Genomic DNA, 72,089 nt, shown 5'->3' on the forward strand with positions numbered 1-72,089 from the left:
TATCAGGGTGTGATTGAAACATGCACCTCACAAATGAACAATCCTTTGTTTCCTGTCTCCAAGCCAGATGATTCATATCGTCTAGTTTTGGACTATAGACATCTAAACTCCTGCTGTAAAACTTTTGTAGTCCAAAACTCACACAGTGCAGCACTAATGAATAACATCGTGTGCAAAAAATATAAAACGACATTAGATATCTCTAATGGATTCTTCTGTCAAAACATCGCACCTGAAAGCAGGTATTTGACCGCTTTCTCAATAATGGGGTCGCAAAAACAATTTTGTCGTCCCCCACAGGGATTCAAGAACAGCCCAGGATTATTTTCAGCAAGGGTAACAGAGTTACTACAAATTTATGATGACGAGGCATTATCTTATGTCGACGACATCTATCTTACAGATGATGACCTGGAGACTCACTTGAAAAGAGTGAACACCATAATACTTGGGTTCGCTTCTGAAGGGTACAAATTTAATTTTAAAAAATCAAGAATTGCCCATTTAACTGTCATATTTTTAGAATATGAGTTATCAAGTGAAGGCAAAAGCTTGGCAGACAACTTCTTAGAGAAGTGTGATGTACTCCAAGCTCCAAAAACACTGAAAAATCTGCAATCAATACTAGGTTTCCGGAATTTCGGAAGAACATACATTTTAAATTATGCAGAGAGGGTTAAACCTCTCTACGAACTAATAAAACCAGATTTTAAACCAATTAATTGGACTCAAAAACACACAGAAATTTTAATATCATTACAGACAGATATGTTAACTAAAACAAAACTGCAAACACGCGCAAATGAATGCAACCTTGTAATCCGAGTCATCCCAGGAAGATGCGGATTCACATACCTGACCTCTAATGAGGGGAAACGGTACCAATAGCTTACAAATCTCATTTGTACACACAAGCTGAAATGAAATGCAGTTCAACAGAAAAAAATCTAACTGCGGTTCAAACTGCTGTAGCAAAAGAAAGAGCCCTAGCCCAAGGGAAAAGGATATCAGTTTTAACTTCTGTATCGGCCCTTGAGGCAGTAACAATACCAGGCAATACCAATGCTAAAGTCCTAGATCCAAAATGGATAAAATGGGAAACTTCTCTTGCTACAGAAGACGTGACACACGCATTTGATCCGAAAATGAAAAAACTAGAATATCTGGAATATGAAAATGAATGTCCTCTGCCGATCGAAATTCTACCCCTCGAACAGTACACCTGTGTAATCTACATGGACAGATTTGCACAACACTACGTTGTGGAAAAACAGATTACAATGCAGCATGCGCGATTGTTAAAGGTCGCTGGCGCTTAAGTAAATTCAGACCGATGGTCACTAAAACTGAATCACTCAGAAACTGTTCAGCTCAGCGAGCTGAAATAAGATCCCTAAAGATGGCGCTTGAAAATGCCGATCGCGAATTCCCGACACTAATAGTGTGCGACTCGCATTACTGCGTCCGATCTTACAATAATTCCATGCAGACCTGGATAAAAAATGCTTACAAAGAAGCGACAGGTGCCACAATAAAGCATAAAAAACTTTTGGAACAAGTAGTTCTTTTACAGAAAGAACTACAAAAGACTAATGTGATACATACGCAGAGTCTTCAACGTGATGGCGTTCACGTTGCAGGGAACTCATTGGCTGACAAAGCCACAGCGGCGGCTGATCACTCGGCTTCCGTAGTTATAAAAAAGCGTACGAAAACACAAATAGATGGCGAAACGCTACTTGCAGTAAAAGCCTCAATGGAAGGCAATTATGCGGTGTTACCTCTAAACTATCCACTCAGTAATACATACATAATTGATGCGAACTCCGTTCCGTTTGCTCGAATCCCTGGAGTGGGGGATAGAGTAATTCCAAACACGTACCGGAGAGTCTTCTTGATACAAGAAGCATATATGGGATTGGGTCTGAGGCACAAGGAGATCATGAAATCTCTAATAGAACTACAATCTCAGTACTGGTGGCCGGGGATGAGCGTAGAACTTCATAAATTTGCAATGAATTGTGAGGACTGCAACAGAGATCGCAGCTGTGAACCGGACCAGACACCAGCCCAGACACCACTATTAGACAGCATCAGGCTATCTATGCGCAGACATCCAGACCTTAAAATACGGTCCCATAAATATTAAGACAAGATTCAATTTAGATAAGATCCCCAGCGCTCGCCAGAACTGTTGTAAAAGATTTGCGAGTCTTTATCGGCACATATCCATTTGGCATGCTACATTCTGACCAGGGACCTGCGTTTAGCTCTCGGGCTTACAAGGAGGCCATGGCCAGCATGGGCATTGCAGTACTCCTCCCTTCCATCCTGAGGGAAATGCGGTTGTGGAAAGAAAAAAACGGGACATAAAGCAATCTATAACAGCGAGGGTATCAGGTTCGGGTGATGGGTGGGTCAAACATCTAATAAGTGTCCAACATAGTCTTAATAATATGCCAAGAAATTCTCTAGGAGGTGTCAGCCCGTATAAACTTTTATTTGATACTAGAATGCTTATTCAGGCCTTAGATCGTCAAACTTCAGTGGTGCAACAAAAAGCTTTTGATATCAAAGATCGGTTGGCTTTTTTACTGGACTTAAATGAAACAAGAAAAAGTCTGAGTAACAAAAAACTAAAGCCAACTGCCACTGAAGAAAAACCACCTGTCCCAGCAAGACCTGTCTGGATTCCAAAGATTGGGGATCTGGTCAGAGAAAAGATCGCGGTAAAGAAGGAATTTGGGCCTTCTTACAGAAAAGCAGTACCTGTCTTAGCTGTCAGCGGAACAAGTTCAGTAGTGCTACCGCCTCTTGCTGGTAAAAAGGAGAACTGAGTTGTATCAATCCACCTGGTAAAACCACAACCATGTGGCCAATTATAAGTAGTAGGCCCAATGGACTCCCAAGAAATAGTAGAAGACCAAATCTTGCTACAATCCAAGAGGTTCAAACAGAGAGACTAATCACATTCGATAAACCTACGGTGATTAAGAAAGGACTATGTAACAAAGCCATGGAACTTGTGCCTCTTGAGACCCAAATTGCTACGGTGCACAAGAAACACCAATCTACAACGATGTAGCCTCGGACTACACAAATGTAACAAAAGAAAATGCAAAGGTCAATGGAAATCCGGAAGCAATCCCACCAATTGACAGAACTGCATCTGGCTATTTTATCAACTTTGATGATTTTTTCGATGATCCAAGCGAACATGGAGACAAGCCAGCAATGAAAACATTCAAAGTAAAAGTAAAAGAACTCTTTCATCAACTCAAAGAAATATATCTAACTCCTCAATGGATTAAATTGTGGATTGTGCTGGGAGTACTTTTCCACTTTCTGTGGCTCATCTTGGTTCTAAGTTTGGGTAGATTTATTGATGGAAAATATAGTACAATGGACACAGCAAGTCAGAACATCAACTTGGTCCTGAAACCACACAGATCATCACACATCGAAAATGCGAACTGTCGTCAGTGAACATCACAGCCATACCTGGTGGTATAGCATGGGACAAAACTGACTATGAAATTTATGGCCCGGTTGAGCTCTGGAAATTACCACACCAATTTAAGATTTCATTGAGTGATTTTGTTTCACCTAGTAGATTCTCTGATGATTGGGACTTTGAAAATATTAATAATATCATGTCAGATTTAGAAATGTCAGCAAAATTTACTGCACATGATTATTTACAGGGTTTGACGAATTATGAGGAAATGTACTGTTTTAACCATTACGAGCATCATTATCTGCATAAATCCGCAAATCCTAGAAATACTTTCATTTATAATCAATGAGAACATTGTCCAACCCCGCCAAAAGGCAGCTCAAAGACATTTTTTGAAAAATTCCCATACTTCTCGGGGTTTAATGTCACTGATCCTGAAACATTCTATTTTAAAATGATAAATAAGACAGGGGTGAAAAATATGTTGACAAATACTAAACTGATTTATAAAAATTTTATGAAAAAATGTCTACACTTGGTTTTGAATATTGGAAAAACAACATTGAGACAAAAACCATTTGGGGAACAAAAGAATGGCAGGTACAAAGTGTAGAAGCATTATTCAGAGCCTGCATGATCCCAGAACAAATAATGTTCCTGAATGACACAGTTCAGCAAACACCTGTCTTGGTTTAGCCAAGATAAAAGATTTAAACAACCCGTCTATACCAAAGCCAATGCCTGATAGAAACACCACTACAGATGAGGGGTTAGACGTGGCCTATATTTTAAAACAAAACAGAACCCTTCCTGACTGGAAAAAATGGTTAATCTGGCCCAAAGACACTAATAACTGTCATGATAGATTCCTGAACAAAATACAGGGGTTCAAACAAAATAGGCCAGACCCAAGATATTCCCAAAGACAACATCCAGGAATAATCGAAACATACAGTGTGGGAAAACTATGCCGCGATTGGCTACAGAAATCCACACTTCCCGAAATTAAGCAGCACTTAACTTTACTTAAAGAAGGTGCTGACTTGCGAGATTTCATAATGGGACCTCGCAAACAGCGTCAAAAAAGTTTCATATACGCCGGTATATACGCAGCATACATTGAAGCTTGGAAATTAAATCAAATTGAAACTGCTGAAAAAATACGAGAAATTGATCGTATTAATTTGGAAAAAGCATTTTCTGTAGTGGATAATGGGTTAATGACTCTGTCCTCCAGAATCTATTCACTGGATAGCATTGTATCATCTGCTATCGATATAATAGAACAGGATATGATAATGTTACAACATGGTCAGTCTCAATTGCGTTCCATTGTACAGCTAGGCTGGACGTTACAAAACTTGCGTTCAGGTCACGTGCCATGGCGTCTAATCAACATAACGTCAATATTTTCTATCTTTAAGCTTACTGATAGACAAATCTCGTTGGCACAGAAAGGAGCAGACTATACGGTGCTAGGCATTGAAAAACTTGAGAGATTACCATTGACAATGTCAGAAAGACCTGTCATTGAATGGATAATACATGGCACTAGGGGTGGGCGGAAAATCCGTTTCGCTCGCGGATTTTGCTGATTTTCGGGAAATCCGCAATCCGCGAGATTTGCGAATCTCCCGCAAAATCCGCAAATCCGCGAGCAGCGGATTTTGCTCGCACTGCTCGCACTGTTCGCGTGAGTTCGCGCCCCGCGAATAAGTGCAAAATTGCAGAAATACGATCCTAGCAAAACTGAAAGTAACTACTTACCAGGTTCAAAAGTTCAGGCTCATCATTAGTAGCCATTTCCTGTAGTGCTTCCTGAGGGGCCCCTCCAGAGTTCAGTTGCCAGTTGAAACTATTATGTGACCCTGCTCTGAACCTCAGAATAGTTACACATATGCCACAAAGGTCCTGAATTACAGCTAAGGGAGACAAGCAGGAGCCAGGCTGGAAGTTAAAATCCATTAATCAGCCCCTAATTCATTATTGTCAGTTGGGGCAGGGCAGGTGTTGTAACTAGTTTTGCAACAATGAAAGCACTTAGCAAGTGCAAAAGATCACTAATCAGGGCGCACTAAGGAAGCAGGTGCCAGCTAAAAAAATATTCTGTGACACATTAATCAGCCCCAAATTAATTCAGGTCACTTGAGGCAGGGAAGGTGTGCTTTGCTTTGCCGAAAATAATGTACACTGGACAACCAGTGGGTGTGGTGATGAAACAGAGGGTGGCATGGGTGGGCCAGAGGGTGGCATGAGTAGTCAGAGAGTGGCAGTGGTGACAGAGAGTGGCAGTGATGAAGAAGAGTGTCCCAAACAGGCTGGACACGTAGAAACAACAAGTTCGCGAAACTTGCGACCCGACAGGTAAGTTCGCAATTTGCGAAAGTGTACAAAACCCTCGCGAACTGGCAGAAACACGGGCGAACACAAAAAAAAAAAATTCGCGGGAATTCGCGGATTTTGCGGATTGCGAATCCGCAAATCCGCAAAATTCGCGAACGCGAGATCCGCAAAATTCGCTCATGCCTACATGGCACCATTACAATCCCGATAACAACTTTTCAGTTTCAATACTGCCAAGAGTATATACCAGCAGGCCTGTATGAAAGGTTGGGTAAAGGATACATCAAATCAACCTGGAGTTTACCATTTACACACAGGTGTTGGAGTGGGGGAAAGAAAGAGGTATTTCTTAGTGGTAGTAACTGCAAAACATCACTGAGCGGTACACTCCTATGCGAAGGTACAAACCTGCATGGACCTTGCAAGGGTTCATCAAATAACCTATCATGTCACCTACACGGAACCCCGGCTACACAGATAGAGCCATTTTCAGACATCTTTCCAACGGTAGCTACGTTATATTACGTGACCGCAGCTGTTGTGGCATGGTGCCAGGAAAACCCTATCTCGTGAGCGTCACTTCCAGGGTCATTTGTTGTATGCAAGTATTGTATCCAAAAAACAACCCAGACATGGAGGCGGAAATTTGGCCTTCTGTGATTATCTCTTCTATTCGAATTGATACTTTAAGCAGAATAAAGTCTATTCTTTTACAGACAATTGTGCCTTTAACCTCGTCCAAAGAAATGTATGACCTGCAAGCTGCAAGGACAGCGGCAGAGATACATACCCTTTGATCAACAAACTGCCCCGTGCATTTCGTAGAAATGTTAAGCCAAATTTTAAACATGTCAGAAACCAGTGGCATCACACATGTATTTAAGACAATTTTTTCGGGACTGTTAACACCCTTTGAGACAGTTCTGGGCATCTTCCCGAATTTTGTGCACTCTCTTTTTGGTGGCCTGCCACTTATTTTGGGACTCGTAGCAGGAATTTTATTTTTGCTCCTTCTACTCCGATATGGCAAGCCAAGTCACAAACAAAAATCAGGCTTCGATGGAAGAAACGATCCTAGCAATACGATACCGAGACCGTATCACTAAAGTCCTCGGATTGGCCCGGCTAAGAGATCTGAATACAACCTGGTTTCTTTCAGTCAGACCGATCTGGCAAAATTGCATCTTACCTATGCTTTGATTTCTGCTATGCAGAGAAGAATGCGTGTTGGACGTTTGTCTTACACTACCATCAATAGTACCAATGGATATCGACGCTTTGCTTTGTCCAGTAACGACTTATGCAACGTGTTGTCCCCAGCGGCTACCGATTCTGCTGACGGCATTCGTTGAGACTTCACCATTACAAGTAGGTGGCAGTGAAGGACGAGATGAAAGCGGCAGCACACAGGTACAACCTTCTGTGAACATTGCTGATCTAAACACCGAAGATGGCAATGCATCGCATATGTGCACTATTTCTGATTTTTCAGCGTTGGCCCAACTTTCACCTACTGTTGTAGAAACATTTTTTGCTGGTCTAGCTGAGGTAATGTTCTCTCCTAACAACGAGAATAACAATTGAAATAGCGAGCACACAGCCTTCCCTGAACTCTGAATTCGGCCTTCAATTTTAAAAACATCACTGCTGAAGAGACTTGGAATTATTTTTTCTTACCCTGAAAGAAAATTATTTTTTTCTCTCCTAGAACTTCCAAAAGAATTACCTTTTTTTGGCACAAGGTACTCTTCTTAGAGAACAGATCTTCTATTCCTAGAGACTCTAGAGTCAATATTTTGAATCAGCCTCTAGCACACTTACAATCTTGTATAAATATGTGATGAAATGGTCTCGACCTTCTCTTCTGTATTAAGGGCCATTTCATAAATGTAATTTTCGCAATTCATTCAGCTGATATTTATATTTGCATTATCTGAATGACACCACTGCTTGAATGTGTACAGTATAATACTCATTTTCGTGTATCTATACCGTTTCAAATGCATTTTAATGTATTTTGGGGTGGGATGGAAAAACACATGCATACCTATATGTTTATATATTGCTTAAGTACTTAGTAATGATGGACATTATACGTGGAGTGGGTGTTGTGTTTTATCTAGGACCCTAATTAAATATATCATATTTTAGTAAATAGCCAATGCAAACCAAATGCGGCAAGGCTACTTCCTTAGACTCCTAGAAAGCACAACGAGTTCTTACAACATACCAAACCTCCAGCAACCTGGGAATTCCCTGTGCTTTTTGTTTTGATTTGTCCAAGAACTCCTGCAAGCACTGAAATAACAGTCAGTTCTTATTGACATCTTTATTTGACGTCTTATGTCCAACCTTACGTCAAACACGGCACCTTCCAGGTATAAATATACCAGCGTTTGCCTTAAGCAACACACGGTGGTGTGGAGCAGAACGGCTATCTTCTTATCCGAAGCCCAGCTGATGCGAGAGCTCAAGGAAGCCGTCCCTCCCACTTGACACACTGAGAAACACGCTGTCTTTTTCTCCTGCTGAGAAAATCGAGTTCCGGTGTTTCCAGTTTACCTTGCGGGGTATTGGGAGATCGAGTCCTGAGAGCGAGATACAAGACCTCCTCCATTCTAAAACCAAGGTACGGAGCTGATTAGATCCCTAGAGAATTCTTGAGTCAGAATCTTGGCAACAACTAACTTAACTTAAACTGCAGCTCATTTACCCCTTCCCAAGTACTAGGCTTAGGTTAGGTACACTGGGGTAGGCGTATCTTAGAAGCACCAGTTGAGTACGTTTAGCCAAACTTTTATCATTGTATGTAACTGTATATATTGTATACCTTTTAAGTATGATATGGCTCAGAAACCATATCAATGTTTTTACAGTATTATTTGGTAATACTCCTTTTACTGTATGCACTTTACTTTATGACAAGTATTGCAATCATAGCAATTCATTTCTCTTGCATGAGAAAGAAGACTGTTCAATAAATAACACCTTTTATTGAAAACACCCGTCTCTCTATTACTCTGCACTCTGATGAAACTAAGTATGCACAACTGACTGAGTAAAATAGATATCTAGTGTTTTCACACAACTCTGGAGATATACTCCTTATTCTGGGGGAGCAAAGTAGTCATGTTTATGCGGTTGTCAGAAGCTGAATCCCTTCTTGTCTAATCAGGGAAGTTCACTCCTCCCTGTTCATTCGAGAAAGTTTCTAGTGACCTCTGAGCTAGCTGGCAAACCTAAATTAAGTCTAACATATTCAATAGAGACCTAGTCGACCTCAGTCCTACGTCTAAGCTATTGTTTATGTTATTCCAATGTGCAGAGCCTATTGGGAAAATAGGAACTACACTACAGCCTAACTGCTCTGCCAAGCTACCAAGGGGGTGAGCAGGGGTTACCTTCAGTGTGTAACTCCCTTGCCCTGACCAGAGCGATAGTTTCTGCCTGGGTTAGGTGCATGCCCTAGCCAACCAGAAATCCCATTTTCAACAGAGACCATGCGATAACGTGAATTATTAGGGTGGTTTTTAGAACTCACACAGTCATAATGTCACTAGTCTGTATCAGGTCCATATAGATTTCTTTAAATCAAACAAACCTTAGCTCAGCCCTGGGCAGCTGTGGCACAGAGCAGTTAACTCAAAGGAAAACAAGTGTAAAGCATTCATCAGTGCCGAAACAGTGAATAAGAACCACATCACAAATTAAATCCCACTTATCTCCCATTTTATAAACACAGAATACATTTTAATCGTTAAATTTGGCACCAAAAAGACAAAAATCTGATTAAAGGAACCGGAGTTATGATTTTTGTAAACATTTCACAAGTCACTGCTTTTCACCCCAAAAATGTGTGAAAAGTTTTTTTAAACTTGGTATATCACTGCTTTTCACTCTTAGCAGTAGTCAATGGGTCTCGAACACGAGTGTCTGGGTTGAAGTAAAAGTTTCAGGCCAACCACAAAGGAAGTTGGGGTCAGATGCCAGCACAGGATTGATCACAGTCAATATTTTACCTTCGCACCTTGAAACATTTCTGGTCCTTTTTCTCATTGACAGGGTAGTCGATGGGGTCCTCTTCAGCTAAGGTCTTACCTTGGGTCCGACACCGATGGATCAGTGTCGTTGTCTGGAGTCCAGGGGTCTAGTGAAAGCCTTGACTCCAGACGGCATACCAGGCTCCCCACAAACTGGCAAGTAGCGTTAGTCTATTATCCTCAGACCCTGTGTTCAAAAACTGTTATCTTTGGCTGAAAAGTTGCCGGACTGTTGTGAGAAAGAGTACATGCTAGCACTAGCCACGGGTCCTGGACTTCAGAGGGACTATTTGTGGGCTATTTTTTGATCTCTCAGCTACACCAGCGGAGTCCTATCCTATCAAGTGCTGTGGTGTCATGATGCAGGATCGCGCTACCTGTTCCTATTGGTTGAACATCCTGGTCTTGAGGGTCATCCAGAACTGTTGGAGCGACTGTGAGGCTCTTAAGTGCAGGAAGAGGGTCTTTCAGGTCATAGTTACCAGGTGGGAGAAGGAGCAGCCTCTGCTGTTTGCCCGGCAGATTTGCTGGGTAGCTGCTATGGAGGGATCTTGTGAAAATTCACTTGTTTGTGAGGTACGCCGGTCCTTTGTTGTGTAGTGCCTTGCAAGTGCGGGTGAGCAGCTTGAACTGGCCTCTCTTTGTGACTGGTAGCTAATGCAGTTTCCAGAGGTGAGGGGTGATGTGCATCTGTCTAGGGTGGTGGAGGATGAGTTTGGCTGCTGTGTTCTGGATGGTCTGGAGTGTCATCATGAGTTGGGCGATGAATCCTACATAGAGGGAATTGCCATAGTCGAGTCTGGTGGTGAAAGGAGCTTGCCAGAGCAAGTCCAGGGCAAACTGATCAGCTGCGCACATTGCAGGTGCAAGACTTCTTTAGCCTGTGTCCCTTAAGCTTAACAGGAGGCCAGCCAGCTAGCCCTTGGAGTCCACTAACTGGGCCTTGGCACAAGTGGGAGCGGGTCCAGCCTTTGGAGGTCTCTCTCCTGAGGGTCAACAGCCAAAGCAGCCCTTTTCTTTCTGAAGGCCTGCCTTGGTCCAGTAGGTGCCACAGGTACAGTCTTCCTTGGTACAGCGTGTCTTTCTAGGGTCCACAGGTTTAGCAGTTGCACTATTTATTCTGTTCTTTCTGAGCCCAGTAGTGTTCTGATGCAAAAACAACAATTGATGGACGGAATGTTGCACAATGGCAAACCATTCACCCCCAGTCACAGATCTGGGTTTATTCCATCATTATTTTGCTCACCAAGCCACCCCAGTTGAGACATGGCCATATGCAAATCAGTCTTGACCCTGTGCCTCATGGAACAGTCCAGCCCGAACTGCCAAGCCATGTTTTCCCTGGACCGGAATCAATCATCCTAGGATCGGTTTCTGGCTATCAGCCATTATCAGCCAGGATAGCTTAATTCCAGTGGCATGGAGAGCACGGGACTCACGTCTGATCATAGCCATCCCACTAGGGCTGAACTGTTCCCATGAGGCACATGGTCAAGACTGATTTGCATATGGCCATGTCTGAACTGGGGTGGCTTGGTGAGCAAAATAAAGATTGATTGAACCCAGATCTGTGACTGGGGGTTAATGGTTTGCCATTGTGCAACATTCCATCCATCAATTGTTGTTTTTGCATTTGTCACCCCGAGTGGGACGGGTATGCTCAGACGTGAGTCCCGTGCTCTCCACGCCACTGGAGTCAAGCTATCCTGGCTGATGACGGCTGATAGCCAGAAACCAGTCCTAGGATGCTTGATTCAGGTCCAGGGAAGACATGGCTTGGCAGTTCGGGCTGGACTGTTCCCATGAGGATCAGGGTCAAGGCTGATTTGCATATGGCCATGTCTGAACTGGGGTGTCTTGGTGAGGAAATAAACACTGTATTTAGGCCCATATCTCTGTACTGGGGCGAGTGTATGACATTGTTCTTCATTCTGTCCATCAACTGTTGTTTTTGCACTAGTGTTCTGAGGCTGGAGACCAGGTGTGCTACTTTTATGCCAATTTCAAACTTGTGGTTGGGAAGAGCTCACTAGCGGATTGGGCTAGAATTCCCTAGGGCAACCCTGCCTTCTTTTACATTATTACCTGTGGGGTTGCCACTAAACAATCCCGCCATGCATCTCTGTGCCCTAATCTAAGATGTTGCGACCCTTCTTTCCTGGGACAGTTCTATGGACACACCCCTGTGTCCACTATAATGAGCCATCCCCTTAGGGTAAACCACGTCTGCAAGGGATGTTCGCCCTCTGAAGGAGAAGCCAGCCTGTCTACTTACACCAAGCAATGGGCAAGCCAAGGTATGATTTCTTTTGCCAGTGCCCATGGGCCACCCTGGTGGGACAATGTCACACCTTCTCCCTCAAGTATTCCCTTTGTTTCCCCTCATGGGAGTGCTTTGTACCTCTTAGCAGAAGGGCAGCAGGCTGTCTTGGGTGATGCTACTAGTAGTTTGGAGCAAGAAAGTGGATAGTTTCTAAAGTCATATTTGCATTTACAATTACCTTGATTCCGACTTCAGCATTGACTCAGGTTTAATGTAACAATTTGATACCTTGGAGTACTAGGTTTGGTGGTCTCAACTGGAAGTTAGCATATGGGCTAGTGAAACTCCGTATCAGCAAATGGGCCCACCAGCTTTGCTGCAGTGAAAATGACAATTTGGGGCTTTCACTTTCAAGGAATGTAACGTATAAAAGAAACATGTCCTTCTCTTTAATGCTTATCACACTGCCTTCTGGGCAGCTAAGGCCTTCCCTAGGGGTGACTTATAAATACGAAAAGGAAGGTTATGACCTGGAAAATTTGAATCTAAATTCTCTATCATATCTTCATTAATAAAACACATTATCAATTAACAATGGGAATTACTCCAATCTGAACGGTCTATTTTAACACAAACTAATCTTTGCACACCAAGGCACTAAAAATCTGAACAAGATGTTATCGTCAACCAAACTAGTCACATCTACATCCTTCAAAGGGATGAGGAAAATACAATACAGTAATGTAATTGGAAGTAATACTGTATCTCACCCCATATCAGGTCAATGTACCTAACTCAGACACACTTCGGACTGCAACACACAATATATAATATGTGCTATCAAGTGTCCATGCAAACGTACGTGCGTAGGTAAAACAGAAAAGAAAGATAAAGATATGAATAACAGAACATAAGTGCATGATAAGGAATTAAAAATAATAATTCTTACTTTGCTGCACATTGGTTGGATCCTAACCAGAATATTGCACAGTTACTCTTTCTGATCCTTGAAGTTATTAAACCCAAACCTGAAGTTAATGCACAAAAAATCTTGTCCCAAAGGGAAACGTTTTGGATAAAGCAGTTTGATACCCTTTTACCCTACGGCCTTATGGTAAACTTGAGATGGCATATTTCTTGTAAGATTCGGCAGGGAGATAAGGGACATTATTATGCATGTTTGCCATATCAGTTACCCTTTATGAATGTCATTTATGAATATTCTTTGCGTTTCTGCATGACAATTTGTTTGTTGCTCACCAGCGTATATCACTGCTTATTTGGGCCACACAGCGATGGTATTTTTTTGCAACTGAAGTTAATTGGACTGTTCTATGTTTATACTTTAACATACCGGAGCTTTTTTTTGTTTCCATTTTGCATTATATTTAAGCTGTTGCATTTCTTGGTTATATGTGAATTTTGGCTTCATTTAAACACGGTCTGAGTACAAGAAATACTTTCTTAATCAGCATCATGCAATGGATCACATCTTTGAACATATGCTCATAATATAGGGCCAGATGTAGGTAATCCAGATTTACCGATGCTAAAATACCGAATTTTACTGATTTGGTATTTTAAAATCTGAAATGGGATGTAGGTAAAAATTTGTTAATTTTTACCGAATCGGTAAAATTCGGTATCAGCAATTTGGTATTTACCGATTCCGTATTTACCAAATCGGTAATTCCCATTCATTCCTATGGGCCTCCCCATAGGAATGAATGGGAATTACCGATTATAACAAATTGGTAAATACCGAATCGGCTATTCAAAAAAAGAGTAACCCAGTAGTCAGCCAATCAGGTGCAACCACCCCCCTCCCAACCAGGAAGTGGCTACACCCAGGCAGGTGCAAGCAATAAGAAGCTTCTGGAGAGAGAGCAGAGCAGAGTCCCTGAGCCACAGGAAAACTTTACTGCTTTTGAAAGTGTAAAAATGGCAAACACCAGTGAGAAGGAAGGTTCTGAGAGGAAGAGAAAATTAAAATTCAGCACCAAGGAGCTGCAGGTCATTGTGGAGGAGGTGGTAAAAGAACACCAAACATTGTATGGGAAGCAGTCCCTGACGGTGGTAGAATCTGGCAAAAGAAAGATTTGGATTGAAATACAGTCAAAGGTGAATGCTGTTGGAGTGACCCCACGGGAGATAGACGACCTTAAGAAGAGGTGGTACAACCATAGGAGCCTAACCAAGAAAAAAATTGCAGACCTCCACAAAGAGGCAAACCGTACTGGAGGAGGGAGGAACCGTGCACTGCCCTGACTGAGCTGGAGGAGCTGGTGGAGGCCACCATAGAACCAGAGAGCGTCTGTGGACTGGGAGATGCAGACAGCTCAGCCAGAGCTGCCACCATAAGAGGTAAGAAGCATGCACCGCAATCACCCCCACACCATAACCTTCCCTTTCCCTCATGTGACAGTGTTAACCCCACTCCAGTAGAGGTAGCAACATACACCAGCAATGCATTATGGGAGATGTAGTCAATTCAATTCAATAACTTTATTCAGTTATATTACATAAATAACCATGAAAGTACATAAAAAGCACAGCTTATAAAATACAAATTATACTTGCACCAAAAATTCAAAATCATACAAATTCATACAATAAACTCATTACAATTTAGATGGTTATTGATTTTCGTGAGATAAAAACATTTTTAAGAAAAGCTGAGACAGATGCCACAGAAAATATATCGTCAAGCTTCTGGATTGCTAAAAAGGCAGGTCGACATTGTCTAAGGTTCATATACATTAATATGGGCATGATCCACCTTTTTCTTGAAATAGAATAAAATTTACAAAAGAATAAAATATGGATGTCAGATTGGCTGGATAAATCGTCACAAGGGCATTTAATAATTCCATTTGTCCAGTCATTTACAGTAGGAAAACTTAGTAACCTAAACAGGATACCAAATCTAAAACGAATCAGTAGAAACCTTTCAAATTCACTCATCTGCAAAGTTAAATAGGGTTGAATAACATTCTATATCGTTATTAGTTGATGAGTGATCACTGTTTTTTTAGTCATCTCTAATTGTTCCCTACGATTCTCCAAAAAAGTTATACATAACTTTTTCAGCGTTTTCCTCTGGATCTGGGTCATTAACAGGGGGTCCTCCTAGTAATCTAAATGATCTACATTTACAAGAAAAGTCTTTATGTACCGTAACCACCTCATCTTGTGGGCACAATCAAGGTTCAAAGCATCCCCCAAAATGAAACAATTAAAATAACATTCGTCCGTGGTCCACACCCTGTGCCACAGAAGGACCGGTTGCACCTTAATAATATCTTCTAAATAAGGAAGGCCAAGTTCAGCATGGCAATTATGGGTGGACATAGTTTCCGGTATTGATAAAAGATATCTCAGAAAACGATTTTCAGTCAGCTGTAAAGTTGAAACATTGGAATCCCCCAGATTCCCGCCCCATACGTGGCTATTGCCACACAACTAGCTTTGTAGATAGATAAGAGTTCTTTGACAGGTTTCTTCCCCATCTTTTTACTAAATAATTTCAGGGCCATTATAGACTTGGTGAATAGCAATCTCCTACTTCTTACTGCGTTACCCCATTGACCAGAACAATCAAACAGAATGCCCAGATAGGGAAAAGTTTGAGTAAAATCTAATGGTTTGGAGTCAATGTACATCGTTTTCTTTATCTTTTTTGTACGTGAAACACAGTTCATACAAAACGTTTTAGCACAATTGACTTTCAAATCCAAATTGGTCATGAAAGTGGTAAACAAAGTAATCATTTTTTGCATTGCTACTGAGGTCCTTGCCATCAATACTGCATCATCAGCATAAATTAATGCTGGTATTGGGCGGTTTGACGCCAATGGCATATCTTGGCAATCTTGCAGCAAGATTTTTTCTAAATCATTAATATAGATGGTAAATAAAAATGGGGCAAGGACACATCCTTGTCTCACTCCCCTTGCAATGTTAAACATCCTAGTACATTCACCATTCTTTCCAAATCTAATGGAAGCCCTGGCACCATTGTACAGGTCTCTAAGAAATTGAATAATATTATCCTCCACCCCCAAACGTTCTAAAATTAACCACAGCTTGCTGTGGGTAACACAATCAAAGGCGGATGTAAAATCCACAAAAGTTAAAAACATCCTGCCTCCTTTGGCTTTAGTGTACTTCTCTAGGAGCATATGTAAATTAAGGCACTGATCTACGGTGCCGACACCTCCCCATAAGCCATATTGAAGGTCACTAATAATCTTGTGTTCCTCTGCCCATATATGCAGCCTATTTAAGATAACTCTACCAATAATTTTGACTGTCGAGTCGAGCAAAGATATAGGGCCATAGCACGCGCAACTAGTCCTATCGCCCTTTAGGAACTATAATTGACTCGTACCATGTCTGAACCAAATCAGCTGAACAGGAGGCATTAAAGAGTCGAGTAAGCAATGGCGCCTATAAGGTCATGTTATTCTTAAAAATATCCACCGGGACACCATCAGGACCCGGTGCTTTACCCCATAGGCTCATTTTAATACTCGAAATTACCTCTTCTAAAGAGAAATTCAAGTTTATTTTACTCTTTGAAAAATTAGTCGTGTCCGGCTCTACTATCTCCTCCTGCATTTCTCTAGTCAAAACCGGCACGCTATAAAGCATTTCAAAATATCTTACCCATTCAGCTGCGGGAATGGCGATCTCAATCCGTGCCCTAGAAGTATCCTTAAAAAAAGGTGCATTTACTGCCTTCCAGAAGGCTGTCATGTCTCGCAATTGAGAAGTTTCACATAGTGCTTCCCACGCTTCCCTCTTCAATGCGTCCCTCCTTGATTTTTGTGCCACTTTATATACCTTACGGAGTTCCCTGATCAGATTCTGATCCCTATCAGTATTATTCAAGGCACATTTAAGATTAGAGTAGGCCTTAGTGCACGTCGTGTCGAACCAACTTGATCTTTTTCTTTTCGGGTTTTTTAATTCTACCCAAAGACTACCCTTTATTTGTGCGGTTATTAGCTTAAAATTATTGATTATTTCAATGTTATCAACAGCCAAACCCAAACAAATATTAAAACTTGCTTTACAAGTCCTAATTAATTTACATAGAAAGTCTTCGGGGACTACCTTGGACCATTTCAGTGCATATCCATTCTGTCTTGATAGTGCAATATTACTAGGATAGCACCTAAGTGTATTATCACAGTCAGGGGCAAAATATGGATCTAAAATTTCGACCCTAATAGGAAAATGATCACTTAAAGGGGTTTCCAACTTAGTATAGTTAGAAACATTGTCTCCGTAACATGAGGATATCAAAATTAAATCAATTGTCGAGAATACACCTCTACCGTTGAAAGTGGCGGAAAATGGTATCTCCGGTTGGCACATTTTGTTAGCAAAACCTAAATCATTCATAAAGACAATTTCATTTAGGAAATCCCCAATTTCAGCGTGATCGAAATGTGAAAAGTCTGTGTCCTTATCCAACATCAGACCACAAGTCCCCTTTTCACCCCTTTTACATGGAGGGCAATTAAAATCCCCCCCCCCCCCCCACACGACAACAAACTCTATAGTTACCTTGCTTAATAAACTGTTAAGATCAGTTCTCAGGGTTTTCAAGACTACAGGGATATCTACTGAGGGAACGTTATTATAAAAATTCACAACCAATAAACAGAATTTTTTGTTTATATGTAATCCAACCATATGATAAAAACAATTATTATAAAAAATCTTGATTCTTTCACAATTAAAAAGGTTCCATACATAAGTGCAAAGTCCACCTTTGGCTCTGCCTCGTAGTGAGTCTATAGCTGAGGTAAATATAGTTTTAAAACCACTCAAATGGTATACTTTGACCGCCCATGTCTCTTGTAGGCATACAATAAGATATTCATTAATAAGTTTGACCCAATACGGATTATCTAACTTGGCTCTAAGTCCAGCAATATTCCAGTAGATAATAGACCAAGTACCCTTGTTCATAAAGTTAGTGACATTACAAGTAATCCCAACATTTTCTATATTACCATTATCAAACTCTTCATTTAAACTAAAGTCCCTGGTTTCTACTTCAAGTCCTATATCAGAGTGTGCTAACTCCTTGATAACGTTAGTTGGGAAAGGTTGCTCGGTCAAATCCAATTTTACCTGATTTCCCATTGCCATTTCAGGTAAATGATTTTCAATACATTTGACGTGTGCATTTTTCAGTATTGGTCAATCTACTCCCTCAAGCCTCAATAAAGATTCAAAGCGATTGCCTATTGGGACATTGAACTGTTTTTCTAATGAAAAAATGGGGCCACCACGATATAGATTGTAAGACAAAGGACCACCAAAAGTAGCAGGTGAGGGGGGATAGAAGTAGCTTAAATTGTAGGAAAAAATACCTCCCAAATGTCTATGATTCTGAAAGCTACTTATATACTGTACCACAAGTGGATCTCTAAAATTAACGATGATACAGTCTCCATCAATGTCCTTTATTCTACGGCCCACCCAACTTACTCTACGTACGTTTAAGATTTCACCATGTAGATCTGGTCTAAGTGTTCTATTTCTACTCAACCAAAACATTACCTTATTCTTCAACTCATGATATGATTCTATTCTATCATGTTTCAGCTCAGGTACGCCTGCTAACACAACTACATATGGGTATGAATCCGGGGGGAGGTCTAATCTTTGGCTTTTACCATAACCTTTTATTCTAGATTGTACTACTTTATCGATTTTATTCATCCTCCCTGCGTTCTCAAGACTCCTTTCATCTTTGGCTTCCTGCCCCTCCACTCGACTTCCCTTTTCTTTAATCTCGCTGTTCGTAATACCTCACCATCTTTCATGTCATTTACTGGCCTGAGTGGTTCTTTATTTGCTAATACAGTGTTCTCGCGGGATCTAATTAATTGTTTATCACAAGGTGTAGTTATAGTTCTAATTTGGGTGGATTCAGACTCCACTAATTTCTTTAATAGTGCAGAATTAGCCAGAGTTGTTTGTTCAAGTGACCCTAACTTTTCACTAATCCTTTTAGATCTTTCCAATAATGGAAGGATTAAAGATTTAACCTAATGTTAAATTTTTTCTAGCAAACCCTCTATACTCTTAGCCTCCTGTATTACTTGCTTTGCTACACTAACAGGAGGTATATCGAGTCGGGGTCCTGTATTCAAAGTTTTTTTGATGTTATTTTTTGTGCCCTCGGTCAATTTTACTACTAACTTTGGTGGTGCGACTTTGGTCTTTTTAGCACTAACCCCCTTTTGTAAGTTTCCTCCTCCTTTCCTCTTAGAGCTAGGGCCTGTCGCCACTGAACGATCAAGTAAGTTTGGGCCAATTAACTGCTTGTTCACTGGTTGCGTAGATATGCAAGGGCCATGATCAGTCATTGGATAAACCAATGAGGAGTCAGTGTTTACATCTATAGGACTAGAGTCCAATATAATTGATAAATCGTTTCGATGTTGGATTTTAGCATCAAACTGTGAGCTAATTATAACTGGTTGGTCTGGAGAGGGTACTAAGGCTATACCGCCAAGTGATGATCTCCTCAAGTACATGGGATCAAGGGACAAACGACGTTCAGTTATAGCGATTTCATGTTCCAGGACCGAAGCGGCCCCGGTAATGAACGCGTCTAGTGTTCCGGTTACCCCCGCTCCCCCCCATGGATTTCCCGGCTTTTTCCCTTTCCCATTTTTTGATGCCATTTGCCTTTGTGAGTTTAGGGCAAGTATACAAAACATTAAGAATTATTTAAAAGGATAGTACAAGTTATAATATCAAATACTTAACAATGTTAAACACTGTAAAGTCTTACAAGATTTGCAAAGTTCGGGGGTGGCCCAGTCCAGTCTCTGTCAGTCTCTGACGGACTCAGACGGGCCCGACCCTTCGCCCGGCGCGCACCCGCGTGTGTCCCGTGGAACGGAAATGACAGGTTCCTATTGAGCGTGCATCCAGGTGCGGGCGTGGTCAGCGGCCCCCTGGGACAGCGAGTGCGTGGTTGTCCGGTAGGTCTCAAAGGTCTGTGTGTTCACCCTCAAGGGCTGCGGCTCCCACGGTAGCAGGAGCGGCGAGGTCCTTTTGAGCATGCAGCCAGGTGTGGGCGTGGTCAGTGGCCCCCTGGGACAGCGAGTCCACGGTTGTCCGGTAGGTCTCAAAGGTCTGTGTGTTCACCCTCGAGTGCTGCGGCTCCTGCTGTAGCGGGAGCGGCAAGGTCCTTTTGAGCGTGCAGCCAGGTGCGGGCGTGGTCAGCGGCCCCCTCGGACAGCGAGTCCGTGGTTGTCCGGTAGGTCTCAAAGGTCTGTGTGTTCACCCTCGAACACCTATCACGTCATACAGCACACCAAGCAACAAGTCATGCAATACACATCAGTAATAAGCAAGCTGAGGCAATAGCTACAGTGTGTCAGTGAAAAGAATTTAATTGTGTAAGCAGTGCTGCAGGAACACAGAGTAAATGTTCGCTTTTATGTCCACAGGCGAGACATCTCACAGGCGTACCAGGGAGAAGGAAGGCAGTGCACCACAGAGGGACGCCACCCAGGAGGCAGGCACAAGTGCAGGGAATACCACAGAGGAGACTGGTGTACCAACAACACAGCCAGCCTTTCAAGACCTGCAAATGTCTCCACAGCTGAAGGCCTCCCCAGAGCGTTCAGGCTCCCCTCTGCTACTGTCCTCAACTGAAGTGCCTGCGTCACTGTCTCATACGACAACTGCAGTTCCAAAGAGGCAGAGGCATGTAGTTGCCACCCTAGTCCAAATGGAGCCATCAGCAGGTGACATGGAGGGGGATAAGACACCAACCTTAGCTGGGGAAGAAAACACTGCAATACAGCAGTCCAGCACAGAGGGTGCCCGCACAGGTACCAGACACAGCAGGCCCAGAGACAGCAGTGCTGCACAACATTTGGAGGGTCCCAGTGTCTTCCGTGGGCTGGAGGGCAGCATGGTGAAGATACAACGTATGCAGGGGAAGGCCAACAAGTCGGTGCAACACCAGATGAGGCACCTGAATGACAACATGGCAAACATAGGAAAGGGCATCAGTGCATCAGTGCATTGTTGGATGAGAACAAAGAGATGGCATCAGGTATGAGGGAGATGGCTGCAGGGATGCGGGACATGTCACAATCCGTGCTCCCTTGTTCACAAAACTTGACCAGGACAGCAATACGAAAGGACAGGCAGCAAGCACAGCGACACACTAAGGCAGTTAACCGCCTGGCCACAGCCACTTCCCTTCTTTGCAGGCGATGCGTGAACATGCAAGAGGGACTGGGCGGCAATGAGGTGTCCAGGGGCCGTGGAGGCTGACGATTGCTGTACAGGTGCTGCTGAATGCTCAGTCAGCACATACTGCTGCTCTGGATGTACCTGAGAGCGAGGAAAGCACCAGTAGGAGCAGCATGACAAGCCCCCTATTGCTGAGACACTGAGGAGCAGCAGGCTCCATTGTGCTCCCACTGCCCACACACCTAGTGAAGACAGCCAGCCAATATTATCTGGCACCGGTAGGCGTGGCTGAAAATGACTAATGCTGCCCACACTCCATGACCTTTAATGGGGAAGTGAGCCAGGACTCCCATTATTAATGGATACTATTTTTGTTGCACATTTGTGCCTTTGAGTACGTGCCAAAAATTAAACTACGTTGGGTACATACTCCACCTGTCTGTGTCTCTTTACTTACTTAAAAATAGTTGCGTGTGATCTCTGCCAGTCTCTGTCTCCCATCTGGTACTGGCGCCACTCCTGCTGTGTTGGGGTCAGGCAGTGCATGTTCATCATTGTGGCCCTCATAATTGCACAATTCAACCTCTGTGCCCTTCTTGTAGCCAGGTTGTGTAACATTGCGCAAGTTGCAATGATCTTACAGCAGATCAGTGGTGAGTACGGCCGTGCACCTCCGCTTTTGTGGAGGCAGTGGAACCTGCTTTTTAACAGCCCAAAGGTGTGCTCCACAACGTTCCTAGTGGATTTGTGTGCCACTTTGTATTGTCTCTCACTCGGGGTTGATGGTTTGAGGTAGGGTGTCAGGATGAACGAGCGGACGGCATATGCGCTGTCACCTATTTGAAAATGATAGAGCCTTTAATCACATGCGCAAAAACACATACATCTGTAATATCAGGGTGTGTCACTGTGTTGTACCTAGCAGGTATCCTTCGCCGAATTCCCCCGCTGTCAGGTGTGTGTAGATCCCACTGTTCTGAAAGATGTAGGAGTCGTGGGTGCTTCCCGGGAATTTGGCCACAATGTCTGTGATGATGCTGTTAGCATCACAGATTACCTGCACATTGATGGAGCGGGTTGACTTCCTGTTTCTGTAAATGTACTCTGTGGCAGCAGGTGGGCAGATTGGGATGTGGGTGCCATCAATACAGCCAATGACGTGTGGAAACTGTGCCAGTTGATAGAAGTCAGTCTTGGTCTTTAGCAGTTCTGCATGTGTGTCGGGGAATCTGATGTAATGATGCATTCTGTGCATCATGGCCTGTAGGAACTTCCAGAACAAATGGGACAGGCAGCTCTGGGACACCCCACCTACCGCAGCAATCACCCCCTGGTAACTCCCAGATGCAAGCAGGTGTAGGCTACAGAGCACCTGCACATGGGGTGGGATGGCGTGGGCCCTTGGTGTTGGGTGCTCCAGGAGTGGGTGCAGGTCCCTAACCAAGCCCAGGATGGTTTGGGGGTGTAGCCTGTACCTTTGCAAGATCTTTGCCTCAGTGAGTTTGAAGAGCGTTATCCGCTGTCTGTAGACTTGCTCCTCCCATCTCCAGACCCTCTCTCCTGCTGCCTGTAGCCGTAGCCGCCTTGCTATCACATAGAATGCCACCATTCTGGTCACACTGTTGCATTTTGGGTCCTTTTTTATAGCCTGACCCTGGTTACCACCTGCTTTCAATCCATGGTAATTACCGACTCTTAAATACCAAATTTGTTGAAATTCGGTATTTTAGAAGTTACCTACATCTCGTTTCTCTATTTTTACCATTTCTTATTTACCGATTCGGTAAATTCCGAATCGGTAAATTCCGATTCGGAAAATTACTTCCGAATCGGTAAATTACTGTATCTGTAAATTCCGATCCGGTAAATTTCTGAATCGGTAAATTACCAACTCGTATTTACCGAATCGGTCTTTTTGGGTGTCCTACATCTCCAAAACCTAATACCGGTCGGTAACGGGCGAAATTCGGTATTTTCGGCCGTTACCGACTGGTATTTGGCTACCTACATCTGGCCGTTAGTGTTTGAGTTCAAGTTTCAATTTCACTGTTTATTCGTGCTTCACACGAGTTCTCGTTTTTCAAGTGGGCTATGTTTGAGTCTTTCTCTCACTTTTACTATTGTGCACGTACTTAGTGACGTAACACCACTAACATCATGGCTTTGGCACTGCTGATTGATGCAGGCAAAGCAATAGCTATTTCTATGCCTTATAGACTATAGTGCAGCATTTGATCATGTAGACTGCGTGAGATTATGGCAGAAACTGGAAAAATGGGGGATACTGCTGGCCCTCCCAAACCAGTTAAAAGTACCTGGGTCAAAATCAAGCTGGGAGCTGGGACACACCTTTCCAAAGGGCTAAAACAAAGGTGTGTCTTAGCACCCCTGCTTTTTAACCTAGTTATGGCAGACCACCCCGGGGAGCTGGACAAAAGCATATTGCATGCCCCGAAACTAGGAAAAATGACCCTTTCCAACCTTTTATACGAGGACGACCTGGTGTTAAGTCAAATGCCAGTTGGCTTGCAGCACCTCCTGACCACCACTAACAACTTTTCGCAAGCCAATGCATTAAGCATCAATCTAAATAAAACATAAATGATGACAGTAAATTACTCCAGGAGGAAAAAGCTGAATTCGTACCTGGATGGGCACCACCTAGACTCGGCCACTGAATATAAATACCTTGGAGTCTTACTGGACAGCAAAGGCTCGATCAAACCTCATCTGGAGGCCCTGCGCCGGAAGTGCACCACAACTTCTTTAGCAATGAGGCCACTAAGGAAAGTTCTGCCAGATTTAACCCTAGTTCCTCTATTACAGGTCATCTGAGCGAAATAAAAACCAATGCTAACATATGGAGGCAAATCAATACAAGGAAGAGATACAATTGCTCTGCAAAAAATAATCGTCAGTGCTTACAGAGCTACCTTTCATCTCCCAACCTACGTGTCTCCTGCCCAAGTTCCCTTAGAATTTGGATTACAGAAGCAGTCAGTGGAAAGGAGGGGGCATACACAAAAAGCATGCCATAAGATTAGAGGGGCTGAGCCAGGAACATTAAATTCACATATCTGGAGCTAAACTTCTCCCGCTATAGAGTACCTGCTTGATTCATTATCAAAACTGGGGCTAACTAGTCTATGGGCCACCTCTTTAACCCATCAGAGATTCAAAAAGGTTGTAACAAAAGCAACACAAACTATATCCATAATTGCAGAGAAGGAAACTCTGGCTAAAAGGGCAAATGGCTGGGAGTGCTTAATGACTATAACATTCTTAAACCACAAACCTATTTAAGTACAGGTTTTAAAACCAAGACAAAAGAAAACATTTTAAGGCTACATTTTGGTATTTTACCAATCCTCCCACACCTACCCCCTGGAAAAGGACAGTAGGAGAACATACTTGCTGCCTCTGTGGAAGTGAGGATCTTGTGCATGTCATCTGTATTTGCCCAAGTTTAATGGACATTAGATGCACCCTATCTCGTCCAACTTCTAAACAGAGCGGCATTAGAACTTGCAGGCAGGCAGTAAAGCTATGCTTCAATCCAACTGCAGCTCAACTAAACTGACTACTTGCAGAGTTCTTCGATACAGTGGAAAAGAGACTCATTCGCAAGTCCCAAAGTGAACAGTGATTGGCTAAATTGCACTGGTTATGTTTCATCTTGATGCACCGGCTCTTTAATTTGGCATAATTCTCTGCATCTAACAAGACATTAGGATCGAGACCCGGGTGTGGTCCTCCCCTCATGCCACATTATTAGTGAACTCCCTGTTAACAACTGTACATTTTGGTGCAACCGCACATGGTGCATAAATCAAAAAAGATGGATGGATTTTGTGTGGTTTTAAGGTACTTTTTTAATTGTGAGTTTTAATCAACTGAACAATAAATTACTACTACTACTAGTCACGTAACACGTTGGTTTAAAAAATGCTATTGGATTTTGGGCTATTTCTTTTACACTGTATGGCGGCGTGTTGTTCACGAGGCGACGTTCGCGTTCTCACTAAAGGTAATGAATTTTACTTACAGCGTGTGCACACACTTAGGGGCCGATTCCGATCCCGTAAAAAGCGCTCCAAATAGCCGTTCAGAGCGTTTTTCCCATAAGAATCGTACCCTGCAACGTCCCCCGTACGTACGACGAAGTACGATTCGTACCAGGAGCTGGACTCTGTACGAATCGTGCAGAGACAGTACAAATCAAATCCCCATACGAATATCCCTCGGAACCCGCTGTACGCGACATCGGTATGGTTTGCGGCTGGTTTATACGACCCAGCAAGTACGATTCGTGTCGGATACGCACCGTACGACCCTTTTTCTACGGGAGCTGAAAACAGTCGTAAAAGCAGAGTTCGCCCCGAAACAGGTATGGTACGGCCCCCCCCCCGGGGCGTACCCCTGCAATCATGGGGGGTACACGCCGTATGGTGTGTATGTGATTGTGCGCTTTTCCGTACGAATCGCCCTTACCTGACGTGGACTGTACGACTCGCGTCCTGATACCCCGGTCTGGATCGTACTCATCAGGTCGTACGGCGTGTGTACGAGTTGTACGGAGACGGCTCCACATGCGATTCGTACAGACGGTAATTGTACCGGATCAGAATCGGGCCCTTAGTAGATTCTTGTCCTAATGAGCATTAGTTTTATTTTCTTATTTGTTTATTTTCTACAGCTTGGCTATTATTTAACACACCAGACTGATTTATGAGAACGCTGCTGGCAATGGCTCTTGTCTTATCACTGAGAACATCTTTTGGACTTATGCGCATACAGGAACGTTTGCATCCTGTCGTCACTCGCGATTCAGGTATTCCATTATTGAATTTCACTCAAGGGTTAAGCCATTGATTTTTATCTCATGTTCACTTAGCAATTGCTATCATGCGCACCTACAGAGTGCCCACCACTCCTCCCCCTGCTCTGGCCAGCCCCTGCATTGCGTTATTATAATTTTTGAACTGCTCAGAAAGCAGAGGGGAGACGCTCCTTCATCTTAACTGAGGACTCGCCGCTGTTTCAAATTTTAAACTCAGCATCTAATCTAAAGACATTGTTTGATGCATTCATCATGTGTGTACTCACATTCATACAATTGGCTCAGAGTGATGCATTCTGGTTTCTGTAATTTCTCAGGTTATCGAGAGCATGTTTGAGCACATTGCATTTATTAACATTTGTATTCATCACTCATGTTTTATTTTTGATGGACATCACAGTGAATGTATGTGGGTTAGTCATAAGTATCACAGATTTTGGGTTCTTTCTGGTCACTCTGTGCTTTGGGTTCGTCGGGTCAATCACATTGGTGCTGCTCTGATAGACTGCTCTGATAATATGACATGCATGCAAGGTACACAGAGGTATCTTTTCTTGACTGGGACCTCTTTTCCATAATGTGGAAACTTTTTCACGCTTTGCAATCTCTAAAAATCTTAGCTCTAAACAATCTTTTTTCTGGACTTCTGCTGTTTCAGGTCAAAATCTTTGTAATATGTACTCCATGATGTTCTTTTTTTCTATTTGTAGTTACACCTGACAAAGGGTGTCCGACCCGAAATGCATTGGGTTGTACCATCAAAATTGTTATTAGGAGGAGCAACATTTGTACTTTCACCACAAATGAAAGAAAGCATTGTTCTGTGAATAAACGGCTAACAACAGTGAAAAGATTACCATTTGTTTCTAAAGAAGATTTAGTTTTTTTGATGAAAAGCAACAAAGACTGCTTAATATTGAAGCCCTTGAGCTATTATAGTAGTGCGTTTTGGATCTGGCTTACTTTTGTGAACCAACTTTTCGAAAACTATTACATAAGCACAGGCAGATTTCGCTCCAATGCTGCACACCACAACTTTTTAGCCTTTATATCTACATTGCTACTATGATTCATTTGGTGAAAATTGTCAACGTTTTGATAATGAGTGCATTACAACATTCTCATTAAAAGGGTTTATTTTGCGTGTTGGGATGGCAGTTTAAAAGATGCCCAACTAGGCTGTAGTGACAGATCTAAAGCTGTACTTTCACCTTGTCACTGTATTGGTAGCACATTAAGTGGTGCAGTTTACTAGTGACATTTAACTTACTATCCCTGGTTATACTTTATCCCATATACTTGAGACTTAGAGGTAAGTTAAATATGCCAATTAGGGATTAGCCAATTGTACATACACATTTGAGGGTCATAGCACATGCCCTGGTCCCTGGTCATCTGGGCCCAGAGCTCTCAAGAGTCAAAACAGCAGCAGCATTAGTGCAAATACTTGAGGTGGGGTGATCATACAAAAAGAGGCACTTTATTACACGACACCCTTCCAAATGAAAGGTGATACGCAAATAACCTACACCCTAGTAGTTATTATTATATAAGTGGAAAGACCTGGAAAGGCCACCTGCCTTGACATGGTCACCCTTTGGTCTATGTTTCACTGTAAAGTACATACCTTTTATGGAGATGGATCTCCTCACCTAGGTACAAAAAAGTCCCTTGCCCTATTTGCCATTTGCTGCAGTAATTTTTAGGACTGCCTGTTGCAGGGCCTAAAGCACTTCTTTCGGGTAGGTGAGGTGATCCTGCCATGTGTAGCTAAGCTAAATACAACAATATCATCTAGATATGCTGCACAGATCGCTCCCAGCAAACATAACTCTGTTCACCAACCTTTGGAAGGTAGCAGGGACATTCTTCAAAGAAAGTGGCCCTCTGGTGTGGAGAATGCAGACCCACCTTGCCCCCCTCTGTTAGGGCAATCTGCCATTACCCTGAAGTGAGATCAATTGTGCTCAGGTATTTGGTAGCCCCAAGTTTATCTATGAGCTCATCAGCTCTTGGGATTGGCTGAGCATCTGTCTTGATTACTGAATTGGGTCCCTTGTAGTCCACAGAAAATCTACATTCTGGTTTCCCACTTCTTGGGTCAGTTGTGGGTACCAGTATACCTGGGCTGGATAAAGGACTACTGGAGGGCTCAGTGACCCCCAACTCCAGCACATTTGCAATCTCAGCTTTGATGCTGCCCTTTATCTTGTCAAACAAGATATAGATTTTCCTTTTGACAGCTACACTGTCACTTGTGTTTAGAACAAGGACACACCAATGGGTCTAACCTTAAGTTGCAGAGAACAAATCATCAAACTGTTCTGAAAGTGAAATGAATTCATACTTGTATAGCGCATTTATACCCTTAGGCGTCTTGGCGCTGTACGCATACCGCTGTGGAACCCTTCCGGGCTTTTCCCTGCGAAATGCCCACTCCTGAGCACCCCCAAGGTGAAGCCAGGCATCCTAGCGCTGTTGGGTCCGTTGTGGAGATTAAGCAAGCTATTGCCCAGAGTTGCAGAGTGGGACCCATAGTTAGAATAGGCACGAGGCAAGAATTATCAGGTCCGAGGAAATTAAGCCCAAGACCCGCCGAGGCGGGAATTGAACACTGGTCCCGGGCCAGACCTCTGCATCAGGGTATGCCGCTCTAACCATTGAGCCACACTTCTCCACTGTCCCTCAGCTGTTTTACTGTGAAGGACAGCACCACTCCTTCCTCTGAATCATCCTTGGCATTCTGTGATAGGGAGTCTAGGAGAGACTCACTTTCCTCTTCCCATTAGCTATCTGTTACCATGAGTATTGTCATGTCAACCCTGTCATAGTGGGGTTCAACCTTTTCATATGGATCACCGTGTGGGTGTGTTTGGGGGTGCCGAGGTAGGTGACTGACCCCTCCTTTTTCAGTATCTTGATGGGCCCAATCTGCTTGTCAGGGAGGCCCCTGGGGATCACAAACTCCAATGCCCACACCATCTGACCTGGCTGGTAGTCCACCAAGGAACTTCTAGAACTTCTTCAGCAAAGGCGATAGAAAATCTCCTGAGCTTCTCGTTGATGGTAAGTCAGTAAGATCTGCTTCTGGATAATTTATTGAACTGTTTCACCTTGCCTCCCTTTTGGCGATCTTTCCTTTCCTCCCCTGCTCCTTTTTGCGCGCATCACTATTAAAAGTGGCAACTTCCTTGGAGAAATTGGATTGACTAGCCGAAGTTAGAAGAAGTTTTCTGAATTCCAGAAAGAACTGTGACTTCATTGACTAGTCCTCTGGTCTAATCCAGAATCGTACACAGCTGTTATATACAATTTATCTTTGATAAGAATCATTTAGAAGACGGGCAATAACTTTGGCGGAATTTGGTAGGAACTCTTTCATTACACAAATAAAATTTGAGGGTTGTTAGAGTACTATGATTTATGATTGTCTCACTCTTCTGTGGATGAGGTTTTCTCCCCTTCCCGGGATCCATATGGGTTGCTGACGAGAGGGCTGCCAGCCATCTGAAGTGGTCTCTTCTCTGTCCCATTCCCCTTTCCCCCTAGTTTGTGGGTGTTACCAGAAATATTGGTAACGGCACAGACGGGTGGGAGTTGGGAACTTATCATCCATTCTGCTTCTGTGGAGATTCCAGGTACCTTCTGACACTGCTTAGAAGTCTGGGGTCTCTTGCCTCATTATACAAGACACCATCCTCACAGCAGACCCTGTGGGGTATACTTCCATCTGTTTTTTGGTCCCCAGTCTACTGCCAAAGGCCTTCAAGAGTAGGACAGGACCTCTCCATTGGCAAATTACATCCTTGAAGGTTCTTCCTGCCACTTACAGCTCTGCAAGCTATGGCAGATGTCTAAGGAGTGTCCCCTTCAGGCTCCAGGTACTTCCCCTGGGGGTCAGACTCCTTTTGGGCCACAGGACTCTCTGACGTTAGTTTCCCAGACTACCTGTCCTTCGTCTTTCCTCTTGTTTGTAGATGCCTGGGGCATTATTACAGTCTTCAGGCTTCATTGACTCTCTTAACATACTTTTTGGGTTCTGGTGGTCACTCAGGGAGACCCAGCATCTGTGCATATATATATATATGCACAATTGGTGTATCATAGGGACTAATAATAGTTATACAATTGTAGCCTATTAGAGAACAAATTGGTCACTTGTCAGAAATCAATCTGTAACTGTTAGAACTGGGATATCTGGTTGGCTAAGGCTGACGCCAAAGCCAGGCAGAAACCACCATTCTAGTCAGGGCAAGGGAGTCACACGCCAAGATAACCCCTGCTCACCCCCTTGGTAGCTTGGCACGAGCAGACAGGCTTTTCCCAGAGGCAATGTTTAAAGCATTTGTGCACGCACACAACAGCAACAACATCCTAGGCACACCACAAAAGAAACTCCACACAAGGTTATATAAAAATAACTTTTGTAGTGTCAAAACACATCAGATAGTAATCACACAATATACATTGTGCCAACTGGCACGGGCAATATTCACACGGGATTATTTACACCAGGACAGGGCCACATGGGCCACTGTCAGAATCAACACTTAGCAGAAATAGCACTTCTAGAACTTAGAATAAGTGTAGCACAATATAACAATTATAGATCACAACCAGTAATCACTGGTAAAAGGTAGGTACACACTACGCAATACTAATAACCATAGACCTAGATCACGCATGGACACATAACCTCTCTAGTATAACATACTAGGCAAAGCAAACTTCTAAGCATAAGCACCTTTAGAAGTATCACATAAGCATAAAGGCAAAGCACATTACGCATAGTCACATTTAGGCCTAAACAGTATAACTACAGTAGGCAATCTCTCACTAGTCTAAACACATTAGACACTCCCCCTAAGCATAACTCACATTTAGGGGCGTGACTCGCAGTGAAGTAAACTCTCCCTAACATAAACCTACACAGGTAAAGTAACCTCACAATCACAGTAACATCACATTGCGCAAAAATCACATTAGGCAATTACCATTATAAACATAGTAAAATCACATTGTGCAGAAATCACATACCAGCCCCCTGGCCAACTGGCCATCTCAAGAAGGGCTCAAATGCCCTGTGTCCAGAATGTCAGGGCCCGCTGCCACGCAGCGCCAGTCAGGGGTGCGCCACCGGTGCAAACCTAAACGTTGCAGCTGCCCACTAATTACTGGGCAGCTGGGAACAAACACAAGGGCCTAAACGCTGCAGCTGGCACTAAGTGCTGCGCAGCTGTGAAAGGCCTGGCACCTCTGTGCCATCTCCGTCCCTCTCAAGGACTCTCACTCATGTTGCGCCTAAACTGTGCAGCTGCCCACTACTTGCTGGGCAGCTGTGAATGTCACAAGTATGCAATGGGCTCTCAGTAGCCCTTTAGAACATTGCGCCCAAAACGTTGGAGCCCTCTGGCTCTAAGAACAACTTGGCCCCATGGAGCACACTGGCTCCTTGAATAACTTGTTGCAACTAGGGAAAACTAGCCCGTGGGACAAATGTGCGCCTGTTGGAGCCCGACGGGGCTCTGAAAGTATATATTATACAAACGGTGGAGCCCTCTAGGCTCTGCACATAAATGTGGCCCCTGGAGCACTCTGGTTCCTCAAACAAAACATAATGCCCCCAAACGTAGGAGCGGCCTGTTGCCAAGCTGAGACCGCTCGAGGCGCAACAAGGGCAGGGGACCTCGACTGGCCCCAGGCAACATGGAGCCCCCACTCACCGGGGTTCCACAAATGCGGGGGACAGCGTTGGGGCAGCCCTCTGCCAAGCGGGGCTGCCCTGACGAGAGGCACCAGCGTGGTGCTTCCCCACAACCCCCTCAAGCCGATTTCACTTACCGGCTCGGAGGGGAGTCTCTCTTCTTTGCGCGGCGGGGCAGGCACCGGCAATGTGCCTCGGGCCCCGCTGCGTCTCCGCAATCTCCGTGGCGCCTGCGCGGTTCTCACTCCTCGGGAGAGCCCTGCCTTTGCAGCGCCAACCTTCACCCGGTACTCTCTCTCCTCGGGGACCGGGACTCAAAAAAGGCGCCCGCGAGGCTCCGGACGTGCTCGCAAGCACTGGCCCCGCCCACCACCCTCACTTCCGGGTCACGCTAGGCAGCGGCCCGGCAATGCTTCGCCAGACAACTCTTGCAGCGGCGGTGAACTCTTTGGGGCAATAACGAGGGGTGGGCACCCTCGCAAGATAAAACAACAATAGAAACAGTGTGGGCACCCATGAAATAATTAAATAAATGGGGTGGCACCCGTGATAAAAATAAATGACTCAAGGCACAAAGCAGCGAGGTGGGCTCTCGCAATGACGGCATCAGGAGGGAATCCCTCAACCAGGGCTGCAGCCACCGCGCTGAGCAGCTCACGGTCTCCCATCACCTGGGGGTCGAGCAGAATCTAGCGCTCTGCCAAAGATAAAGCACAGAGAGGCTGCTGCAGGTCCTGGCAATATTAGCAGCCATAAAAAAGGGGTCCCAGCAGCCCTGTAGAAATAAAGATGGAGCAAGCAGCTCCCAAGGAAAAGGAAAGTCCTCTAGCCTCCAAGTCCATCAGGTATCCAGTGGCTGGGCAGGGCCCAGGGAGGCAAGCCTTCCCCTGGGCCCAAACAGCAGCACGCCCCTGGCAGGATTCAAGTCAGAAACAAGAACAGTTTCAGAGTGTCAAAGCACCCTTTTTATACCCAAAATCATTTGTCTAGCAGGGTGCACAGTGTGAGAACCAGCTACAACTGGTTATGGGGAACTCCTTTAACTGGCCAGGCTAGGGACATCAGATGCACCACAGGGGGTGGAGCCAGCATTGTGGAGGGAAAACCCAGGCCTATTCAGGTCCCAGGTGTACCCCTCTCTCACATCAGCATGCTAATCACTCCATTCACCACCGGGGCAGACCCCTCCAGAGTCTTGGAGCCAGGCTCACCAGCCAGCTCCAGCCAATCACACACCAGACACAAATTACACAAACATGCCAACTTCTAGAAGTGGCACTTCTACACTAGACGAAATCATGCCGCATACATCATTGCGCAGCATTCAATCTCACGAGTTCGCACATACCAAACTCAACCCTGCACTCCCCACACATCAGGAACTACCATGGTCATACATATTCCCCATGCATTCCTACGGGAGGGCAGGTCACTCTCACCACACACAGAGAGAGCTCACGCACTTTACACTGTACCACAGTGAAAAAGCGCGTAGAGGCCTAAAATCACCAACACCAGGTCACAGAAACAGGCTAGGAAAAAGCAAAAAGTTTCGGGGTGAACCTGCCAAAAAGGGCCAGGTCCAACAGTAACAAACTGAATTTAATATATTCTTAGATAAAACGAGTAGTAGCACTGGTGCCTTTAGTGCTCATATCTGATATAAATTACAAATATTTACACATAGACATATATTCACATTAACACATAAATAACAACATATTACATTTCAGCACAGCCAATTACTTTCATTGTGTGTCCGAGAACAGGCAATACTGTGTATTGCTATTTTACTTCAGTCTCCCATATGCTTGATGAAACTTTATGTTTATATTCAACAAAGTAAAATAACAGTCCACATTACAGAGGTAGTCTTTAGTAGGTCAACATGTCATGGGGAACTATGGGTCCTTTGTATTCTTTATATATGTTGACGCTATTTTTAATTCGTAGATGATTATGAATTTTCAGGCAACTCCTCCACTAAAGGTGTCAACGCGCTCCGGCCCTTTTCACTTTAAGGCCACATCTAGACATTGGGAAGGTTGGAAGTGCTTTTAAACACAGAGGTGAGGTCTGCCTTTAGAAAAGTTTTGTGCTAAAAAGCAACAACGTGTCCTCACCAGGGGACCTTTCGTTGCGGCTAAGACTTTACTTTTTTTTTTTATTGAGATGGATCAGAGTATCAAAACAAATTTACAAATATCAACTGGATAAAATATGATAGAATCAGACATTACAATTAATATATACATCTTATATATCTTCCAGATCTTAACAATCGACCAATACTTGACGCCAGACCAGCTTCATGACAAAATGTTACATTCCAAATGATGTAGGAGAATCAATCCTGATCGGCTCTAGGACTGCTTAATGTATTCATCTCATTTCTCTCCAATTACTAAGAGGAGCCCATATCTTTTTACCATAGTCTTTCCTCCTTTTTCCTTTAAAGCTATATAGGCATTCCTCTATATTATGAATCCCCAGCAGCCTAGTTAATCACATCTGAAAAGTGGGCGCTATCGGATCTTTCCAGGCCGCCGCAATTAAGATTCTAAAAACAGCCACAGACAGAAAGATAAAAGCTTCGGCTTCTTGTTCAATTCTAAGGTTTTCATCCCTGCCGATCAAAACAGTAGTAGGGGATAGAGAAATTTGATGCTCTAGCAGCCCCGATAAAAACTTTTCCATTTCTGTTAAAACTGGCGTAAGATTCTGACAAGAATAGAACATATGCAATAAATCCGCCGGGCCTTGATTGCACCTTGGACACCTATCATTATCTCTCTTACCCCATTGAAACAGCTTAGCGGGGGTATAGTGCAGGTTAAAAGCCATCTTGTAATGCTGCGCTTTTAAATTAGTTGCTCTTAGTACTTTCTTATTCAGTGCATGAACATAATCTACGTCTATATCTGGATCCCCAATTCTTTGAGCCCAGGCAGATTCTATTTGTCCAATGTCATCTCCCAAGCCCTATAGAAGATAGCTATACCCTATTTTAATCTTCTTACCACCATTCATTACATACTTCATAATCGGATGTAACTCCTGAATTGATACCCTCGGTCTAAGTGACTTCACTGTTTGCTCTAATTGTTTATATAAGAACCAGTGGCTAGTAGGAATACCAAATTTTTGTTGCAACAAGTCAAACCCTAATAGATCATCCTTACACATGACATCACCCAGACATCTAATACCTAACATCTTCCATGTATTACTATTTCTGTTCTGTCCAAGATGAGAGAAAGGATTTGAGCTCCAAAGGTCTACTGTACCATTGATCTTCCGAATCTTCAAAAATTTCAATATTGCCTTCCATGTACCCCACGCACTTAACATTACTTTGCTTTTGCTCCTTTTAAAATACAAGACATTAATTTCTCGTGTTAAAAGCCCCAGAGCCCTTTCTCCAACTATTAATTCATATATTGTGGGGATTCTGTAAGAGCCAGGCGGCATCTCTAGATCATCATATTTCAGTAAATAATTCATTTGCAACATTAAACAAACCCAATGGTACAACCTCAGATTAGGTGCAGATAACCCTCCTCCCTCCAATGGTGCAGAAAGTCGAGCTAGTGATCTCCGGATTTTTCCATATTGCCACACAAATTGTGAAAAAACAGCTTCCATTTTTTTCATCAAGCGCTCTTCAACAAGTAGCGGTATGGCACGGAATAGGTACAGTAATTTCGGAAACATTGACATTTTCAATACATCCACCCTTCGGATCAAAGATAGGTGTAAAACATCTATTGTTCTCAAATCTTTATCTATTGATGTAAGCAAGGGCAGGTAATTTTCCTGTATATTTTCCCCACATTTGCATTGATTCTCACCCCAAGATAAACCGCAGAGTCCACATACCTTTTGTCCCTTTTATGAATATTTTTTGTACCAATTATTATTGTTTTTTCCGTATTAAGCTTATACCCAGAGCGCAATCCAAACTCATGTGCCAGATGGCTTAATTCCAGTATTGCCGTTTGTGGATTAGTAGTAACAATTGCCAGATCATCCGCATACGCCAATAATTTGGTAGTGTGTCCATTGGTTATAACGGGGGATATTTTATCAGAGGCAAGAATTTTCCTAATTAAAGGGTCAATATAGAGCGAAAAGAGTATCGGAGAACAGGGGCATCCCTGGCGGGTTCCTCTTCTAATCACCACCTCTTCCGACTGCAGGCCCATTGTAGTAATTCTGGCTACAGGATCCATATACATAGCTTTAATTGCTTTCCTGCATTTCTCTCCAAAGCCCCTTCTAGCCAAGACATCCCACATAAAATCCCAGACCACGCGGTCGAAAGCCTTTTCGGCATCTAAAAGGATCATGGCCATATCTCCCCCCGTAGCAGCCATTGCATCAAATAGCGAGATTGCCCGCGCCGTGTGTTCCGTGGTACCTCTCCCTGGGACAAACCCATGCTGCCAGGGTGAGACAAGTTGACCAATAATCCTCCCTAACCTTTTAGCCCATACTTTTGAATAGAGTTTAGCATCCGCATTTATCAACGAAATCGGCCGATATGAGCCGGGATTCTCCTCAGGTTTTCCCTTCTTATGGAATATTACGATGTTAGTTTGTTTCCATGTATCAGGGATCTTCCCAGAGCAAATTATTCCGTTAAATAGGTCTTCGAGCAGAGGAAGAATTTCCTCTCCTAGAACCCTATAAACTTCTATTGGTAAGCCATCTGGGCCTGCAGGTTTACCTACTGCTAGTTCATGCAGTGCAATCTTTATCTCCTCTGCTGTTATATCTAAGTCCAACTGCTCCTTATCCTCCTCCTCCACCTTTGGGCATGGTAGTCCGTGATCTTTCGAGGGTGGTAACACCCCAGGCTCCTGATCATACAGTTTCTGATAAAATTTCTGGAATACATCCATTATTGCTTTTGGGTCCGTATATTCTACACCGTTATACTTGATCTTACCAATTTTATTTTTATTAGTTTCTTGCCTAATGCGTAGAGCTAATGCTCTTCCAGCTTGTTGGCCTGTCTCATAACGCCTCGCTCTATGTGTTTGATATTCACAAATCTCCTTCTGCGTAATTATTTTTAAAATATCGCCCTTAATCAGAGCCATATTTCTAGCAGTTTCCCTACTATCCTTGCCTGAGACTATTTCCTCTATATGACATTTCTCAGCCTCTGCTAAGTCTGAAGTGAGTTTTTCCACTTTGCTTTTATCCTCTTTCCTTAGTTTGGCTGCACAACTAATCGTCTCCCCCCTTAATGAAGCCTTAAAGGATTCCCATACTCCGTTTCTGGATGCGCTATATCTATTGAGCTCAAAAAATTCTTTCGCCCACTGTTTAATATGTTTTACGAACCTTTCATCATTTAAAAGTTTCCTTTCAAAAGTCCATTTTGTTATTTTCCTCTGCATATTAGGGACCTTATACGTCAATATCAAAGGGTTGTGGTCCGAGACTATTCTTGGTAATTTAGCGATTTTAACTTTGCAGATTTCCCCCATTGTCACAAAAAAATAGTCCAATTTAGAATATTTCTGTGCCGGGTGTGAAAAATATGTAAACCCTAGATCCCCGGGCACTTTTTCTCCCCATACATCCACCAAGCCATGAGACTGTATTAAAGAGCCGAGAGCTCTATTTACCTTACGTTTGCGCCCTATGTATCTGCTTCCCTGTTTCCAATCAGCTGAAATATTCATGTCCCCACACACTATCATAGGGGTAGCCCAATTAGCCAATTCTTCTTCCAAGTTATCATAAACCATTGGCTCGTCTTCATTTGGGCCATAAATCACACACAGTGTAATCCCCAAATTCAGTTCCACTAGGACCCATCTACCAGACCCATCAGTTTTACTGCGTTTCACCCCCCCCAGATTATTTTTTGCTAACATAGACACGCCTCTAATCATAGATGATTGCGATGAACATCCTATCATAGTATACCCATGCATATCCAGCAACTTCCTTTTAGCCCAGGGTATATGGGTTTCCTGAATACACAGTATGTCTATATTATTAGATTTAACCAAGTGACTCAATCTTTGCCGTTTCTTCCAGTCGTTTAGACCCCCTACATTAATAGTGCATATCCTAATGTCTGACATTATTGACACGTTTACTTTCCCTACATTGTCTGTTATCCATGAATCTAATACTAACCAAAGTCATACTCATTTCCATCTCATAGTTTTTCTTTTTTTTAATCCACCCTTTTCCCCCCTTAGCCCCCTCCCCCTTCCCCTGTTCCCTCTCCCTCCCCTTGCCCAGCTCACAGCCGGAGCTCCCCCCCTCCCACCCCCCTTTTTCAGACGCGCTCAGACCGATGGTCTGTGCACGTGATGGTTCGCAGCCCTGATTGAGGAGATTTGAACCTATGCCCCATCTTTAGTTCCTATGACCCGACACCATATACATTACACACCAATCCACACTGTGTTCCTGTTTTATGCTTTGCCTAAGCTTGACAGGGCATCCCTTTTGTCTAAATACTGCCTATATAATAATCGCATTTATTATACCGGACATAGTACCGAACATTACTAAACATTTCTAAACACCCTGCGACATCAAAAATTCTTTGGCCTTTACTTCGGAGGAAAAATATACTGTTCTTCCGTCTTTAATTATTTTTAACTGAGCAGGATTTATCAAGTATGCCTGCATACCCTTATCCTGAAATGGTTTAATCATCTGCCGTAATCTCCAGCGTCTCTCCACCGTGACATGACAAAAGTCAGGACGAACAAAGAAAGAATAACCATCAACATTCTTTTTTTTGTCAGGTCTCGCCCTCTCTGAAATTGCTTGCCTCAAATTAAAGTTACCCAGAAAAATTAAAATTGCCCTGGGCTTGTCTCCCTCTTTAGCATTCTTGTGGATTTTAGCAGGAATACGGTGTGCCCTCTGAACCTCCCTAGACCAATCCCAATCTTTCAGATCAGTAAAGGCATGTTCAAATAATTTGACCACGAATGCTTTCATGTCTGTATCCTCTGATCCTTCAGGAATTCCCAAAATGCGCAAGTTGTTCTGTCGCGATCTGTTCTCCAGCGACTCCAATTTCCACTGTATATCAGTTAACTGCTCTGCTTGTAGATCTGCCTTGCTAGACGCCGCCGCCGATTCGGCTTCAGTTGAAACAACTCGCTCTTCCAAGTTATTAACCCGTTCTCCCGGCTAAGACTTTACTATGCAATCCAGAATCAAAATGTGGCACAGGAATAGCCACTCAGTCCAATTGGTAGAGGCCGTTTAACAGAAGTTATGGGGTTTCTTGTCTCTGGCTCAGCATGTGTGTTTGTTAGTTCAGAACACCTCTGTCACTGGGGAATCACGTCCGTGTGAACCGGATCTGGTTCACCCGGATGTGATTCCCCAGTGCCAGACGTGACACATCTTTGCTTTTTAGCACAAACTGAACATTTTTCTAAAAGCGGACCGTGCCTCTGTGTTTACAAGCACTTCCAGCCTTCCCAGTGTCCGGGTAAGGCCTTAAAGTGACAAGGGCCGTACCGCGTCGACACCTCTAGTGGAGAAGTTGCCTGAAAATTGAAAATCATCTATGAGTGAAGCAACATATATAAAGAATAGAAGGACCCACAGGTCCCAATGACACATTGACCTACTAAAGACCACCCCCGTCCGTAATGTGTACTGTTATTTGACTTTGTTGAATAAAGCCACAATTTTCACCAATCATATGGAAGACTGAAGTAAATTAGCAGTATGTTATGTTATGTTATGTTATGTTATAACAATTTATTATGCGCACAGCGACTCCAGCGAAGGAGCATCCCGGCGCAGAGACACGGAGCAACATAACACAACAAGGAGATAATGCCACAGAAGGAAGGCTAAAACAGGAAGGTCTTTATGGCTCTACGGAAAGACAACAGATCCTCGAGCAGCCGAATTTCGACTGGGAGGGTGTTCCAGATTAACGCAGCCTTCACCCTAAAGGAGCGACCCCCCATCCTGCTGAGCCTAAATCTGGGGACAACAGCAAGGGCCTGACCTTGAGATCGAAGGTTGCGGGTAGGGACATAGAAAGAAATGGAGTTGGCCAAAATCTCAGGGCCTATGCCTCTTAGGATTTTGAAGGTCAGACACAAGACCTTGAAAAGAATACGCTTCCTAACCGGGAGCCAGTGCAGGGAGCGGAGGACATGAGCCACCGGGCAAAACCTAGGTAAGCCGACAATGGCTCTCGCCACGTCGTTTTGCACCCGCTGCAGACGGGTTAACTCAGCCTGGTTAGCCCCAGCCAGCAAAGAGCTTGCGTAGTCCAGACGGGAGATGATGGTTGCCTGGACTACAAGCTGTCTGGTAGGGGCATCAAAGAACTTAAGCACTGGCCTTAAGCCTCTTAAGAGTCCAAAGCAACAGGCTGCAATTTTTTTGGTGTGCCCCATGAATGTGAGACCAGCGTCTAACCAGACCCCTAGATTCTTCACCTCCGACACCGGGGTCGGAGTGGGCCCAACTCCGAAGGCCACCACTGATCGCCCCAGAGCTCAACTCCCTTCCCGACAACCATAACCTCTGTTTTTGTGGCATTAAGCTGGAGACAGTTACCTGTCAACCAGCTGGCCACCGCCTTCAGTCCAGACTGAAACCTGGGGGCATCCTCAATCAATCAATCAGTGACACTTATAAAGCGCGCTACATACCCGTGGGGTCTCAAGGCGCTGGGGGGGGGGGAGCCGCTACTGCTCGAACAGCCAGGTCTTCAGCTTCTTCCTGAAGGAGAGGTGGTCTTGGGTCAGGCGCAGGTCGGTCGGGAGGGAGTTCCAGGTCTTGGCGGCCAGGTGGGAGAAGGACCTTCCTCCTGTAGTCGCTCTTCGGATGCGGGGGACGGCGGCGAGGGCGTGGTTGGCTGATCGGAGGTGGCGGTTGGGAGCGTAGAAGTTGACTCGGCTGTTGAGGTAGCTCGGGCCTTGGTCGTGTAGGGCTTTGTGTGCGTGGGTGAGGAGGCGGAAGGTGATTCTTTTGTTGACGGGGAGCCAGTGAAGGTCTCGCAGATGTCCGGAGATGTGGCTGGTTCGTGGGATGTCGAGGATGAGTCTGGCTGAGGCGTTCTGGATCCGCTGGAGTCTCTTCTGGAGCTTGGCGGTGGTCCCGGCGTAGAGGGCGTTGCCGTAGTCCAGTCGGCTGGTGACGAGGGCCTGGGTGACGGTCTTCCTGGTCTCGGTGGGGATCCACCAGAAGATCTTCCGTAGCATGCGTAGGATGTTGAAGCATGCCGAGGAGACGTTGTTGACTTGCCTGGTCATGGAGAGGGAGGAGTCCAGGATGAAGCCCAGGTTGCGTGCATGGTCTGTCGGTTTGGGTGCGGTGCCCAGGGCGGGAGGCCACCAGGAGTCGTCCCAGGCGGAGGGAGAGGAGCCCAGGATGAGGACCTCCGTCTTGTCCGAGTTCAGTTTCAGGCGGCTGGTCGTCATCCACTCGGCTACCTCTTTCATCCCTTCGTGCAGGTTGGCTCTGGCGGCGGCGGGGTCGTTGGTCAGGGAGAGGATCAGCTGGGTGTCGTCGGCGTAGGAGATTATGCTGAGGTTGTGTTTGCGTACGATGGCCGCGAGGGGGCTCATGTAGACGTTGAAGAGGGTGGGGCTCAGAGATGATCCTTGGGGGACGCCGCAGATGACTTCGGTGGCCTCTGACTTGTACGGTGGTAGGCGGACTCTCTGTGTTCTCCCGTCGAGGAAGGAGGTGATCCACTCCAGCGCCTTGTCCTGGATTCCGACGTTGCTGAGGCGCCGTACTAGGGTGCGGTGGCAGACCGTGTCGAATGCCGCGGAGAGGTCTAGGAGGATGAGGGCCGCTGTTTCTCCATTGTCCATCAGGGCTCGGATGTCGTCGGTGGCGGCGATGAGGGCGGTCTCGGTGCTGTGGTTGGCTCGGAAGCCGGACTGTGAGGGGTCGAGGGATCCGTTCGTCTCGAGGAAAGCGGCCATCTGCTTGTTGACGGTCTTCTCGATGACTTTGGCTGGAAACGGGAGGAGCGAGATGGGGCGGTAATTCTTGAGGTCGGTGGGGTCCGCTGTTGGTTTCTTGAGTAGGGCGCTGAGTTCGGCGTGTTTCCAGCTCTCGGGGAAGATGGTGGTGTCGAGGGATGTGTTGATGATGTCTCGCAGGTGGGGTGCGATGACAGCGTCGGCTTTGTTGAAGACGTGGTGAGGGCAGGGGTCGGTCGGTGATCCGGAGTGGATGGAGTTCATCGTGCGGATGGTGTCTTCGGTGCTGATCGGGGTCCAGGCGTGGAGGGTGGTGGTGGGGGGTGGTTGTTCGGTCATGGTGTGCGTTGGTTGGTTGTTGAAGCTGTTGTGTATGTCCGCGATCTTGTTGTGGAAGTATGAAGCCAGGGAGTTGCAGAGGTCTTGCGATGGGGTGATGTCGTTGTTTCCTGCGCTGGGGTTGGAAAGCTCTTTGACGATGTTGAAGAGTTCCTTGCAGTTGTGTGCGTTGTTGTCCAACCGGTCCTTGAATGCTGTTTTCTTGGCGGCGCGGATCAGCTGGTGGTGTTTCCGGGTGGCAAGTTTGAAGGAGGTCCTGTTGTCCGGTGTCGGTTCCCTTCTCCAGACTTTCTCGAGGGCTCGGCAGTTCTTCTTGGAGCACTTGAGTTCGTCGGTGAACCATGGGGCTTTCTTGCTGCCGGGTCTGCTGGGCGGGGTCCTCAGTGGGGCGAGTTCGTCCGCGCAGTTGCTGATCCACTTCGTGAGGTTGTCGGCGGCCTGGCTGGGGTTCGCTGAGCTGGCATCCCCTCCTGTTCCGCATCCCCGCTGAGAGTAACCGCCAGCTGTGTGTCGTCGGCATATGAGACCAAGGTTAGGCCCCACTGCCTTGCGACATCAGCCAGCGGTCTCACGTATAGGTTGAACAACGTGGGACTCAGCGAGGACCCCTGCGGAACCCCCATGGCCAGAGGCTGGAACCTGGACTTGAAGGGAGGGATGGCAACACAGAAGGAGCGGTTGTCTAGGAAGGAGCGGAACCATTGCAGCGCCTGGCCACCGATACCGATCTCCTCGAGCCGCTGAAGGAGGATGCTGTGCGATACAGTATCGAAGGCGGCGCTGAGGTCTAACAAAATCAGCGCCGCCGTCTGACCAGCATCCAACCTCGCACGGAGATGTTCCACCATCACAAGAAGGGCAGTCTCCGTGCTGTGGCCAGCACGGAAGCCATTCTGTGTGGGGTTGAGGGCATTGGACCGGGCTAGATGTTCAGACAGGGCCAGATTGACATGGGCCTCTGTCAACTTAGCTGGCCAGGGTAGCAGCGAGATGGGACGATAGCTTTCCGGCTTAGACGGGTCAAGAGAGGGTTTTTTAATAATCGGAGACACCACCGCCTGCTTCCAGCTAGTGGGGACTACCCCCGTCTCTAGGGAAAGATTGACAAGGGAGCGTATAGCCAAGCGTCCCAAAAAGGTCTGGTCCCGAAAAAGGGCAGGCCTCACTGGATCAGATGGAGACCCAGATTTAACTTGCGTAGCAAGTTTGTCAAACCCTTCCAGGGTGAGAGGGGGAAATGAGAGCAGAGTGGTCTGGTGAGGTGTCTCCTTGGGGCTACCCAGCACATTACCAGTACTAGGGAATGTCCGATATATAGCCTGGACTTTTCCCAAGAAATAGGAAGCGAGGGATTCACAGTGTGTGACAGAGCTCTCAGCCGTAGAGGTAGACCGCTTAGACATAAGATCTTTAACCGCCTTAAAGATGGCCTTCGACGGGTTAGTGCTGTTCCGGAATTCCTCTGCATAAAAAGCCGCTCGGGCACGACAAATGGCCCGGTGATAGAGCTTGACGGACGCGGCATATGCAGCTTTTAGCTCAGCCCCATATGTCTTCCGCCAGGCCCTCTCCGCCCGTCTACAGGCTCCCTTCAGGGCGCGCAAAGCGTCATCATACCAGGGGCTCGACACACGAGGATTGATCTTCGTCGTTACAACAGGTATCAAGGCGTCCAGAGCCCTAGTGAGCCAAGAGCAGAAGAGGTCATACCCCTCTTCTACGTTGTTCAATGGGCCCAGGGGTTCCACTGACAGAAGATGGTGAAAGTCTTCCAGCCTGAGTTTACTCCAGGGTCTCCTGGGTACCCGTTTGGCTGAAGAAGTAGAGGTAGTGGCTGACATAGGACAACAGATGGACACCAAAGAATGGTCAGACCACTCTACAGGAGCAACCGACGTGACTTTAGCCTCTGTCAGATTGGTGAAAAAAGGGTCAAGAATATGTCCCCCGGAATGAGTAGGCTGGGAGACCAGCTGAGAAAGTTGAAAGGCCTCTAAGTCCATAAGAATACTACGTGCTGTCAGACAGGATGGTGTGTCAAAATGCAGATTTAGATCGCCCAGAATGGAAAAGTTGGCACAGTCAGAGACCAAGGTGGCAACAGTGTCCGGGAAAGCATTCCTGAACGCCACATCACTGCCCGGCGGACGATACACCATCATCCCAGAGATTGTAAATTCTGGGCTAACAGAGACTTTAAAAGAGGCACTTTCACAGCCAGCAGTCTTAAGGATGGTCCACACACAGGAAAAACTAGATCTCACTATCAGGGCTATACTCCCGCCTCTAGATAGCCTATTCGCAATGTACATAGAATAGCCGGGAGGGCATACAAGATTGGGGATGGCAGTGTCAGCTTCCTGAAGCCATGTTTCGGTTAAGGCAAAAATATCCGGGCTTCATTCTCAATCAGATTGTACACGTTCTGCTGATGTTTCAGGATCGACCTGACATTAAGATTCATAATCCGCAGTGAGGAAGGTAAACCCCTGCTGTGCAGGGCGGCAGCAGAACTACGCCGGGAGAGAGGCAACGGGGGGTCAAGCACCAAGCCATTGCAAGGGCAACGGTAAGGACCGCATAAAGGATGAACGGGCTGTAGAGTGCAATAACAACTCACCTTGCCGATGGAATACAAACGCTCCCTAGAGTATGTTAGCATGGCGGCATTGCTGGGAGACAATAGCAGCCCAGAGCCCGCCACGTCCCACGCGTCCTTAGCGCGGACAGGCGCAGACGGGCGCAGACGGGCGCAGACAGGCAGGACTCTGGCACAACTCCGGCCACGCGAGGACACGCCCGCTGCGCGATCCCGCTGCGCTAGGGGAGGAGCATTAAATACGCGTTCCCCCGCTGGCGCATGCCTGTTCTCAAACACACAATGAAAGTAATTGGCTGTGTTGAAATGTAATGTGTTGTTATTTATTTGTTAATGTGTATATATGTCTGTGTATATTTGTAATTGGTATCATATATGAGCACTAAAGGGACCAGTGCTACTACTTATCTTATCTAAGAATATATTACATTTATTTTCTTATAGATTTATTTTTGACCAGTGACCAATTTGTATTATCATTGGCTACACTTTTAGAACTATTATTAATCCCTATGATACACCAATTGCATCTATATATATAGTTTGTCTTTACAAGTATAGTAGGTTCATTTGGGCTTCCCGCCTTTCTTTTTTTCTTTAGATAACTCTAGACAGCTTAGAATCTAGTTGATGCTGGTGTGACTTTCTGAAATACAATTAGTTAAAACGTGCTCCTTTACAATCTATTGCACAGCCCATCATAGGTTTTAACTTTATTGTCCTTCAACCAACCTGCCAGTGATTTTGCTGATAATACATCTACAAAGTACAACCAGGGCTGCTGTGCCTCTTTTTGGGTGTTCCTAAACTTCTTTCGGTATTCTTCAGATATAAGACCAAACATTTTGATGAAGGCGTCCTTCATGTAATGAAACAAATGAATTATTAAACGCAACTACTGCTTGAGGGTATCTAGGCACTGCCTGCTATACAGGAGACACATGAAAAGACCGCAGTGCCAAGCAGAGAAACCAGTCCCAAAAAGAGATCAATGATTAAAAAGTCATGTTTTCAGGCCTTTTCTGAAAGCATAAAGGCTTGTACAGGCCTTAAGGGAGAAAGGCATGGAGTTCCATCTTTTTGCTGTACAGTACATAATACTTCTGTCACCCCAATTAACTTTTTTGATTTTGAGGACCATGACATCGCATGCTGATGAGGAACACAAAGTTCTGGAAGGATGGTACTGAACACATTTTTGTGAGGATAAGACTTTGCTACCTCCTCATGTATTGTCATGGGGCTATTCCTCCCACTATCTGGAACAAGCTTCCACAATAAGGATCCCTAGTTTCAGCCAATATTTCTTCCTCCGCATGTCATACCTTACACTCAAAAGGATTCATTTAATGTTGCTAGGTGTGAATGTAAGCCGCACAAGATGCGGAAAGGCTGATGCTGCATTCCTTCACATGGTCTGGAGATGTCCAGTTCTTAACCCCTCCAGGACCAAAGTGATGGAGGTGCTGCCAATGGCTACAGAGTACCCATTTCACCAGAGACTTGTTTGTTGGGTTAGTTCTCCCGACATAGGGCGAGAGCAATCATGACCAGGTTCTCAGATTTGTCGCTGATCTTTGCTAGATACCAGTTGATAATGACCTGAGAGACTTCAGAAGGGCCCAGATTTCAGGGCTGGCCATCTGAACTTCATAAATGGGCTGGGTGCGAGGGTGTGTTGTGAAGAAGAGAGGCGGACAGAGGATTACATCCCGGGAACTGGGCGGAGGCTTGACATGTATACTGGATACCCTGATAAGCGTGCCGATCTGTAGGTTTCCTTTACAAACAGTATACTTTATGAGAGACCCCAAATCTACTTTGGATAAATTACGATATGTATAGCCTTGAAGAAGTCTAGGTGGAGAAAACACGTGTCAGTTGCGGCATTGTTGGACATCATTGTTTGGAAAACTTCTTTTGGAGTAAAAAAAACGTTGTGGAACATCGTGATCGGTGTGGACTGGAATTGATATTGGCCTCCTAGTATGAGACTTATCTTACGATTGGAATAGAGTGTGCTAGAGTGCAATTTGTGTTTTTGATATTGGGAATACACCTTGTTCTCAAAGTGAGGCCAAAATTGCACCAAATGTGGCTTGGTACATAGCACGACAGCGCCACGAAGTGCAAAAACAGTGCAAATACATGTTTTGACTATTGCCAATGACTATAGAGAGATGTGCAGACATTGGGCCTAGCCACCAGATGCTTATTTCCAATACGAAAGAAACAACGGACTATTAATACCCTAATACAAAATACATACTTTGACTACCACAAGTACTGAATGGTGACTGACTATGAGTGTGTTGCCAATGGCTAAAACTTTGCAATGCGGGGTTAATGTTTTAAGACAGTTCTCAGGCATCTTCTTTTCTTGAAGATACTGTAAATGTCACAGTCTGCAAGTGCAACCTTATCCTTGTATCCTCCAATTACTTACCGGTAATTGCATTACTCCGAGTATGTTTTCACCATAGCTTAATTACATTATGAAGTTGAAAACAGTATGAGGAGATAATGGCTCTTTCTGCTTTGCTGTCACTTGTGATTGAGGAACAGAAAAGTACTTCAAGGCGCTTATGCTAAGTTTTTTTGCCCTTCTCTACTTCCTTTTCAAACTCATGCTATCCACTGCTACAATCCAGCTGCAGCTGTTTCTCTGAAGTTGGAATGTATTATTAGAAGATGCACATCTTCATGCAGATCGTCCAGGCAACTAGTCTAGGAAGATGCTGCCTCGTGAGTTCAAGATCAGATTACTGTTTTTTTTCTGCGAGAAGATCGAAGACATCCAAGCCATTTTGTGATCCGGACCCGGCACAACTCAAGCCACAGTTTCTTGGAGTAGCAGTCCGGAGAATGCTACGTTTTCTTGGTGTTCCCTCCTCGGAAACAACGATTTTCTGTCTCTACTAAACAATGCAGCAGATTTACTGCTAGCTAGCTTTTACAAAGAATAGATATTGGCCGATCAGAGTTGGTCCAGAGTTATTATGAATTCTTGAATGAGGGAAGATCTGGTTCCTGGAGTATTCAGAATAACTTTAGTTTGTTCTCTGCTGAAAAAAAAACCAACGCGACTGGATTATTTAGCTTTCTTTAATTATAGACCACTTTCTCGACCCCCTTTTCTTTGTAAAGTTCTGGAAAGTTCGGTGTTTCACCAACCGTCTAGGCTTGTTACCATCAATAACCCTTTGCATGCAGCACAGGTGGGCTTTCAACCAGGCAACAGAACTGAACTTAACATCATTTCCATACTAGATGATATGAGGTTATTGGCAGACTCGGACACACCCACAGCCCTTAGTGACCATGAAGCTAGGCTGTGGTCTTCTCTTCCAGACAGCGAACTTTTGCAGGGATACTCTTCCAGTAACCCTCTGGACAGCAAGTTGGTTTCTTTATTCAAGGCATATCAAAACAGCTCTTCCAGCAGGTTTCAAGACCCACGTTAGGTTCTCAACTTGGAGGTGAGCTCGCAATCACAGATACCAGCTTGGTAGAATTCTCAAGTACACTGGTGTCTGCCCTTTACACCTGGGTAAGAGAAACATTGGTTGTGCCTTGTTCAAATTTTGGCAGGCTCCTCCAATCCGATCTTAAAGATTCAAATATTATTTCCAGGCCCTTTCTTTGGCGTTGGCTTGAGGGTAGAACCTGGATTTTGTGTATTAAATGTAGATTAGTCCAGTCACAATCTATGTCGGTCAGGAAGCAGGAAGAGGGGCAGGAGCTAGAATGCTTTGAGAGGGAATAGAAGGCTAGGCTACACCACAAAAGGAAGGATGTGGCATCCCTCCCACTAGCCACTGAAATCTGACTACAGAGAGCTTCTCCATTATTGCACTAGGGAGGGATCATAGAGACCTGCTCCCAAGCTACAAACGAGTGAGTATGCCACCCGACCCACCCGTTAACAGAGTCCAGCTACAGTAACATCCTGGTAGGGTGGTTCAAGACAGTTCCATAACTTTCTATCAGGTCTCAGGCTCACTTTCTTTGGGGTAGAAATTCGCACAAAGGAATCCTAAGTTGAAGTCTTGTACCAAGTGAGTAAAGCAGGCCCACAGACTCCACCTTCACCCTACGTCACACATGCAAACTGTGCATTCACTTTCCACCCACGTCACATTCGGATCGAGCAAAGGACGCAGTTGAGTGAGAATAGCAAACATTTTAACAGGAAAAGCGAGTAGCGGAGTAGGCAGCCTTACCCAGAAGATGACAGGCATTTTAGTGCCTGTCCCTTCTACTAAAAATGAATACATGACTTTACAATGCAAACAATTATAATGTATGCTTTTACAGTGCACTTTTTACATCGCAACTACCATTACATTGCAATATTTTAGAACAGATGCCATTATAGCTCATTTTTTTTTTTTTTAAACCTTTATTAAGAAAGCAAGGTATTACATGCGCAGGCCCACAACCACAGGGGCCGGCCGCAAATGAAACAAGAAACCATAAGTTGAACAACAATAAAGTAAAGGAGAAGCTGTGCGACTACCACCCGTGGTCATGGGCACCCCAGGGCAAAAGGATACATTAGGTTTTCGTTTTTTCAATTTAGATGAAGAAGTAGTGGCGGCTATCCCAGAGGCGTCACACCATCCAGTTTAAGAACAGGAGATGAGGGGGGACGAACCCCGCAAAGCAATCGATATCAGGTGAACACTCACACAGTTATGCAAACAATATGGTCACCGAGGCAGCAACAGAGCTGCAGGCAATACAGCAGCAATTGATTTAACAGAGCACCATCCCATACACCCACCCTCTAATGACAGAAAGGCATAGGCAAGTGGAAACTCCTGATAGAAAAAGGAGAAGAAGTAAAAGAGACCGCCAACCCTACTGGAGAGACAGAGTGCCCTCCCAAGAACAGACAGAAAAAGAAGAGAAAGGGACCATAGAACAAAATAAACTAAAACAACAAACACCCCCCCCCACACCCACCACCCTGCACACCTGTAGTGGCTACGGCCAACCCCACTAACAGCGTGCCTGTCGCCCAGGAACTGCCCCACAGAAGGGAAAAATATAAAGCGGAGGAGGAGAGCGACAAACACACTCCCGGACTCCCTTACCCCCCACCATTGGCAACCTCCCCAAAGCAAATCAACCAACCTTTAAAAGCAAAAAGCAAGCGTCCAGCCGGGGAGGATATCAACCAAGTCTAACCACCTCCCGGAAAAACCCAGGCAAGATCAAATCCACATTAAAACACATGTCGCCCGAGAGACAACAATTTCAAGAGAAAAACACAGCAGCCCAGTCAAAGCAGTGGTGATGTGTCAAAGCCGGATACCAGATGAAGTCAGCCTTGGCCAGTGCGACTCTGCATAGGGCCCCACGTCCTCCGAAGCACAATAGGCAGGAGACAGTCAAAATGTCTGCGGAGGTGCAGGGCAGAGAAATCCAAACGAGGACCAGTCACAAAATGGCGGAGTCCACAGGACCAGCAGGACAAGATGGAGAGGAAGGACCGACTTCTCCAATAGTTTCGGAAGGGCTTTCTACTGCAAGCAGGGTCATTGGCAGCGAGGGTCCGCCAGGCGGAAAGCACATAGGAAGGATCATTGATAGCGACGGGTGCAGAGTAAATCGGGCCAAAAGAATCCAAATGAGCCAGGGCAGGGCGCCGGTCGGGAACCTCAAAACGGTGGGTCAAATCCTCCGCCGGTATCAAGGGATATTGATCGCTTGTCACAGGGTCGTCGTCCGGTCCTAGGCGAATATTTTCCAGCTTTTTCGCGAGCAGGTCATACGTGACGGTAATCTGGGTATGGAGCGCCCCTATGGCGGCCATGATGGACCTCAACAAAGGAGCGTCACCCGTCCGCTCCATCCCGCGGGCCACAGGGACGAAGCAGTACACGAGCCCCGGGATCGCTACCAAGGCTCTAGGCACACACAAAGCAGACAGAAACTGCGGGCGCTCTCACCACCGGCAAACACTTTGCCGTCTCCAGCCGCGGGGGACAGCCCTCAGACCTCTTCCCCCAGCAAGGTCCCCGGGCACGTCCCCGGGCCGCGGCTCAGGATGATCGTCGTCCGTCACGATGATATAGCGTCGTCACCTAGGAAAGACTGGATTGCGATGCAGAGTCTAAAAATCCCAAGTCGCCGGACCGGACCAGACCCCGGACTCACAGCCGCTGTTGATCGATAGCAATCTGGGTAGACAGGAAATCGAGGTCCCGGCGGCAGCCCTGAAATAGGCCCAGAAGAAAACACGACAGAACTCCGTCACCCCAGCAGTTAGAAAGACCGGGTTTGCACCAATGGTGTCAGGCAGACTTCACACACCCAGGCGCCCGGTGGTGGCACAGGATGAATAGCAGGATATATCGGCCACCGGTGGAGGTCGGCGGAGCCGGGAGCTTACGCGGCCATCTTGAATCGTTGCGTCGCTCCTCCCCCATTGCTCATTTTTTTAAACTACTATTACAACACATTCAATTACAACGCATACCATTACAACTCATAATACTTTTAGGGCAACAGTAGGGTAAGTGTTAGGTAGTGTAGGGGTAAAAATTACTATTTCCACTCCAGTGAGTGCAACAGTAGTGTAAGTGTTGGATAGTGTAGGGGTAAAAACTACTATTCCCACTCCAGTGAGTGCAACAGTAGGGTGAGTTTTGGATAGTGTAGGGGTAAAAAAATATTATTCCCACTCCAGTGAGTGCAACAGTAGGGTAAGTGTTGGATAGTATAGGGGTAAAAATGACTATTCCCATGTACCCCAAAACCCAGACTCAACCTATAACTAAGAAATCTCCAATACTTACCTTATTATGTGTTGTAATGGCATGCCTTATAATGGTATGCGTTTTAATGGTATGTGTTTTAGTGACGCGCGTTGTAGTGACATGCGTTGTAATTGCATGCTATGTAAGGGCAGTTGCGTTGTAATAACTGCGTTGTAAAGGTAGTGCGTTGTAATGACTTTGTTCTAATGGATGTTTCCCACTGAAAATGAATGCTAACACCACTGCAAGCCTCTCTCGGCCCAGTGAGAGGACAGCATCTGTAAGGAGTGCACTTTGGTTGCTCCTCCTCCCCGAAGAGCGCTGCTTTGGGGCTGCAGCCCATTCACATGAGTAGCCCTCAGTAAAATGTGCATTTTGTCATGTCAACTAAGGCAAACACCTAAAAACTTGCAAAGACATTCAGTGACTCACTGTAACTGGAACACAGGGTGGGGTGCATACCTCCCAGATCTATGCTGGGGCACTTCTGTTTCAAAATCATATTTCTTCCTCTAGACAAGTTCAAAATGCTGTGGATGTCCCAGGTCCTGTTGCCACTGCCATGGAGAAATTGACTGTACTTGCTTACTAGACTAGGCTCAAGATGCCTTAGGGTATCTCTACACACACGGTTTAATCTAAGCTGTTTGATGAACGACCCCAATTCTTGACTGATTCCTTCTCAGAGGATGCAGTTCATCATAACTATCTTGTATGTTACTTAACCTATGATCTTCCCAACGTTGGAGTAACCTTCATGAGGGAGACAGAGTCGGCCTAACTTTGTTTTTCTTTTCTGCAAACTGTACTGTATTTCCATTGGGAAACGAGTCTTTTGCATAATTGTTGCACCACACACCAGTCTGAGTTTGAGGTTATTTCATCCTGCTCAGCAGTGGGAGCAGTCTAGGGACCTCCAGAACTATCTCTACCTGAATTTTCAAGTCCTCTCTCCACGACAGTGCTAGTCTAAAAGGCTTTTTTGGTTGCCCCTCTAACCCTGCTCAGCAGGAGATCTTATCCAATATAGACTCTAAGATCGTGTCGCGAGGCACAGTCTCACGCATTTGTGCAAGGCAAGAAAGTCAGAGGTTAAATGCAATTCCAAAGGAAGATCCAGGAAGCACTGCAAAGGTGGGCCGCTCAGGTGAGTTTTTAAACTCAGCATCCACCAGCAGGCTGGGTACTCTTGATAGCGTGCAACACTCTAAAATATAAGAAACACATCTGTGGTTAAAACAAAGAGGAGCTCTCTTTACCCTTTGCAGCTCACAAATAAAGACAGTTTGGTTCTACTGTAAAGGCTTGTCTTCTGTCTCGGGAACGAGATGAGAGACACACCTCCTCTCCCTTCTTCTCTGAAAGGCAAGTCTCACCCATCCCATCCAGGTCGACTGCAAACCCTTACAGTGTACAAAATATATGTGTGATATAAGCAGTGCTTCATTTTTAGGTTTCGCCTGCCGAAAGCTGCGAAAGCAGCGTTTCGCGCAGGCGAAATCTTTTGTTTTGCAGTATGGCTGTTTGTCCCGCCACTGTTTCCCATTGGCTAGCTCCATAAATGGTGGCTAGCCATTGGAAAACAGAGGCGTCGATCATTAAGCGAGGTGACTCGTGGGCGTTCCTGAGAATTTTTCTCATCCGGCCCCTTTTAGGACGTCAGTGCGGTGGTGGGCGGGGTTTATTTTTTGGTCGTCAACGTTTCATTTGCTCTTTTCGCGGCCGACCGCCGCCGGAGGAAGTCCAGGTGAGTGCCTTTCTTGCTGTTTGCCGTTCCCGCCCCCCTCCCGCTGTCCGTGTCTTTCCCGCCCCCCCTCCCGCTGTCCGTGCCTTTCCCGCCCCCCCTCCCGCTGTCCGTGCCTTTCCCGCCCCCCTCCCGCTGTCCGTGCTTTCCCGCCCCCCCTCCCGCTGTCCTTATGCCCGTTCCCACCCCCCCCTCCCGCTGTCCGTGTCTCCGGCCCCGGCCCCACTTGTTTTTTCTTTTTACAGGCTGGAACATCTGCTTATTTTTTCTAAGAACTAGAGTGGGGTTCTGACTGTGTTATGAGTGTGTGTGTTGGGGGGAGGAGGGTTGATTTATTCATATCTCCCTGCTTCGTCGCAGCTGAGATTTAAGGCTTGTTTAATTCAGGAGGGGCCTGTCCTTTGCTGGCCTGCGTGTGTTTGAAGCACACGGCATTAGCATTTAAAGACGGCAGTGCACTCTGCAGCGTTTCCCTCAATTAACCCTTCCCTGAAGCCTGGGGCTAATCGCTTTACAATGACAAATATAAATCAACACGGTCTTTTATCAGAGAAGTGCGTAGGGAGCACAGCTACGTCACAGATCCCATCCCAAAAAAGGCAATCAAGAGATTACCATGGTTCCGCTGCAGTGTCCTTCCTCGCGAGGTGAATGAGAGTAGGTGTGCGCCTCAGAGCTGTGTGTGTGTGTGAGTGTGTATGGTCGATGCATGTACGCGGTATCTCCTACCTGTAAGGTGGCGTCTGCGGGTGAGAGAAAATTAAGAGTAATAAAAGTGCTCCTCCGTGAGTATATTTAAGTGCGCGCGAATGCACATCTGTGTGTGAGCGGTAGCTCCTTCCCCGTAAGGTGTGCGTATTTGCACGTGTAAGATAGTTGCCAACAATGGATGCCTTTTCTCGTGAGGGTAATGAGGGTAATGAGTGTAGGCATGCATGAGTAGTTGAGCAGTCTGTAACATTTCTTACATCTACATGAGAATGTGTTTGGGTGTATATGAGAGCAGTTAGAGCCCTTCAGTGTGAGGTGTGTGCGTGCGTGCGTGTGTGTGAGCAGTGTGTGTACTTCCTAATGAGAGTTGTGTGTTATTGTGAGAGTGAAATGTGAGCAGCTGGTTTTAGTACTTGAAGTTGTGTGCGTGTTTGAGTGAAAGAGAGACCACCTTGATTCATTCTAGTGAGATGTGTGTGTGTGGTGTGTGCGTGCAGTTTGAGTACTTCCTAATGAGAGATGTGTGTCTTCGTATATGAGAGTGAAATGTGAGCAGTTGTTAGTACTTAAAGTGGTATGCGTGCCTGTGTGAAAGAGAGACCAGCCTGTATTCTTTCTAGTAACGTGTGATTTTCGGACTGTGTGGGCGTGTGCATGAGCAGTTTGTTTACTTCCTAATGAGGGCTGTGTGCCTGTGTCTGTATCTGTGTGGGAATGACATGTGAGCAGTTCTGTTAGTACTTGTTACTAAAGGCATGCGGAGTCGGTTCGGGACGTTATAGATGACCCATCCGTCCACTCATCTCTCGAAAGATATCAGGCACACCACCATCCCTTCATACTGAACTGGAGTATATGGCAAGTACGTTTTTTTTTATAAACAGCGCAAACTCAACCTATCATGAGCACCAGTTACATTACAGGAGGACACATTCATTTTTGGTAGGCACGGGGAATTAAAGAGAGTTGCCCAGATTCACAGGATGGTGAGCCAGCGCCAAGAGTCCAAAGTAGTTCCCAGCTCCAAAGTGGGCAGCTCTGGCCTAAGTCACCCCTTGAATATGTAACGTGTTCCTTGTGTTTGTGATATGCTAATTGAACACCAGTACACTTTGTAAACAAAACATGCAGTTGTTCGCATAGGGCCGGGCATATTTTAGTGGGGATGAGTTTATGATGCGTTTAAAGTGTCTGGGCGCTCAGCTTACGTTTACTGCTCATTGGCCATTTTGGCTGCCAGTTCCTCTGAAGGAATGTGCACCGTAATAAAAGCATTAATACAAATGCTGCGTGTGAATGCCTGTCACTAGCATCAAAGTGGACAGAAGCTTAAGAGGCACTTTAGGTGTAAATACTGCAGTGTTGTGTTTGGTATAGGATTTAAGATGCAATATTAATTTTTTTTGTTTAAATCTTGTACAGATATTGTATTAATTGTATTGTTTGCTAAGAGCTGATTTTCGATAATAATGTTTTGAATAAACACAACCTGTGTGATGAATCCAAATTAGAGATATTCAGTATTGTCGGTGACTCAGCTCTAGTTGGAGGGTGCGGGATCCAAATTGGGTGTCTTCCTGGCCCAAGCAATACAGAAAGTGTTACTGATTCTTACTCAACTAGCTGGCTTAACAGACATGTTGAAATGCAATCATCTTATCCCCAAACATCAGCTGATCAGTTTTTGAAAATAGCCATATGTTGCTATCAAATACACATTTTCTTTTTGAAAAGAGCAAACAAAATGACAAAAGGTTATTAAGATAAAATAAAATAAAATAAAACATGTTTTGCCACAAATATCTTTTCATTTTTCGTAAATACACATTTGACAATCAAACTTCAATTTGTCATTTTCATCACATACTCACATGCATCACTGCCACACATGAATGCCATGTATCACTATCTCATGCCATGGAGGTCTACAATATGCCAAGAATCATCATGCTTGGATCAACATTAGACCAAGGGTGGGAATCCTGATGCCATGTGTGCCAACAACAAGAAGCAAGTAATTGCCACGGTTATACCTTGACCACCACTATACTAGGTTGAGCAACATCATTCAGTGGTGGAAACCAATATCTCAAAAATTGACATCAATATGTCAGAGGTGGCATTTGCCAGTGGTTGCCATCATGAAATTGATTCTCACATTATGCAAAGCATTTCCACCTGTATGCCATGGCCACCAATACCAAAGGTGGGAACCATCAATACCATTAAAACCATCAATTACCATTCTGATCCAGTTTCTTCCCTGCGCCAGGACAGTCTTGACTATTGAAGCGCGTTATAAATCCACATATAACATAACATAACAATACGCTAAGAATTCCAATCAATACGCCCGGGACAACATTTTGCCAGGAGTGGGAACCATCTTTTATATTGAAGCCCACAATATGCAAATAATGATCACCATTTTGCCTGGACTAGCAGCTTCATGCAAGATTGAGGGGAGGGGTGACGGTGTGGCGCGCGGGGCCTGATGGACCTGCTGGGCAGCAGCATCCGAGGGCCTGGCGCCAACTGACCCCTCCTGCTCGGGTCGGACCACTGAGGGGCACGAGCTGCCGGGGCCGCTCGGCCTTCGCTCTGCTGGCTTCAAAGGGGCCTCCCGCCAGGCGGCAGGCCCTCGAGTCGGACAGTCCATGCGGGGTGGAAGCTCCTTGCTTGAAACAACAGCCGAGGCTGGCCAAGCAGTCCATCCCTCATCGGACCGAGAGTGCCCAATCGCATCTTCAGCAGGCAAAATCCTATGAAGACAACTTTCCTGGGCAATTGCCAAACTCCAGAGCAGGCAAGAAAGCAAATCCAGGCATGCCAAGTAAGCACAAACACGGACAAGTTGGCTTCTGGCAGAATGGAAGATCACTGCTGTGCATCAACAAATACTTGCAGCTAAACCGCTGCGCAGGTCACCCACAACACATAGAGTAAGTCCGCTAGTCACCAATGTAAAGTAGGCGGACTCCGTAATTAACCTTTACTGATTACAACCACGATTACAGTCTTTAACCACTGAGTGTTAGGTAATATCTTACAGTGGAAGACTGCTGGACTTTGGCGTCAGTTGCTGGTATAATTCAAGGTGTCCATAAACAAATTATGAGCAGTGAAGAGGTGCTATAGAGCATAGGCTTACCCTCCTCTGATACAAAACTTTAAAAAACTAAAGAGCCCAACTTGATTGGATCAATCTAACAGCCCATCCATTGGCCTAAGTAGAAAAGAATACTTTTGCTTTAAAGAACTCTCACCCACCAGGGGTACCCTGTAGTGGCATGCTTCATCATAGAGTTCACTCCTGATGCAGGCATGGACGGAGGTATTTTCGGTAAGCAGGCCAGGTGGGAACGTTGGAGTCTGTGTGACTAAAGGCACGCTTTTTGCCAATTACCTACGGTGCACTTTTAAATGCTGGTATATATAGCAATTTATGAACACTAAATAGGTGTTTAGGTGTGCTTGACGTATGTATGTTAAATTCATCAGTTACGTCAGCAATATGGAATAAGTGTGGATTGAGCATTTGGGAACACAAGTGGCAGAAATAAGTTGACCCTAAGAGGAAGTAGGGGTTACTAGAGCCCTGGGACTTCCTAATTTTTCCTGTTTTTAATCATACTGGCTGCTAGCCAGATTAAAGTGTTAGGTGTACCAGGCAGGTATGTATTTTTAAAGCTTAACCCTACCCCCACTCAATACCCTATTCCTTTTCCAACAGTGCTCCCATGCATCTCATAGGTTGTAGCATGCCTCGTTCTGCAACGGCCGGGAAGGAACTCTTTGATGAAGAATACCACCAAGGCGAGCACTGTCACCCGCCGCTGTGACATGGGTTGCATGGCGACCACTGTCACCCCTTTGACGCGGCCGACATGGCGAGCACTGTCACCCGCAGAGTAGTGAGTGCAGAGTGAAGAGTGACTAGGGAGTGCAGAGTGACTAGGGAGTGCTAGGGAGTGCAGACTGAAGGACTGGGTTTTTAGAACCCAGCGGCGTCGGGGAGAACGCCTGAAACCTTCGAGTTCCCCTGCCTTGGCAAACAGAGACACGCGATACTTCTTGATGACGTCAAAGACCAAAGTTTATTGGCTGCAACCAGGAACAGAGATCTACGAAGCACACACGGGTGGTTTGTCAGAGACTGCACAAATTCTATAAGCGGAGCATGGTCTTTTATGCCAAAAATCAAGCCTCAGGCCACATTTCAAATTAGCATTCGGTGCATACAAACTGACCAATGACAATGTAACATTTTGAAAGTAGAGTATGACGACAATCTCAGACAATCCCATTTTCCGTTGTCCAGCCCACCAGAAATGACCACGCACATTCCCAAGTTTCCTGTTCGATCAGGCCGGACAAACACATCATAAAGCCTTCAACCCAAATCAATGATTATGTTGTAAAGGAAAGGCAGAAACAGATTAGAAAGGAGATAGAAAGGTGGGAGCAGTGTACCATAAACTCGGGTACGTCCTGCTCTTTGATCTTTATCAGACCAGCTGCTGAACAAGGAACTGGCTCAGCGAGGTCGGCCTCGGGCAAGGAGTCAGTTCGGCCAGGTCATCCAGAAGTCAGCTAAGGCATACGTGTCTCAAGGACTCGTTTGGCCACAGTCATCGGGCCTATGTTAGGGCAACCACACAAAATGGCTGCCGTATACAAAATGGAACCCGGAGGTTCAAACTAAATCCTCAAATACAGAGTGTTCTCCTATATCGATTCATACGAAAACACTCAGACACGCTACACTTGCCATTTGCGGTCTGCTGACACCAAAATCGTCCATTTCCGACAATCTTTAGTTAACGGGTTCGGAACCATCGAACCCAGTTCGCGAATCACGGAACCACAGACCCTCCTTTTGACCTTACATAGGCAACAGACCCAAACCCATGTTAATCTGAATCCGGATCTATATTCATCAGATCATCGATATGTTGCTGTAGCATCATCCTATTACTTAGTACCTCTCTCTGGACAGGTCTCCTTGCACACGAAGTAGCACAGAGGCCACAAATTGCAGGAGCACACTGAACACAGAGACAGAACATGAAAAAGATTGCTAAGACCATCCCAATGACCATCAAAATCTTCCAACCCCAAGTGGATATCAATCCCCATAACCATCCCATCAATGACCAATCTCTTTTGTCCAAATGGACGGAGTCGGAGATTTTATGCAATTTGGAAATGGCCTGGAAGACTGAAGGAGCATTGTCTGGAATGAAAACGCAGCAGCTTGATTGAATCAGCTTACAAACTCCACCTCGATCTGCTAAAATAACATCAAGGGCAACTCTATTTTGAAGTGTCATGAGTCTATCCGACTGGAGCTCAGCAGTCAGGTTACCAAGGGCACCGGCAGTTTCGACTATGGTGGACTCAACCACTCTCGTCAACTGGCGAATATTCCTACTGTTAGCCATAGGTCCCCAGAACGGCAGAAAACCCTTAAAGAAATCTCCCAGTTCTTGTCCTGCAGTGTCTTCTTGACTAAAGACACCTCTAGCAACTCTCGTCTTATGGTAATCTGACGCAGCTGTAAAAGTGGGAGGTAACAGAAAGGAAACAAAACATGTGCCCGAGAAGTCAGGGGGCAACCATGTATACGCTTTGTCATAGCAAACAAAGTAGGTACCCTTGGCAGCTAGGAACGCTCGGGAAGATTGAGACGCAAATACATAAGTCTCAGCGCAAACACTCTTCCCTAACTGAGCCTTCGGATTCTTGCCATTGCCCTGCAGACAATAGTGGCCCTGATGGGGCACTATCCAAATCGGTGGAGAACTTTTCGCTCGCTGGTTAACACTCAGACTAACTCCATGTTAGATTCCGGCCAGCCCAAGCACTGCGGGAACGTAGCATGCACCAGTCCCCTTTACTTGCCCACTGGACGCTCACAGGACGAACTCTATGAGTGCACCAATGGACCTGAAAAGAGGGTGGTAATGTTGAGGAGACACCAAGTCTTCCACCCTTAGAGACAATAGGACACAGCTCCCTCCTTCCTTTACGCTTCTGCACCAGTATAAAGTGCAGGCTCTGCCTCGTAAAGGTGTGGAGTAAAACAAACAAAAGAAACGTGGTACTCCGGTATCTGCGCTAGTGACTTGTAGCAGCGAAAGAGAGGGAGCCTTTGTAAATATGTCCAATTACAAAAAAATATAGCAAGGGGAAAAAAGGTCCTATGATGGCACTTGCCACCGCCTGAAAAAAACCCCTTTACTTAAACGAGGTTGACCTAAGGGGCAGGGACCAGGGAAACCTTCAGTAGCACCAAACAAACCCAGCGTTCGGCAACGAAGCATTCGCGGAGTGACCCAAAACGTCACTTCCGCACAAAACGAGGAAAAGTGTAGTCCCAGCGAAGACGCGCTGGAAGCGACTGCAAGCCTCGTAAGAATCAGCGTTGCTTCGTAACGCTAGAGTGAACGGGAGCCCCCGAACACCCGGGGACAAAGGAATAAAAAATGCTGGGTCAGGAAAAACGAGGGAGAGGGGAGGGAAACCGGGAACCCACTAACTGACTAACTGGGAAAAAGACGGGAAAAGGACCAACCAAACGGGGGAAATAACGAACCCTTCTCACGAGCCCGCGAGGAAGGGCAAGGCAGCAAAAACGGCGTCGGGTCAGCAGAAAAGGCTCTGCTCAGCAATAATCAGCAGCCAACAACCAGGATAGGAATCCAAACACTGGCAATATCGAGCATTGAACTAAAGGTAGGACCAACATTTATCCTCCTTCCCACTGTCATGTGATGTTAAGGCATGGTCATCAAAAAAGGACTAGCCCGATTCCTAACAGTACCCCCCCCAATGATCCTCCCCACAGGTCGGGGCTTAGAGGGATGTTGTCTATGGAATAACCGAACCAACCGCGGGGCGTGCACCCCCCCAGCTGGTTCCCATGTCCTGTCCTCCTTCGTGTACCCTTTCCAATCTACCAAGTACAAAAGACGACCCTTGACTCGCTTTGAATCGAGGATAGCCTGAACTTCAAATTCCTCCTGCCCATCAATCAGAACAGGGGGAGGAGGTGGTAGCACCTGGCCTGATGGTATATAGGGTTTAAGCAATGATGTATGAAAAACGGGGTGCACTCCGTATTCCTGAAGTAACTTAAGCTTCATTGCTACGGGGTTAACAACCTGTAGTATGGAATATGGACCCACAAACCGGGGCTGTAACTTACGAGATCCTTGTAGTCTCAAGTTACGTGAAGCCAGCCATACTAGATCCCCTATCTTGTATGCATGAGCAGGGACTCAATGTTTATCCGCCTGTGCTTTCATAGCCTCCTTTGCCTCCAATAGGCTTTCCCTAGCCAAGGCCCATATGTCTCTCAATCGCCTACACACGTCATCGATGGCTGGCACGCGACCCGTGGGCTGTATAGCTACCGCCCTAGGATGGAAACCAAGTGAACAGTAGAAAGGAGTCATGCCCAATGCGGAATGCACACTGTTGTTATAAGCGAACTCCGCAATGGGCAGAGCAGTTACCCAATCACAGGACAAAGACGCTATCAGACACCTTAAGTATTGTTCCATCGTCTGATTAGTACGCTCAGTCTGACCATCGGACTGAGGATGGTAAGCCGAAGATAAACGTATCTCGGTCTTGAGCACCCGACACAGCTCAGTCCAAAAATGTGAGACGAACTGTGCCCCCCTGTCCGATACTATCACTACCGGCAACCCATGTAACTGCACAACCGAAGACATGAACACCACCGCCATCTCCTTTGCCGAAGGAATTTTAGGAAGCGGAATGAAATGGGCCATCTTGGTGAACAAATCCACCACCACCAATATGGCGGTGCAGCCCGCGACAGAGGGCAGATCTGTTACAAAATTCATACTTAAAGTATGCCATGGGCCAGGCGGTACCTCCAAAGGCTGTAAGAGTCCCGAGGGTTTACAATGCGAGGGCTTGCTGGTCGCACACACAGGACAAGCACTCACATATCCCAGAACATCCTTAGTCATGGACTCCCACCAGAACCACCTCATGCACAATTCCTTGGTCTTTCTTATTCCTGGATGAGCGGCCAAGGCAGAGGAATGACACCACTCCAATACCTCATCCCTCAACACGGGGGGAATAAACAACCTGTCCTCCTTATACAAAAGTCCATCTTTCGTTGTTACCTGGGGTATGGACAACCAAGGAGCCAGGTCTAATTGGCTCAATTGGTCTTTCACTAGAGCAGGGAAATCTTCCACTACCAAAGCCCCAATGATCCTTTCTTCAGCAATCATAGCCCTGCTCACACTCAAGGAGCCTTCTTCCTTTACGTCAACGTGTATCCAGGAAAGAGCATCGGATTTCACCTGTTGGGCTGCAGGTCTGTATGTTATGATGAAGTCGTACTCATTAAAGAATAAAACCCATCTCATCTGGCGAGGAGTTAATGCCCTAGCAGAACGAAAGAATTCTAGATTTTTATGGTCAGTGTAGATGGTAATGACGTGTCTGGCACCCCATAAATAATGGCGCCATTCCTCAAACGCCAGTTTGACCGCCAGCAGTTCACGTTCTGCCACAGTATAATTACGTTCTGCTGGCAACAAGGTTTTAGAAAAGAACGCAATTGGATGCATATGGCCAGTGGCTTCATCTCGTTGCGACAATACCCCACCTACTGCACATAAGGAGGCATCGGTTTCTACAAAGTACGGCAGGGCAGGATCAGGATGCACCAATACCGGCGCAGACACGAACTGCCTTAGCAACATATGAAAAGCATCCTGAGTCTCATTTGTCCAATCAAAAGGGACGCCCTTTCTCAAAAGGCGAGTCATCGGAGCCACTATGTCAGAGAAATGCAGTATAAATCGCCGATAAAAATTAGCGAAGCCCAGGAGCACCTGTATTTGTTTCACATTCATTGGTACTGGCCAGGTCTCTATAGCCTGGATCTTTTTCGGGTCCATCCGGATGCCTGCTGCATATATAACAAATCCCAAAAACTCTACTTCGGGAGTACTAAACTGGCACTTCTCCAGCTTAGCATATAAATGATGTTCCTGTAAAGTCTGCAAGACCTGTAATACATGCTTGGTATGATCAAGCCCCTTCTCCGAATAAATAAGTATATCATCCAAATATACTATGACTGTCTGATCCAGGTACTTGCCAAGGACTTTGTTGATAAAGAACTGAAACGCCGCTGGCGCATTGCACAAGCCAAACGGCATTACAGTATACTCAAATAGTCCGTACTTCGTTTTAAAAGCCGTCTTCCACTCATCTCCCGGCCGAACCCTTATGAGATGGTAAGCGCCCCGCAAGTCTAATTTGGTAAACACCGTAGCCTTGCGGAGCTGGTCCAGTAACACGGAGATGAGCGGAAGAGGGTACCTGTTTTTAACAGTGGCTGAATTCAACGTTCGGTAGTCAACACACGCCCTCAAAGACCCCTCCTTCTTGGGAATGAAAAATATAGCTGATGACACTGGCGAGGAAGAAGGACGAATATAACCCAACAACAACATCTCGTCAATATACGTCTTCAGATGAGCCTCCTCAGGCTCAGACAGTGCGTAGACCCGACTGCATGGCAACGGAGCCCCTGGTATTAAATCGATCTTACAGTCGTACGACCTATGTGGTGGAAGACCTTGGGCACATCCCTTATCAAACACGTCCTTATAGGCAGAGTACTGTGGAGGAATCATACTCGTCTCGACCATGGCACAGGACAATGGATCGATCTGCTCAGGTGCCACAACATAGCAATTCCTCAAACAATGCACCGAGTCCAACGTTACCAATCTTTGTACCCAGTCAATCCTCTGGTTATGTTTTTGCAGCCATGGGACCCCCAAAACCAACCCGAACGATGGTGCATCGATCAAATCAAAGATCACAGATTCCACATGTCCGTTCTCACACAACAAACCTAGTGGTACAGTCTGTCGGGTGATACACCCCGAGATCAACTCGGTTCCATCGATAGCCCTTACTGGCTCAGGTTGTTCTTTTAGATGACAAGGAACCATCAATTTCTCCGCCATCGAGATATCTATAAAGTTCCCAGTGGCCCCGGAATCTAGTAACACTGACACAGGGATACGGTTCTGCGCCAAGAGCAGCAATTGAGCGTTAATCACAAAATGTCTTGGGGCCTGATCCATGGCCCCCACAACCTCATACTGCGCTTTCCTTTCTTTACCTGAACCTTGATCCACTTGTATACACGCCACCTTTTTACCGAACCCTACGCCTGATGGTTTCACGGGGCAATCACGTGCAAAATGCCCCCCCTGTCCACAATAAAGACACAAATTCTTCTCTCTCCTTCTCTTCTTTTCCTCTGAAGTCAGGGGACCCCTTACTCCACCTATTTCCATGGGCTCAGGGACTGCTCTACTCTCTCCTCCCGACTTCACCTCTGGTTTCACATAACTACCTCGTGAAGACTGGAACCGGCTACGTTCTCCACGCCGTTCCGTCACTCGATGATTCAGTTTCACTACGAGATCGATGAAAGCCGCACAATCCTCAGGCGGATCCACCACCTGTGACACTATGTCCTTCAACTCTTCACAAAGACCCTGATAGAACAGGGACGTCCTTTTCTCGGTCGGCCAATGTGTCTCGGATACTAATCGATTGAAGTTGGCTATATAAGACAATAAGTCCTGCCTGCCCTGCCGCAATTTCAACAATTCCGCATCACTGGCCTGCATAAACGCGTGTTTAGCAAACAGACTCCGCATCAATTCCTTAAATGCCTGATAGTTATACAACACACGGTCATTGTTTTCCACCAATGGAATCGCCCATTGGGCCGCGTTGCCAGCCAGATATGACAGTATAAACGCAATCTTTGCAGAATCGTCGGGAAAGGCATTCGTTCTACACATAAAGTGCAGCTGACACTGGTTCATAAATGTACCGAACTTATCGCTCTCTCCTGTGAATCTCTCCGGGGGGGCTAAAGGTACTGCCACAGGGGTTGATACCGTTACAGCTATGGGATTGCTGCCACTTGTAGTACTAGATCCCGCCCCTCCTGTATACTGGAATGTGGCAGGCTGTATAACGGGACCCGTTCCCCTGTGCTGTGACTGCTCTCTGGCCCTTACGGCCACTAGCTCCTGTTTCAATCCTACATTCTCTTGTTGCAGCTCCTGTACCTGTGCCTGTAGGGTATGTACGGCTCCCATTATATCTTGCATTGTGGGACCACCCGTACCCCCACCCATCGGATTCCCGTCCTCATCCATGCTAGTCCGGGCAGTGCTATTATAACGTGGGCTCGATATTCTGTTAGATTCCGGCCAGCCCAAGCACTGCGGGAACATAGCATGCACCAGTCCCCTTTACCTGCCCACTGGACGCTCACAGGACGAACTCTACGAGTGCACCAATGGACCTGAAAAGAGGGTGGTAATGTTGAGGAGACACCAAGTCTTCCACCCTTAGAGACAATAGGACACAGCTCCCTCCTTCCTTTATGCTTCTGCACCAGTATAAAGTGCAGGCTCTGCCTCGTAAAGGTGTGGAGTAAAACAAACAAAAGAAACGTGGTACTCCGGTATCTGCGCTAGTGACTTGTAGCAGAGAAAGAGAGGGAGCCTTTGTAAATATGTACAATTACAAAAAAATATAGCAAGGGGAAAAAAGGTCCTATGATGGCACTTGCCACCGCCTGAAAAAAAACCCTTTACTTAAACGAGGTTGACCTAAGGGGCAGGGAGCAGGGAAACCTTCAGTAGCACCAAACAAACCCAGTGTTCGGCAACGAAGCATTCGCGGAGTGACCCAAAACGTCACTTCCGCACAAAACGAGGAAAAGTGTAGTCCCAGCGAAGACGCGCTGGAAGCGACTGCAAGCCTCGTAAGAATCAGCGTTGCTTCATAACGCTAGAGTGAACGGGAGCCCCCGAACACCCGGGGACAAAGGAATAAAAAATGCTGGGTCAGGAAAAACGAGGGAGAGGGGAGGGAAACCGGGAACCAACTAACTGACTAACAGGGAAAAAGACGGGAAAAGGACCAACCAAACGGGGGAAATAACGAACCCTTCTCACGAGCCCGCGAGGAAGGGCAAGGCAGCAAAAACGGCGTCGGGTCAGCAGAAAAGGCTCTGCTCAGCAATAATCAGCAGCCAACAACCAGGATAGGAATCCAAACACTGGCAATATCGAGCATTGAACTAAAGGTAGGACCAACATTTATCCTCCTTTCCACTGTCATGTGATGTTAAGGCATGGTCATCAAAAAAGGACTAGCCCGATTCCTAACACTCCATATCCAGTAACGTTCCAACCAATGTAGGCTAGTGTCTCATCTCTCGGAATAGTCTCATACGAGCTAATCCCTCTAATCAAGTCGACAATGCCTTTAACTATAGCGCTATTCTTTGGGTTGTCTTTCAATGAACGTTGGGGGTAGACGCTATGGGCGTAGATAAACATTGTTCTGTAAGCCCAAATCGAACCATTAAAGCTAAAGGGCAAAACTAAATAGGGAATACCCTTATCGATTGTATGAGGCATCAAACCACAAATCCAACAGTTTGTCGTATTCATCACTAACTGGTGTTGGTTCAGAAGTTGGATGAAGGAATTGTTAGTAAATTCCAATCGTCTAACTACCTCATGCTCAGGCAAAGGATGGAAAGAATGAGATGAAATAGTGGGTGAAGGTGTAGGTTGCACAGTGGGATTAAACGTCATTTTAAAAGAAAATGTTACATAACCAGCTATAAATATCATAAAGCTCAATGCTCAATAGTAAAAGTAAACATGGTATCAAAAAACTTTTCTTCAATATTATTTTACATATTCTTTTTCTAAAAGTCAGTGTCTGTACAGGTCTCTCCAACTCAAAGAAATCCATCCTAAACTAAATGTGCTGCCCGCGGTGGTAGGTTGATCCTGCTCAGGAATGCCTCTGCTAACCCAGGACGGCTGCCTTGGGCCAACAGAACCCTTGGCCTAGTGTCTCAGGCTTGCACTCCCAAGACTGATGGCAACCGCGACCCTAGCAGCAAGAACCGGATGGCGGTTCAAGAAAAAAAAAATGAGTAGATCCTTGGTAGAGAGTTAACCTGCAAACAGAAAAAAATCATCAAACTTTATTAGTCTTTATTCATTTGTCCGTAACTCTCGATCTCAAATTATAGCGGCTCTTTCCAGCTAGTTCTTGATCAGCGAACAAAAGATGAGGCTCTGCAGTGTCCAATCGATCTGCAGGAGGTACTGATTCTTGCAAAATACTACCACTCTCTTTCTCCGAGTTTGTTCCAATCAGTCGAGCATCGCTGAACGGTATAAACCGTGCGACAACTTCCGTTTCAGAGTCTGCAAGTCCCTCCTGGACCCACTTATCGTATGGCAAGGGCAAAGGTGCCCTTTTAGTATGGGATCCGTGGATCCAGTTCTGCTTGCCTCGCACTCGGACCGCAGATCTTGTTGATAGGAGCACTTGGTAGGGCCCCGTCCAACGGGGCTGTTCGTTCTTGGTCCGCTGGAAGTTACTTACAAACACCCAGGATCCGTGTTCAATAGAATGCCCTGGATCTTCTGCAGCTTGTGGAAGGCTGTCATGCACCTGTTGGCATAAAACACTAATTTTAGTTGTCAGTTCACGTAAGTAGTCAAGCAACACAGGATACTCGAGGTCACTGAACCTCGTTGGTCTTGGTACGCCCCAAATATTTGCCGGGCAGCCAAACACAACCTCATACGGACTCAAACCCACTCGCGAATGCACAGTCATTCTTTTGGACAAAAGTGCTAACGGCAAGGCATCTAGCCATTGTAAACCAGTGCTCTCTTGAATTTTGGCCAATTTTAACTTAAGAGTGCCATTATAGCACTCGACTAAACCAGCTGATTGGGGGTGATTTGCAGCGTGGAATTTCTGACTAATTCCGAGACCATCACACACTCTCTTCATGACTTGACCCACAAATTCACTTCCATTATCACTCCAGATAATTCTCGGCATTCCGAATCTCGGGAAAAACTCTTTTATCAAAACCTTCGCTGTGGACAAGGCAGTATTGTCCTTAAGGGGGTAAGCTTCTACCCATCTAGAAAAGGAGCAAACAACTACTAACACATATTTCAAGTTGTTGCATCTCTCCATATGGATGAAATCTAGCTGCAAAGCCTCGAATGGATACGTAGGAGGAACAAAATGACCAGCTGGTGTTGGAGTTCCCTTACCAGGATTATGCATCAAACACACCATACACTTCTTGACCAAATTCTCTGCGCATTTGGGAATTCCCACATTCTGCCAAACAGGGGCCAACAGCTTGCAAATCCCTTTCACACTAATATGTGCCATTCCATGAGCCATTGTAACAACTGGAAGCACATACGCATTAGGCAACAACCATCTCTGATGCTCTGACAAATCAGTCCAACAACCATTCGAATCCAATCTACCCTTGCTTTCTCTCCATTCATTCAACTCTTTCTCTTTGGCTTCACCTTGAATGGATTTCACACTCTCAATGGTATCTTCACACATACTCTTCTCTGGAACCCATCTCGCTGGACCCGCAACATACATTCGACTCATCACATTTCTTGCAGTTTCTTTCGCAACTTCATCCGCAAATGCATTACCACGACCAACATCATCCGTAACCTTTTTATGGGCACTGCATTTCACAATCGCTACTTGCAATGGTAACGTAAGAGATTCGAGAAGTTCATTCACCAATTGCCCATGTTGGATCTTCGTCCCAAGCGATGTCAAAAATCCACGTTCACGCCACAAACTTCCAAAGCTGTGAGCCACACCAAACGCCTACTGACTATCTGTGTACACATTCACTCGTTTTCCTTTCGCCAACACACACGCTCTCGTAAGTGCAATCAATTCTGCTGCTTGTGCTGAGTTATATGGGACACGTGCAGCTTCAACAATCGTATGCAAAGTCGTCACAGCATATGCTGCAGTCGTATCACCATTCGGCAACTTAAAGCACGAACCATCAACCCACAAGGCATCATCACATTCAGGAAGAGGAGTATCCCGGAGGTCCATTCTCCCTTTCGTCTCTTCTTCGGCTCTTAGAAAACAATCATGCTGTTCTTCAATATCATCATCTGTCTCAAGCGAAATCAGCAACAATGTAGCTGGGTTTAAGGTATTACACCTTCTGATGTGCACATGACTCGCTAACAATGTAAGCTCATACCCTGACAACTGAGCACTAGTTAAGTGCTGTGTCTTGGTACGATTCAACAAGGTATCCACTGCATGTGGAACCATAACCACTAACGTGTTATCCATAACCAAACCAGCAGATTGTCGAATTGAAACAGCCGCTGCTGCTGTGGTTCTCAAGCAACTCGGCAACGCTCTAGCTACTGGATCTAAAGTCGACGAAAAGTACGCACATAGGCGTTGCTTATCGCCAAACTGCTGAGTCAAAACCGACAATGCACATCCCTCTCTCTCGTGGACATACAATGTGAAAGGCTTACTGTAGTCGGGAGTACCCAACACAGGAGCCGAACACAACGCATTGCGTAATTCAGAAAAACTCTTCCGACATTCGTCAGTCCAAGGAATAGGATTTGGAGTATCCTTAACAGTAAGAGCTATCAAAGGCTTCGCTAACAAAGAAAAGTTGGGAATCCACTGCCTACAGTACGACGTGATACCCAAAAACGCACGTACTTCTCTCTGTGTCGTAGGAACACTCATTTTCGCAATAGCCTGAATTCTTTCTGGGGTCAGTTTCCTTCCCTCCTGCGATAAGAGGTGACCTAAGTAGGTAACTTCTTGTCGACAAAATTGCAGTTTCGAGAGAGAAACTTTGTGATGACAATCAGATAAATGACGTAATAATGACAAAGTGGCATCCTTACAAATCTCCTCAGTATCGGCGGCAACTAACAAATCATCAACATACTGAATAAGGGCTGCACCTTCAGGTAAAACCAACAAATCAAGCTGTGTCTTTAAAGCTTGACTGTAAATCGATGGACTCTCGCAATAGCCTTGAGGAGCGCGCTTAAAGCGGAAACTTCGGCCTCCTAAAGAGAATCCAAAGATATCCCTACTCTCCATGGCAATCGGGATGCTGAAGAAAGCATTCTTCAAGTCAATCACCGAAAACCACGTGGCAGAAGCTGGTATAAAAGTCAATAATGCATTAATGTCAGGCCCAACAGGAAATTGTGGAACAACAATTTTGTTCACTTCACGAAGATCAGTAACAAATCTATATACAGGAGGCTGTGAAGGATCAGTTCTCTTCAAAACAGGCAAAACAGGACTATTGCACACATTACCTCGCGTTTCTTCAATAACACCTTTGTCGATCAGATCATAAATGATTGCCAAAAGCGCACGCTCACCATCACTTGAGATACGATATTGCGGAATGCGCAGTAACTTAGCATTCGCCTTCAGTGTCACAACATATGGGGGAATATCTACCAGGCCCACATCATTTGGACCCGTAGCCCACAATGAATACGGTAACAAAGACAATTCAGATGGAAGACTATCTTTCGATGCATACATCGGGGAGATCACATTCTCACCCAAAGTAAGATGTACTCATGTCAGAGAACAATACAAAGTCGCATACAATCTCTTCAACAAGTCCAATCCCAACAAATTCTCATTACAACCTGTAGTCAAAAGAAGGGGTGCTTCAAACCTACGAGGACCAACATAAAGGGGCAATGGAGCAGAAATCGGATTCGTAACGGGGGCACCAGAAAAACCTACAGAAACATTATTAAAGCCAGACAAAGGTGCGCCAGGGAGTTTAGAATGCATAATAGAACTCTTCGTAGCACCAGTGTCTAGCAGAAAAGGCTCTGACACACCTGATGCAATCACTTCAACATAAGGTCCGCTCTGATCTACTGGAACTGAAACAACTCCCTCTCTTTGTCCATGGCTGTCCTAACAATTACTATCATTGGCTTCGTCACCTTCAACATAATAATCATCTACATAGTACTGTGCTGTCCTACCAGACGAATTCTGCTGCTGATCAAAACTATTCATCGAATTCTGCGAGGCAAAGGACGCATATTCTGTCGTCGACCCCTACCTCTAGGTGCTTGCTGATCACCTCTACCTCTCACTCCAGGAGCACTATTCGCTCGTTGTAGCAAGACCGGACAACTATTCTTGTAATGACCCTCTTCTTTACAATACGCACACTGATTAGGGCCATACGGAACACGCTGTTGAGAAGTCTCGTCTCTTTGCGAGTTTCTCGAATACTGTTGAGGTTGCTGATAATCACGCTGATTCGGTGGATAAGCTTGTTGTAGAAGAACTTTAGTCTTCAATTCCTTAGTCTTCTTATCCGCTTTCTCTAACTCATCCTTGCGTCTATTCTCATAGTACTGAGCCGTAGCTAAAATCTGCGCCGATGTAGAAACAGGCCAAGCACTCTCAGAATCCTTCAACTTAGTGCATAACTCGGGAAGAAGATTGTGCACAAATTTGTTGACAAACAATCTCTGGCCACCCTCAGTAGCCATATCCTGCCCACTATGATCAACAAAAGTTTCTTCGAAACGCGTGAAAAAATCTGACACAGTCTCATCTTTCTTCTGCTTACATGCAGACAACTTGTCCCAATTAACGCGTACTTCGGGCATCAAAGTCTTCATGAAATTAATAATCCTACCAGGAAGTTCTGTAATAATATTTTCAGGCTTAGCACCTCCAACTTGTCTATCCTTTGCAGCAACAAGATTAACCCACGAATCACCCAATTCATTATCATGATCCGTATGTCGAATGACATTCCAGATGGGCTGTGGAACAACATTCCCAAACAACATATCTATGTCCGCCAAATTCATGACGCACGAACTCACAGTTTGCGTAAGCTCTTTATAATATCCAGCTGGATTTTTCCGCAGATCAGGCACAGTCTGCTTAAGCGCTAGAACTTCAGCACGCTTCCAAGGAACATGTACCCACACTCGCTGAAAGTGCGCAACAACAGGTGGCTGAGCAGTTGCATCAGCAGGTCTCCAAACCGGAGGAACCTCTCGCATCGGATACTGACGCGCTTTTCTCCCAACTGACGAATCGGGCTCAAACAGCCGTTC

The sequence above is a fragment of the Lissotriton vulgaris genome, chromosome 1_1 (assembly GCF_964263255.1).
Source record: "Lissotriton vulgaris chromosome 1_1, aLisVul1.2, whole genome shotgun sequence".
NCBI lineage: Eukaryota > Metazoa > Chordata > Amphibia > Caudata > Salamandridae > Lissotriton > Lissotriton vulgaris.